Source organism: Carassius carassius, chromosome 18 (genome assembly GCF_963082965.1).
Source record: "Carassius carassius chromosome 18, fCarCar2.1, whole genome shotgun sequence".
Classification (NCBI taxonomy): Eukaryota; Metazoa; Chordata; class Actinopteri; order Cypriniformes; family Cyprinidae; genus Carassius; species Carassius carassius.
Window position 1 is genome coordinate 33,150,450 of NC_081772.1, and position 69,515 is coordinate 33,219,964.

Below are 69,515 nucleotides of genomic sequence, written 5' to 3' on the forward strand. Positions count from 1 at the left end.
GCATGCTGCGTATAACTGATATTAACTATATGTCTCAGCGTTACCGTCTGGGCAGAACTATTGTTCCAGCCACCAAAGAAAGATTCGCAATTAAACAGCCTGATCTATCTCAACTGCTATTTGTACCCAAAAATACACATGAATTAGACAAAATTACTGACAACATGGGCACTATTTTCTCTAATACATTAGAAGCTGTTGCCCCCATCAAATTGAAAAAGGTTAGAGAAAAACGTACTGTACCATGGTATAACAGTAATACTCACTCTCTCAAGAAAGTAACTCGTAGTCTTGAATGCGAATGGAGAAAAACTAACTTGGAAGTTTTTAGAATTGCATGGAAAAACAGTATGTCCAGCTATAGACAGGCTCTAAAAACTGCTCGGGCAGAGCATATACACAAACTCATTGAAAATAACCAAAACAATCCAAGGTTTTTATTTAGCACAGTGGCTAAGTTAACAAATTACCAGACGCCACCTGATTCAAATATTCCACCAACGTTAAATAGTAATGACTTTATGAATTTCTTCACTGATAAAATAGATAACATTAGAAATACAATAGCGAATGTAGATTCTACAGCGTCTAACACTTCAGTTTCATCCATCGCACCCAAAGATAAACTGCAGTGCTTTACAAATATAGGACAGGAAGAGCTAAATAAACTTATCACTGTATCTAAACCAACAACATGTTTATTAGATCCTGTACCCACTAAATTACTAAAAGAGCTGTTACCTGTAGCCGAAGAACCGCTTCTCAATATCATTAACTCGTCGTTATCTTTAGGTCACATCCCAAAACCATTCAAGTTGGCGGTTATCAAGCCTCTTATTAAGAAACCAAAACTAGATCCTAGTGTACTGGCAAATTATAGGCCTATTTCAAATCTTCCATTTATGTCTAAAATTTTAGAAAAAGTTGTGTCTGCTCAATTGAGCACCTTCCTGCATAAAAATGGTCTGTTTGAAGAATTTCAGTCCGGTTTTAGGCCCCACCATAGCACAGAAACTGCACTTGTTAAAATTACAAATGACCTGCTCCTTGCGTCAGATCAAGGCTGCATCTCATTTCTAGTCTTACTTGATCTTAGTGCTGCGTTCGACACCATAGATCATGACATACTCATAGATCGATTACAAAACTATACAGGTATTCAAGGGCAGGCTCTAAGATGGTTTAGATCCTACCTGTCCGATCGCTACCATTTTGTTTACTTAAATGGGGTGTCATCTCATTTATCATCAGTAAAATATGGAGTGCCACAAGGATCCATCCTAGGTCCCCTTCTATTTTCAATATACATGTTGCCCCTTGGTAATATTATTAGAAAATACGGAATTAGCTTCCACTGTTATGCTGATGATACTCAGCTATATATCTCAACGAGACCAGATGAAACTTCCCAATTATCTAAGCTAACAGAGTGTGTTAAAAATGTAAAAGATTGGATGACAAATAATTTTCTCCAATTAAATACGGATAAGACAGAGATATTAATTATTGGACCAAAAAACACTACACAGAATCTTGTAGATTACAATCTGCAACTAGACGGATCTACTGTTACTTCCTCTACAGTCAGAAATCTGGGTGTTATATTAGACAGCAACTTGTCTTTTGAATATCATATTTCCCATATTACAAAAACAGCATTCTTCCATCTTAGAAACATTGCCAAGCTACGAAAAATGTTATCTGTTTCTGATGCAGAAAAGCTAGTTCATGCATTCATGACCTCTAGACTGGACTATTGTAATGCACTTCTAGGTGGTTGTCCTGCTTCGTCAATAAACAAGCTACAGGTAGTCCAAAATGCAGCAGCTAGAGTCCTTACGAGGTCAAGAAAATATGATCATATTACCCCAATTTTACAGTCTCTGCACTGGCTACCTATTAAGTTCCGTATCAGTTACAAATTATCATTACTTACCTATAAGGCCCTAAATGGTTTAGCTCCTGCGTACCTAACTAGCCTTCTACCACGCTACAACCCATCACGCACCCTAAGGTCACAAAACGCTGGACTTTTGGTAGTTCCTAGGATAGCAAAGTCCACTAAAGGAGGTAGAGCTTTCTCACATTTGGCTCCCAAACTCTGGACTAGCCTTCCTGATAATGTTCGGGGTTCAGACACACTCTCTCTGTTTAAATCTAGATTAAAAACGCATCTCTTTCGCCAAGCATACGAATAATGTATCTTTTAAATTGTGAGTGTAGTTGCATCTGATCAAATGTGCATTTTTATTCATTAGCTTGGGTTAAACTAATTTCACTTTGTTGGATCAGCAGCTATGCTAATGATGTCTCTATTTTGTTTCTATGTTTTGCCACGGGATTTACATCCCATGGTAACTAGGATTTACACAAGCTCCAGTCTGGATCCAGAACACCTGAGAAGAGATGATGCTGACCCTCAGAGGACCCCAGATGATGCTAACCTTGAATCAACAAACAGAACTAACAATTATTTCTACATGTGTGACTGCATCATATAATAACTATTAATTAATAATATTGATAGTTCATCGTCTAGCTGACTACGTTTTTGTATTATTATTATTATTTTATTTTTTTTCTAAAATCCTGTCAAACGTGCACAAACTACTAGCTACTACTAAATATTGTAGAAACATATTTTACATTTTCTGTAAAGTTGCTTTGTAACGATTTGTATTGTAAAAAGCGCTTTACAAATAAACTTAAACTTGAATTGAAAAAAGATGTAAATACACAGAAAAATCTCCAGTGTTAATTTAACACTGAGTGTGGACTCATATAAACTCTGAAGCAGTGTTAAAAGTAACACTGAAGCAGAGTTGAAATTAATGAGATAATTAAGAAATTAACTGAGTTATGATTAAGCATTATTGAAGACACCTGATGTTAACAACATTCACCAAACAAGAAAATCACAATTTGTGTGTCACCATTATAGTGGTCAGTGTTTGCTTTAGTTGGGATCTAGGCTTGTGACTTTTTACATTTAAAATGTGTTTGGCAAGCCAAGATGCAAAAGTGATCGGATGGTGATGATTAAGTTTTAATGTAATCGTTGTTTGACCTGAATTACTGAACTCATTTAAACTCTTTTCTCTAAGTAAAACTTCCATTATTGATTTTAACAGCTTTGATACCACAATGAAAGAGTCTGCATCTCTATACATTGTAGGCATCTTTTGCAAGTGATTCTGATGTTTTGAATCAGCGTATGAATCTCAACAACGGTGACAAACAGCATTTTCAGATAAACCGATCTACTCTGGACATCACAAAACTAGATACTAAAAATTCACATAAAAACAGCAAAAATGAAGTATAGTTAGAATAAAAAGTTAAAAAGACAGTTCAGATCATAATTTATTCATGCCGCAATGCATGATGGCAGCCATGGATGAGTTTTTATTGGCTACAACATGCTTTTTTGATGGTCACCATTGTTGTGATGCTCACGCTGATTTTTGATGTCTATGTGTCTAAACTAATGATTTTTTTTATTTTTTATCTAGACCTAGCTTTTAAAAACATGTCATAATATGTCAAAAACGCTGGATTGCTTACTTTTTTTCACTTATTTTGTGTATACAGTAAAGAACTCAGGCATTCAGGTCACTCCATGACAATTAGCTCAAACCACAATCAATAGCACACATGGTTGCTTTTGCTCTGGTCTGTATGTTATAATTCAGTTACCACAGCCCACAAAGTCAAAGCTAAATAACTGAAGGGTCAAAATCCCAACTAAAGCAAACACTGACCACTACAATGGTGACACACAAATTGTGATTTTCTCGTTTGGTGATTCTGCTTGTTAACATCAGGTGCCTTCAATAATGGTCAATCATAACTCAATTAACTTCTTAATTATCTCATTAACTTCAACTCTGCTTCAGTGTTACTTTTAATACTGCTTCAGAGTTTATATGAGTCCACACTCAGAGTGTTAAATTAAGGGATTTTGCTGTGTACAGTCGTGGCCAAAAGTTTTGAGAATTACATAAATATTGGAAATTGGAAAAGTTGCTGCTTAAGTTTTTCAAATAGCAATTTGCATATACTCCAGAATGTTATGAAGAGTGATCAGATGAATTGCATAATCCTTCTTTGCCATGAAAATTAACTTAATCCCAAAAAAACCTTTCCACTGCATTTAATCGCTGTCATTAAAGGACCTGCTGAGATCATTTCAGTAATCGTCTTGTTAACGCGGGTGAGAATGTTGACGAGCACAAGGCTGGAGATCATTCAGGTCAGGCTGATTGGGTTAGAATGGCAGACTTGACATGTTAAAAGGAGGGTGATGCTTGAAATCATTGTTCTTCCATTGTTAACCATGGTGACCTGCAAAGAAACGCGTGCAGCCATCATTGCGTTGCATAAAAATGGCTTCACAGGCAAGGATATTGTGGCTACTAAGATTGCACCTAAATCAACAATTTATAGGATCATCAAGAACTTCAAGGAAAGAGGTTTAATTCTTGTAAAGAAGGCTTCAGGGCGTCCAAGAAAGTCCAGCAAGCACCAGGATCATCTCCTAAAGAGGATTCAGCTGCGGGATCGGAGTGCCACCAGTGCAGAGCTTGCTCAGGAATGGCAGCAGGCAGGTGTGAGGGCATCTGTACGCACAGTGAGGACAAGACTTCTGGAAGATGACCTGGTGTCAAGAAGGGCAGCAAAGAAGCCACTTCTCTCCAAAAAAAAAACATCAGGGACAGATTGATTTTCTGCAGAAAGTATAGTGAATGGACTGCTGAGTACTGGGGCAAAGTCATATTCTCCGATGAAGCCCCTTTCCGATTGTTTGGGGCATCTGGAAAAAGGCTTGTCCGGAGAAGAAAAGGTGAGCGCTACCATCAGTCCTGTGTCATGCCAACAGTAAAGCATCCTGACACCATTCATGTGTGGGGTTGCTTCTCATCCAAGGGAGTGGGCTCACTCACAATTCTGCCCAAAAACACAGCCATGAATAAAGAATGGTACCAAAACACCCTACAACAGCAACTTCTTCCAACAATCCAACAACAGTTTGGTGAAGAACAATGCATTTTCCAGCACGATGGAGCACCGTGCCATAAGGCAAAGTGATAACTAAGTGGCTCGGGAGCCAGAATGTTGAAATTTTGGGTCCATGGCCTGGAAACTCCCCAGATCTTAATCCCATTGAGAACTTGTGGTCAATCCTCAAGAGGCGGGTGGACAAACAAAAACCCACTAATTCTGACAAACTCCAAGAAGTGATTATGAAAGTATGGTTTGCTATCAGTCAGGATTTGGCCCAGAAGTTGATTGAGAGCATGCCCAGTCGAATTGCAGAGGTCCTGAAAAAGAAGGGCCAACACTGCAAATACTGACTCTTTGCATAAATGTCATGTAATTGTAGATAAAAGCCTTTAAAGCGTATGAAGTGCTTGTAATTATATTTCAGTACATCACAGAAACAACTGAAACAAAGATCTAAAAGCAGTTTAGCAGCAAACCTTTTGAAAACTAATATTTATGTAGTTTTTAAAACTTTTGGCCACGACTGTAGACACACACTCATACTTTTCACAGTACTCACTACATGTTAAGGAGTTAAAGAATTATCTAGCCACATGAAGTGGGCCTCTTCTCTGAATTTCTTCTCACTGACAATGTCCCTAAAAAGTCATATGAAGCCACATGAAGGTAAATTTAAAAGGTAACACTTTACAATAAGGTGTCATTGGTAAACTGTATTAATTAACTAACTAACTAATGAACTAACAATAAACAATACATTTGTTACAGTCTCTATTAATCTTTTATAATGTTAGTTAATGAAAAAGATTACAAATATGCATTACTTATATTAATAAAGTCTTTCTGCTCTATTTTAAGACATCTTTAAAGGCTCATTTTAGGGGAAATAAGACTTTTAAAGACCAGCACTTTGAATAATATATGATAAAACATCATAAAGGTTTGAAATCACACATATTTGCAATGATACTCTCTATGATTATGACCAAAGCATCCTTACAATTAAAAGCAATTAACACAAACGCACATTTTTAAGAAAACTAAAGTCATAAAAAATTTTCTGACTTTACTGCCACCAAATCTCAAATCCACCATTCCTTACGAAAATCCAGAAGTGAATGGACCTGGACATGTGCATTAATGCCAGTCAGTACGGCCCCCATGCGTATTTACGGTAAATACATGTACGTGACGTTCCCACGTTACTGCACATGCATTTTAAAGACATACCTTACATTACTTTGCGCATGCATGGTAAACACATACGTGATGTACATACGTAAAGTCACCATGCTACAGTCTGCAGTGAGGAGTACTTGCTATACTGTGAATTTCCTGAAGATATGTGATCATTTGTCCTTTTGGACACAAATCAGTGCTCTTTCAGCACAAACCATTTGTGTCAACACCATGTTTCTCTGTCCACTCATAATGTAAGTTTGCTGGAGTTGACATTGCTCTGGGGACAGATATACTGTAACAGCACTCACCTTTGACCTAAAGCCTGACACTCTCCCTGAAGTCTCATCACATACTTGTGTCCCAGATCTGACATCCCTCTGGGCATATTCTCTCTTTAGATCAGTGTTCATTTCACTGAGAGCTGACAGCAGGGAACAGGAACAGGATTGTTATCTCAGTAATTAGTATACATTTAATTGGACTGCTATTCTAAAAGTTTTATTTTACACAACTCAGCATTGTACAAAAATCTTTTTCATCTGCCAAACACATCCATCATCATTCATTTCATTATTCTCTCTCCCAAAGCAATTTGACAAACTTTCTTCAGTGGAAAACTACAGCAGAATTTTTGATGAATCTTCATTCGAAGTGGAGTCATTCGGGTCCTCTCTTCTCCACTATAAAATGTTTTTCGTCAAAACTATTTGGAATCAATGACCTTTTGTTTGTTAGGTGAATGCGATGGTTGATAGTGAGAATTGGTCCCCAAACTAAAGTGTGACCAAAATATCTCAGTATAGTCTTAAACGTGTCTAAATACCATATAATATTTATTAATAATCAAACTGTTCAATGATTAAGACATAAGCATCCCCATTGTGCAGTTCTGCAAAAAAGCTCTAGTTTTATTGGTCCTGTAAAAACAAAAGACTTCTTTCACTTTGTGACAGTACAAATAGTTGTGGCAGTGACACTTGAAAGTTACTCCACTTCTCCATACTATATGCACCATATACAATGTTAAAAATAAAGGTCGTTTATGGGCATCTATGGTTCTTTGAAAAACATTTAACATCCATGGAAACTTTTCTTTCCACAAAAGGTTCTTTATAGTGGAAAAAGGTTGTTCAGATTATTGAAATGTTCTTTGCACTAAGAAAGAATGGCTCTTTAAAGAACTGTTCACTTTAAAGGTTCTTTGAGGAACCCAGAATGGTTCTTCTATGGCATTGCTGTGAGAACTGCCTTTATGAGTGAGTGGGGTGCTGCTGCAGCATGAAGCACCCCTGGGAACTGCATAATGATATTTCACTAGTTCACGCTTACATATAATTTGCTGAGGTATGGTATGCATATTTGGCGTGCTGTCCGGGGAAGGGCTCCGAGCTCGGGAATGGCCCGAACCTAGAGTACCCCTCCCTCCCCATCTATTTAAAAAGTGAACTCAAATTGAGGAGATGGGGTGGAGGAGGGATGCTGATAAACTGTCAATGGATAGAGGTAAATCAGCGATATTTATACTATGGGATTGATTACTTGATTATAGTCCACCTGTGTCGATTAGGCTAAGTATCTGATGCCCTCCTCCCGAATCTTGTTAATAAAAACATCATTTCACTAGTTCACGCTTACATATAATTAGCTGAGGTATGGTATGCGTATTTGGCTTGCTGTCCGGGGAAGGGCTCCGAGCTCAGGAATGGCCCGACCCTAGAGTACCCCCCAATAAGCAAATGTACAAGAGGACAGCCGCCAGTTTAAAGAACGCCCCCCCCCCCCCCCCCCAAAATAGCATAGAGTACTGGCGGGGGCTGATTTTGATTTTCTGAGAAGTCGTCTCGTTGGCAGGCCGGAATGGCCTACGTACCCCGGTGGGAGCGACTTGGCGTTGGAAAAGTAGGCACTACCGGCTGCAGGTTGTGAACTACGTGGTTGTGGGCGCCCGGTCGGTAGGGCTCCAGCCGATGCTCAACGGGAGCTTGTGGCGTTGGAACGGTGAGCCCTACCGGCCAATGAGGAGGAGCAGCGTGGTTGTGGTGCCCGACTGGGAGTAGGTCATGGTGTCGGCGTACGGGCCCTACTGGCTGATAGCCCCTGCTATTCAATGGGCGAAGGGCCTAATGCTGACCGAGATGACCCATGAAGCCTCCGACAGGAGATTGAGACTCTTGATGACGGACGTCTGGGTCCTCTCGGTTTGGCAGATAAAAAAGCTTTAGGCCGGCCGACAAGGAGGACTCTGGCGACATCCGAAGGGAGATCCCGACTCACGGCATCGGATGGATGAGACTCGCTTGCGGCCGGCAAGCTTAGACCCGACTGGGAGAACTCTCGCCAGACGTCTGAAGGGAGCGCACGCATCAGATGGGTAATCCTCGCCGGACGGGGAAAGTGGAAAGCAAAACCCGACTGGGAGGACTCTCGCGGCATCCGATGAGGCACTAAACTCAGAACATCGAACGGGTAAGCCTCGCCAGGCGGGGTTAAAAGATGTGAGGATAGCTGAGAGGGTTTTTTTTTTTTTCTTCAGGATTTGACGAGAGGTCGAGACTCGTAGCGTCGGACGGTTAAAGGCAGGGTAAGTAATACATGTATAAACAACTTTCTTCCAAATTTGTTTAAACTTTCTATATATATCAATGCATAATTAAAATGTAAGTACTCTGATAAAAAGAGTATAAAAATCGAGTGACTTTAGACCGTTTAATCTGTATTAAACACAGCTCATTATTTCCATTTCGGGACGAAACATAGGATTGGCTTAGGCGACTGTCACTCTCTCGCAACCATGGCAACCACCCTTTTGCCACACATGACCTGCCCACTTGCGCGTGCACGTTTGATTTGAGGAAACAGCACGTTTGATTCAACAGGCACGGATCCTAGGAATACCAAAACAATGGCAGAGAAACAGCAAGCAAAATTCACAGTACCAGCCTATGCAGTTAGTGAAAACAAACCAGGCAAAAAAGGAAGACAGTAACAGTACAAGAAAAGGCAATGAAATAAAGAAATAAAATGCGAGTTTATATCGGCGTGGCTTTCCAGCGATGGCGAGAACTGAGGGAACTCAAGGGGCTGAAAAGTGACTCCTTGATGGCTTTATTTCTGCTGGACAGGTAAATCTTTCTTTTTGTATTTTGATCATACATATTTTTTTAATGAAGCATGTGTCATTAGCACACGTAGCTGCGTAATATAGCTAACATAACATTACTTAGCGAGCCGTAGTAGAGGCTTTGGAAGGAGCCCAGAAGGGAGGGGGTGGAGTGAATGGAAATAATGAGCTGACTTTAAAACAGTCGTGAGAGGTCTACAGACACTCGATTTTTATACTTTCTTTTTCAGAGTACTTACATTTTAATTATGTATTGATATATAAATAAAGTTTAAACAAATTTGGAAAAAAAGTTTTTTATACATTTTTTTACCTACCCTGCCTTTAAGCCTTGCCTACCGTCAAATGGAAAGATAAGTTGCGTGGCCGAGAGACTCTGAACCGACGTCTGAAGGGAGCACACGCATCGAACGGGTAAGCCTCGCAGACCATAGAAAAGGAAAAGGTAAGGTTGTCTAACCGGGAGGCTCTTGCCGGCGTCCGAAGGGAGCACACGCTTCGAACGGGTAAGTCTCGCTGATCATAGAAAAGGAAAAGGTCAGGTTGTCTAGCCGGGAGGCTCTGACCGACGTCTGATAGGAGCTTAGCTCAAAGAATCGAACGGGTAAACCTCTTTGGCTGAAGGACGGAAAAGGTTGTCTAGCCGAGAGGCTCTTACCTTCGTCCAACAGGAGCTTAGCTCCCGGCATCGAATGGTTAAGCCTCACTGGCCAAAAGACGGAAAAGGTAAGGTTGTCTAGCCGGGAGGCTCTCACCTACGTCCAATGGGAGCCCTGACTCCATGCATTGGATGGGTAAACCTCTCCGTACGTAAGACAGAATGGCAAAAAAGGTAGCTGGGGGCTTTCACCTATGTCCGAAGGGAGTGTGAGCTCCTGGCAACGAACGGGTAAGCCTTGCTGGCCGCAGAATGGAAAAGGTGAGGTTGTCTGGCCGGGAGGCTCTTGTCAGCATCCAATGGGAGCTCGAGCTCCTGGCATCGAAGAGAGAAGCCTCGCCGGCCATGGGATAGAAAAGGTAAGGTTATCTGGCCGGGAGGCTATGACTGGCATCCGGTGTTTTTTTTTATTTTTTTTTATTTTATAATATTTATTTATTTATTTATTTTTTATTATTATTTTTTTTTAAATCTTTCTTAATCTAAATCTGTCCTGTGACAATTTTTTTATTTATTATTATTATTATAATTTTTTAATTTTTTTTAATTTTATTTTTGCATCTGTGCACGGAAGTTATATTTGTGGACGGAGACTGCTTCGCCGCCTACAGGCTCACATCATCCTTTGAGAGCACGGGCGAGCATGAAATGCAGTGCTGAGATGGGATAACGGAGCGGTTTGATAGCCGAATTATGATAGGCTGCCTAATAATGATAATAAAAAACGTTGATTGGAGAATGAGCCTAATATCGTTTTGGCTATTGTCGATACATGACACTATCACCGCAACCTAGGATGCATGGTATACCTTTTAAGCGGAGGCGATGTCGAATTTTTATTTAATTTTTTTTTTAATAAAAAAAATTAAAAACGCTGTTTTCACGTTGTAGTATGGACTGTGGAAACAGAGGCTTTTGGAAACGATGAAGCATGTTTAGTCTTGTAAGACGTTGTACCGAAAGACATGATTATAGCAGTAACGTTAACCCCTTACCAGTCACCCCCCATTTTTGGCATGGAGACAGAAATTACATACCCAAAATAAAAATGTTTCTGCTCATGATTCTTTCTGACTAGATACATGATCAACATTTGTCCACGAGCTGACACTTCGACGTTTACTGTTCAGGAATCAGAATCGTTTTCCTGACATAAATTACTAAATAACTGTCACTGAAACTATGTTTTATCGAAACATTGGTCAAATATTGAAGCCAGAGTCTTTAGACTTTCAATTGATGCACGGTTTATCCAGATCAAGTAAGAGAGTGATGTTTAACGTGCTGTGAAAGTGAAACGAAAATAAACTGGGGCCGTTGGCGATGCATGCAAGCAAACGGGTTAACAGCAGTTATTTGCTATTCGCTTCCAAGTGGTTTCTAAAGATATTTACTTGCCTGTTTTTCGTATTACGGTCCTAAAAAGGCAACAGAAATTTTACTCACACTTGCTATCCTGCGTCAAAACACGAGGGCAGTTGCGTTTCAGATGAATTTTGAGTGATAACGCCAGTGAATGGTGAAATAGGTCCCTAAATAAATTGGTCCTGCCAGAATACTTGCATAGAAATTAAAATTTAAAATTAAATTTAAGCATTTAGCTGACGCTTTTATCCAAAGCGACTTACAGTGGATTCAGGCTATCGATTTAAAAAAAAAAAAATTTTTTATCTATCATGGAACTTATGTCTCAGGCTTAAACGTTCGCGGTAAGGTGAATGTAATGTGTTAGACATTTCAGTGTGGATGAAGACTCTGGCTTCGTGGTTAAAAGTGGCATCGTCGTCCGACGGAACTATGTTTGCGTCTGTCTTCCAAATCTATGCGCACTCCACACTCCAGATCAGCAGGTGGTGGTAATGCACCTTTACGCTGGTTTGCCAAAACCGCCAATAAAACACTATTAGAAGAAGAATTTAGACGGAACTGCGTCATGACGTCGTTGAACAAACTTTAGCCGCGAACCTGCTTTTAACGTCTTCACCTGAAAATGTATTGGTTTACGTCACGTGGTCTACGCCGCTAGAAGAAGCGGCCTCAAACTGCACCTCGGACGAAAAGCCGCGGTGAACGGCTGAGCCGCGGCGGGAAGTGAGAGAGGCTTGCTGCGGTGAGAACTGGGGTGCGGCCCAGGCTGGTTGAATGCCTGCTGCTGCAATCCAGCGCTCGAGGAGAGCTCACGGTCTCGGGCGGCACGATCGTTGTGTCGAGCGAGGCGAGCTCAGAGCTGGCATGGTCTATTGGCCACGACGTGTGGCTTGGCGAGGAGAGCAGCTGTCACGATGACGCTTGCCGTCAATGGATAGAGGTAAGTCAGCGATATTTATACTATGGGATTGATTACTTGATTATGGTCCACCTGTGTCGATTAGGCTAAGTATCTGACGCGCTCCTCCCGAATCTTGTTAATAAAAACATCATTTAAATGTTTGCTGCATTTATCGATCTGGATCAGGTTTCTCCTGTGGGAGCAGCACCTATTTCTCTGCATTTTTCCATCTCAAAAATATATCTAAACTACAGCCTATGCTCTCAATGTCAAATGCAGAAATGTTAATCCATGTGTTAATGACCTCAAGGTTAGATTATTGTAATGCTTTATTGGGTGGTTGTTCTGCACGCTTAGTAAACAAACAACAGCTAGTCCAAAATGCAGTAGCCAGAGTTCTTAGTAGAACCAGGAAGTATGACCATATTAGCCCGGTCCTGTCAACACTGCACTGGCTCCCTATCAAACATCGTATAGATTTTAAAATATTGCTTATTACTTATAAAGCTCTGAATGGTTTAGCACCTCAGTATTTTAATGAACTCAGGCAATTTGATAATACCTAGAATATCAAAATCAACTGCGGGCAGCAGATCCTTTTCCTATTTGGCGCCTAAACTCTGGAATAACCTACCTAACATTGTTTGGGAGGCAGACACACTCTTGCAGTTTAAATCTAGATTAAATACCCATCTCTTTAACCTTTCTTACACATAACACAATAATACGCTTAAAATATCCAAATCCTTTAAAGGATTTTTAGGCTGCATTAATTAGGTAAACCGGAACACCCCATGAACACTTCTCTGGCTAGTACTTAATGTACTGTATAGTAGACATGTCAACAGAGATGTTAACATGATCCAGAAGTTTACAACTTTTCTGAACATCAATTAGCATTCTGCTTTGGTAGTCATCTTTGCAGGACATCCACTTCTAGGAAGAGTAGCAACAGTCCTGATCTGTGGACAGATGATCATTAAGGCAAACTAAAAAAATTTTGAGCATCTTTATAAAGCTGGGGTGGCTTTGACCAATATTTCCAGTCTCATGTCACTGATTTTGAGTCCAGGTCTTCGAACTCATAGACTGTGCAGTATCCATCTGATCCATACTGCACACTAAACTGGAGATCACATTCTTGAACTAGTAAGATCTAATCTATCCTGTTGACATGACATGAAACATGGATAATGGATAATGCTGGATTATTCTTAAAATCTTTTAATGCTGAATTCTATGATTGACCACTCAATATAATGTATTCCACAGAGAAAAAAACATTATTATTATTATTATCATTATTATTATTATTATTATTATCATTATTATTATTTTAAAAAATCTCTCAACATTGTGTCGGTAATAATAAAAACAGAACAGATAACAGAGTCTAAATCTCATGACATGCAATTATTATTATTACAGGCAATTAAAACAGCATGCAATGACTGAGGTTAACAGATGTGGGACAATTAAGTTTCATGTCTCACTGCCCTTAAAATATCAGGAGACAATTGCAGATGCAGAAAGTTGGTTGATCTAACCATACCCCCCCCCCCCCTCCCCCCGTTTCAAACTCACAAAACGAATTAAAAATGATCTTTGTTCTGCATCAAAGGAAAAAGGTAAGAGCTGGGAGATTGGAAGACTTAGGTGGAGCTGGTGGGACAGAGTACCAAGATGGAGCCAAAGGGATGGAGATCTCAGGTGAAGCCAAATGACTTTAGGGCCCAAGGTGAAGCTGGGGGATCAGAAGACTGAGGCAGAGCTGGTGAGATAGAGTACTAAGGCTTAGCTGGATGGGTCTAGGGCCCAGGGGAAGCCAAAAGATCACAGGGCTAAGTCACAACAGGGGGATCGGAAGGCCGAGGCAGAGTCAGTGATCTGAGAACCTTGGTGACATGGTGGCCCTGGAGAGTTTGATGAGCTGGTGAGGTCTGAGGTCCCTTGTGAACTGGCGGTATAAGAGGGTGAGGAAGACTAAGTCGAGCCAGTGAAGATAACAGCAGATCCAGAGGAGAGGGAAAAATGGCTCTGGACATGATTGGAGTGGCCATCTTGCTAAGGGGATCTAGTGAGCTCATTGAGCTGGGCGGAACCAGTGGAGGCTATTTATTAAAAATGTTATAATACAGGAATACAAATACATGAAGAAGACAATGAAGGAAGCAAAATGGAAACTATAACAGCTTAACATCAAATGAACTGTCAATGAACATAGGAAACAAAGAACTATATATAAAATATAATGATAAGTTAGTAAGTAGACACAGGTGGATATATGAAAATAATATCAGGTGATATATAGGTGAACATCTGCAACCAAGAAAACAAGCAACATCAGAAAGAAAAATTGGAAATGAATTTGACAAAAATGAAACAAATTGTCAAGGATGCACCAACCACAGCCACAGAACAAGTCACTCAACCATGGCCTCAATCACCGGATAATTGATCACCTGCACCTGCACTCAATTACCTGAGCACTATAAGAGCACACTCACCACACTATTTCATTGGTTGATCTTGAAGTTACTCATCAAGTGTTCCCTTCTTCAGCTCTGTGGACATACTGATGCTTACCTGTGAACCTTGGACTGCAGATAAGACTGTATTCTTGCATTCTCTGCATTACCCTTCTGACTTGCATTTTCGGGTGATACCGTTGTTATGAGTTTGTGTTTACATTATTAAAGAGAAATTGACCTGCATCTTCCTTGTCCTCATCCATGATATACTTTGACAGAAGACCAGCCCCGAACATTATGGAGACCAGAAAACCTCCTGAACCTTATCTGTTCACCGAACTTGTCACGTCACTTCACATTGCACTTCAGCCATCAGCCACTTAACCTTCCTCCATCTGTCCCATGGCCAAGCCAGTGCTGTATTCGGGTGAAGTGCCAGAATGTAACACTTTCCTGTTGCAATGCCAATTTTACTTTTTAATGCTTGCCCATCAGTTATCAGGACCGCACAAAAATATCCTTCATCTTCTCTCTGTTGTCTGGAAGACCTTGTCAATGGGCAGAATCGCTATGGAAATCTAAAAGTCTGATAATTCGATCACTTGACTCTGTTGTAACACATTTCAAAGACGTATTTGGTGCTGGTGCCTCCTCTCTCTCTGTGCATGACAAAGTTTTTAGGCTACGGCAAGCTGAACGGACCATACACGAGTACACCATTCACTTCCCCATGCTAGCGGCATCCAGTGGCTGGAACGAGATTGCACCCCTCTCCACATACCGACGCAGGCTGAACCAAAAACTCCGTCAGCAGATGGCAATTAATGAAGACTCTCTGGGACTGGAAATGTTTATTGTTAAGGCACAACATTTTGTGGTCAGAGTAACTTTATTGTCATTCCAGCACTATACAGTAAGTATACAGTATAAAGTGGTGAGGACGAGGTGTGGGAGATGTGGTTTCCTCAGCTTTCGAAAGAAAGTACAGATGCTACCTACCTTCAAGATTCCATGTCAAAGAAATCCCACACGCTATCAGATTACTACTGTTCAGGGAAAACCGCTGGACAATGGACTGGTGCAGTGGACAACTTCACAATTAACCCTTCACATTGGCTGTCTTCATAAAGAAACTCTCTTGCTGGTGCTGGAAGAATCCGCCATCGACATTGTCCTGGGACGCCCTTGGATGGCTAAACACTAGCCAAATATTAATTGGAACTCAGGAGGTGTTGACCAGTGGAGTAATTTTTGCATTCAACACTGCCTCAAATCACTTCCTGTTTCTTTACCAAGAACAGCCATCCTTGGATCAACAACCATTGAGAGCCCGGAAACCACTGCCAAAATCAACGTCCCAGAGGATTACCGGGAATTCCAGGACATCTTTAGCAAAGCCGCTGCCATGAAACTTCTACCACACCGGCCATGGGACTGTGCGATAGAGCTCCTGCCTGGCGCCAAACTACCGAAAGGTAAAATATGCTCCCTATCAGTCCCGGAGCACAAGGCCATGGATGAGTACATCAAGGAAGCGTTACTACAGGGGTTCATTCAACCATCCACCTCTCCGGCGGCTTCTAGTTTCTTCTTCGTGTCCAAGAAGGATGGTGACCTTCAACCATGCATTGACTATCGCAGTCTAAACTCCTACATGGTAAAGTTTGCTTACCCCTTTCCTTTGGTACCAGCGGCCCTTAAAGGAACTGTGTGGAGCTCACATGTTCTCTAAGCTAGACCTACGCAGTGCCTATAACCTCATCCGCATATGTCAGGGAGATGAGTGGAAGACCACATTCATTAATCTATCCCAGCATTATGAATACCTGTCATGCTGTATGGACTCTCCAACAATCTTTCAGAACTTTATGAATGAAATCTTCTGGGACATGCCCCACAAATTGGTTACTGAATACATAGACAACACCCTTATTTACTTCTTCAATCTCTGTGACCATATCAACCATGTACAACAGGTACTCAGCCGGCTCCGTCAAAATCATCTCTATCTGAAACTAAAGAAATGTGAGTTCCACCAACCTACCATCCAGTTCCTCCACTACACCATCATGCTGGAAGGTATGCAGACGGATTGTACCAAAGTAGAAGCGGTAAAGAATTGGCCACAACCTTTTAAGATTAAGAACCTTCAATGCTTCTTAGTATTTTGTAAACTTCTACCATCGATTTATCTGTGGTTACAGTGAACTCTCAGCTCCACTGACCTCTCTCCTACGCAAGAAACCTAAACATCTCTTTTGGATGCCGGATGCAGTCAAACACTTCCAGAAGCTAAAAGCCACCTTCTGCACTGCTCCAGCTCTCCGGGACCCAGACCCAACAACACCATTCATCCTGGAAGTGGATGCTTCATCCCTTGGAGTGGGAGCAGTTTTATCCCAGCAGGTGAGCCCCCAGTACTCCATCCAAGTGCCTACTTCTTTAAAAAACTATGCCCTGTTGGAACAGAATTATGACAGCAAATCATCCATTTTGAAGTTACTTACTATAAGAACTTACAGTACCTCAGAGAAGCGAAGCCCCTAAATACCAGACAGGCTCGATACAATACAATACAATACAATGTTTATTTATATAGCACATTTAAAACAACCAAAGTCGACCAAAGTGTTGCACAGAGAATGGAAAACAAACAAGTCAACAAGTTAATAAACAATAAAATACAAACTATAAAACTCACACTGTAAAATGGATTAGGTCCACTAAAATAAAGGATCAATGCATAGCAAGTCAAAATGTATTAAATTCCAAGGAGAAGAAATAAGTTTTAAGAGTAGACTTTAAAACAGATAGAGTTGAGGAAGTTCTGATATGAATTGGGAGACTATTCCACAGCTTAGGGCCAACAACAGAAAAAGTATGATCACCTCTGTTTTTGAGACATGCCCTGGGAACTTGCAATAAACCAGAATCAGCGGATCTGAGTGCTCTTGCCTGAGTGTATGGATGTAACAAATCAGATAGGTACTGTAGAGCCTGATTATGGAGAGATTTTTAGACAAACAGTAAAACATTTAAATCAATTCTATATTTGACTGGCAGCCAATGCAATAAAATCAAAAATGGTGTGATAGACTCATGTTTGCAGTTCCCATAAAAAAGCCGAGCCGCTGCATTCTGAACAAACTGTAGACGCGAAACACATGACTGAGGAGCACCGATATACAATGAGTTTCAGTAATCCAATCATGATACACCAGACAGACTCGATGGGCGTTTTTCTTTACTTGACTCAACTTCATAGTCACATACCGTCCAGGCCATAAAAATAAATAAAGCCGATGCTCTATTTGGAATCCACTCACCCGACCCTGTATTTGAGGAACCGGAACCTGTGCTCCCTCCAGACCTATTTGTATCATCTGGTCTCTCGACGACGACATCCATGCCACCACAAAAGAAGAACCTGCTCCGCAAGGAGTTCCAGAAGGTAGAACATATGTACCAACCTCCTTCTGAATTTCCCTTCTGGACTCTGTGTATGCGTATCCAGGTTCCGGTAATCTAGGCAGGCAGTGAACCTTCTCACTAGAGGGAAGGTGTTGGTGGCCCAAAATGTCACCAGATTAGTGAAAGGATGCTCAGTCTGTGCCATCATCTCAACATCTTGTCATCTGCCTGAAGGCAAACTGATACCACTGCCTATTCTGTGTTGACCCTGGTCCCACCTAGGGGTTGACTTTGCCACCGCCTTACCAGCCTCTAACGGCTTTGTCACCTCTTTGCAGTAGACCAATTCTCCAAGGCCTGCAAACTCATCTCACTAAAATCTCTAACAGACCTTGAAACACCAGAGGCCCTCTTCAACCATGTCTTCCATAACTTTGGAATTTTTATCTTTATGTTACCTGCATATTCCTTGTCCTAGTCCTTGATAAACTTTGACACAATTACAAATTGTCATTAACAATTGACACAAAGGGGTTTTAACAAATTTATGGAATGGCTCTTTCTGAGCCTGCTGGACACATTTGGCACACATTTTCAATATAATATGATCTGTGACTGATTCATTCTAATCTTGTATTCTGTATGTACAGATAGTGTGTAAATGAAGATACACTACTGTAAATTGTGATGCTACAACCCAAAATGACTGAGGGTAAAAATCAGGACTTCAGTATGAATCTGTTCTCTTTTACATAGTTTGCCCTAAATGCATGGCTAGAACTGCTTGCAGCATTTATATTTGTGTAATTTCTATATTTGTGCACCTCTAGAGCAAACAGCAGGGGAAAACTGTAGCAAAAGAGATTTTGGCAAGCCTTCTTTTAAATTGATTTTTGATATGGGACAAAGTGCTGGACTTCTGTCTATTTTAAGTGAATATCTAGTGCTGGATTTATGCCATTTCATACTTACTGCTGTCAAAAAGACTGAGAAATGGTCTTATAATTTCAGAAGAGTTGGAATATTGAGCACAAGTGATATCAACTTATATTATGATGCTATTTCAGCCCCACTTTTTTATGTGGGAAAAAGCAGCATGAACGATTTGCTAAACTGCTTCCTTTGTGTGCCACCAAAGATAGATAGCTGGGTTTGGAATAACAAGAGGGTGAGTGAATGACAGAATCTCATTTTTGGGTAAAGTGTTCTCTTAAACAGTTGTAGAGGGCAAGAAAACCTTACCTTTGTTACAAGCCTGTCCTGCCTTGCACTACTGCAACAGATTCAGAGAAAACACCTGCTTTACACATCTACTCAACAGAGATTCAGAACTCACACACATTCTTCTTTAATAAACACACTCAACATTAGATACAGTATAGTGCAAATCAAAGTAAATGCATTAACAGCATGTTATGATCAGACAAAGATTAGGCACTAGATGAGTCTGAAAAATGCAGATGAAGCAGGTTTGTTTAACAATAATGAAGCATCTGTGAATCTAAACGTACTTATAATTACACTTGTCACTGTGAGGCATTTAAGCTGCAGATTTGGATGTTTTTTCTCTCACCCTAGTAATTACATCGCCCCTTTTTCTTTTTAAACTGCTCCTGGGGCTTTTTAACAGCCACGATAATTTGGAATTGAATCTAAATCAAAGCTTCTCCTTAAAAGCACACAGCAGGCTTAATTAAAGCATAGAGGACAGCTGAATATAAATAATGTATGCTTTTGTGTGAGGTGTGATATTTGCAACAATGAATATTAATTATGCATAAACCTCAGTTTTCAATAAGTCAGAGACACATTGATGAGATGACAGAGCACGATAATTTCCATTTTATTGTTCAGTTTTCTCCCATTCCTACAAGCCAAACAGAACGCAATTTAGAAATTAAGAAATTCATAGAAATTATGTCTATGGATTCACAAAAAAGCTCAACTAACGATAGATCAGATAAATAGTTAACAAACCAAGTACCATGGTGGCCCCAATGGTACTACTCTGCCTTTTGGATATTTAAATACATATTTATTTATTTATTTTTGTTTGTTACTTTATCCATGTTTGCTATTTCTATAATTAATTTGCTGTAAGTCTATCAACAACAGATAATACAGGTTAACATATGTTGTGAAATATGCTGTTTTACTTTACTATATGTATTTTATATTTCATAAAAACAGTTATTTTCTGGTTATTTTTGTCAAGTCAGTGCCAATAAAAAAACTGGTTGCCATCCTGATAACTTACAGTACTCCCAATAGTTTTATTTCGATTTTAAATAGATTTATTTTAGAGAAAGTCCTAAAACCTTTATTGTCAGGTTTAAGTGAAAAATAAAACAATGTGGTCTTAGATTTTTAGATCCACCTGATATTTATTGAGTTGTTATTACACACACACACACACACACACACACACACACACACACACACACACACACACACACACATATACAGTATATCTCAATAAACGGGTGACATAGACAGCCTTTAGCGTACAATGCTCGTGTCGTTGACAAGCAGATAATACGCGTGTTATCGTGTTATGACGTGATCTCGTCACCATGGCTCCAGCCTCAGCAGCTGATGAGAGGAGCCCTCTGCTGTTCTCAGGCTTCACATCACACACAGAGCTCGGGCAGAGCATGATGATGATGATGATGATGATGATGGAGCTGTCAGAGCGATCTGCCCAGGTGTGTGTGGGAGATTTATAGATGCACACCCGATGAAACAGCTCGGCAGGTCCACTAACACACCGACCTGCCCCGGATACCAGACGTCGACTCTTTCTCGCTGATGATGGATATTTGATTCAGCTTACAGAAGCACGGACGCTTGAGATGCAGGTGAGTCAAAAGTTCTTCTTGTGTTTTTTATTTTTATTTTATTTTTTTAGATTAGCTGAAGATTTCACTGAAAGAGAAATAAACAAGCGCCGAAGCAAAAAAAAAGAAGTAAAAAAAAAAAAAAAAAAAAGAAGTAAAAAAAAAAACCTTAATGAGACACTGAGCTGCAGTCTGGCTTTACATAGGCTAATAGTTCTTCGCAGAAAACGGGATTTGTAACACTTTTATCAAACATTTGATGGAATTACGCGAAGGGAGAGATTCGAAAAGGACTCATTTATATGGAGTTATTTACTAGAAGCAAGCGGCTGGTTAGATTCCGCTTTCATCTGAATGAAGCTGTACGCACTGGAATCGCGTTGAAGACAAAGTAAGTTTCTCTTATTTATTTATTTATTTATTTACCTGTTTATTTATTTATAAAAAAATCTGTTGTCGACGCTCCGCACGAGGCTGACTCTGAAGCAGCACAGTGTTGTTTGTATTCAGGGCTGGAGAGTAACGAAATACATAACGTAGGCTATACAAAATATGAGCAACTGTATTTCGTTATAATTACATTTTAAATAAGGGGTAATCAGATTACAGTTACATCTGAAAAGTATTTTAGATTACCAAAGTGATTACTTTCTCATTATTATTATTTCTCAATTTAATACTTAAGTAAACAGTCTGGGGATTTCAACCAGCTCGGCGACTGATTCTCTGCTGAAACAAGAAAACTGTGTTCTTTCAGCAACTCTAGTGAGTGATACATGCTCATCATCACGACACAAACATTCTCCTGAACTCACACTTTACATTCAGTTAACAGATCCATACGAACCATGCATGAAATAACAGTTTATAAAGTCAAACGATAACTTTATTGGCTTTATCGATTAACTCAATAATATATCACGTTTGACTCGGTAATGCAAGTTCATGGTCCGATTCGTGAACATATGATTCTTTTGAGTCAACCTTTTAAAAGAATCATTTCTTTTGTTTAACGAAACCAGACAGTGTGGAAACCAGTGGTTCACAAACTGGATAGATCTGGGCTCCTAAAATCTCAAGCCCGACGTCCCGGGGCTATTGTGTTTTTCAGTCGGGCTCCAAAATATATCTCCGGTCTTTAATCGTGAATAGTGATGTAAAATTCCTAACTTGATTCGCGTTGTTCACTCGCTTGAAGGGGTGAAACGGATCGTAGTTGATCGTTTGCACTTGTTTCTAAATCTTGCCGATTTTAAACCATTCGGAGCTTGCGCACTCATTCAAAGCACGCGCTGCCAGCGGCGTTTCCGACAGTGGATTACACAGAACTGATTCATCTTTCCGTATCCTTGCTTCTGAATGAAAACATAGACACAAAATCATCTGTAAATAATTGTCTCTGCAAGTATTCTCGTAAACACAGTCGGTTATGTCTTAAGTGAATGTATACAGTGAAGAAAGAAATCTCCTGTGTATTATTGTATTGGACCCGTGCATTCGGTCTTAAAGGGGTAGCAGCCTTTAAATACCTGCTGTTTCATTAGTGGCATTCTTTCACAAAGGTAAAATTGGACCATTCTGTTTTTACTTCAATTTTTTAAATGATACAATCCAAATAACATGTATTTAGTATCTTTTTTTGGATAATAATTCAAATGGTTTCCTCTGGTTTAAAATAGAGTACAGACAAAGCAGGGGCGTAGCCATCTCTTCAGAAGTGAGGGGGACAGAAATTACACACACACAGACACACACACACACACATATATATATATATATATATATATATATATATATATATATATATATATATATATATATATATATATATATATATATATATAACATTACAATATAACATTTCTGCAATCTATATAGCCTACTAGTCAACGGTTTTTCAACAGTAAGATGTTTATTGTTTTGAAAGAAGTCTCTTCTATTCACCAAGCCTGCATTTATTTGATCCAAAGTACAGCAAAAGCAGTAATATTTTGAAATATTTATACTATTTAAAATAACTGTTTTCTATTTGAATATATTTTATGTTTATGTTATATAAATGTAATGTATTCCTTTGATCAAAGGTGTATTTTCAGCATCATTCCTCCAGTCTTCAGTGTCACATTAATCAGAAATCATTCTTAATATGCCGATTTGCTGATTATCAATATTTAAAACAGATGAGAACATTTTCTTCAGCATTCTTTGATGAAAAGAAGGATCCACAGATCAGCATTTATGTGAAATAAAAAGCTTTGGCAACACATCATACACTAAAGCTTAGTCAGTGTGTGTGTGTGTGTGTATATATATATATATATATACAGTACAGACCAAAAGTTTGGAAACATTACTATTTTTAATGTTTTTGAAAGAAGTTTCTTCTGCTCATCAAGCCTGCATTTATTTGATCAAAAATACAGAAAAAACAGTAATATTGTGAAATATTATTAAAACTTAAAATAATAGTTTTCTATTTGAATATACTTAAAAGAATAATGTATTCCTGTGATGCAAAGCTGAATTTTCAGCATCATTCCTCCAGCTTCAGTGTCACATGTAACATCAGTCGATCACATGATCATTTAGAAATCATTCTCATATTCTGATTTATTATGAGTGTTGGAAACACTTCTGCTGTCTCATATATTTGATCAATAAAAGGTTAAAAACAACTGCATTTATTCAAAATAAAAAAAACATTTCTAATAATATATCTTCTTTACTATCACTTTTTTATCAATTTAACACATCCTTGCTGAATAAAATTATTGATTTTATTTAAAAAGAAGAAAGAAAGAAACATTACTGATCCCAAATTACTGACCAGTAGTGTTTATTGTTATTACAAAATATTTATATTTTAAAAACATAGCTTCTTTTTTTTTACTGTTTATTCATCAAAGTATCCTAAAAAAGCATCACATGAAAAAATATGAAGCAGCAGAACTGTTTCCAACTTTGATAATGAATCATTACATTAGAATGATTTCTAAAGGATCATGTGATAATGATCCTAAAAATTCAGCTTTGCATCACAGAAATAAATGATCATTTAAAGTAGAATAAATGTAAAAACAATTATTTTAAATTGTAATAATATATCACAATATTACATTTATTTTCTGTATTTTTGATCAAATAAATGCAGGCTTGATGAGCAGAAGAAACTTCTTTCAAAAACATTAAAAATAGTAATGTTTCCAAACTTTTGGTCTGTACTGTATATATATATATATATATATGTATATATATATGTATATATAATTATTTTTTATAAATTATATAAATTAATAATTTTATTTAGCAAGGATTCTTTTATTTGATCAAAAGTGATGGTAAAGACATCATTTTACAAGAGATTTCTGTTTCAGATAAATGCTGCTCTTCTGAACTGTCTATTCATCAAAGAAAACTGAAAAAATCTACTCCGCTGTTTTCAACATTATCATAATAAGAGGTTTTTTTTCTTGTTTAGCAGCAAATCAGTATATCAGAATTATTTCAGTAAGATTGTGTGACTGGAGTAATGATGCAAAAAAAAATCAGCTTTGAAATCTCAATAAATTACATTTTTAAATATATTCAAATAGAAAACAGCTATTCTAAATAGGCTAGTAAAAATATTTCAAAATGTCACTGATTTGCAGTACTTGGATCAAATAAATGCAGGCTTGGTGAACAGAAGAGACTTCTTTAAAAACATTAACAAGCTTACTGTTCAAAAACCTTTGACTGGTAGTGGATACTATAGGCAACTAATTTTTCTCTAATTTCTAGCTTTTAAATGGCTTAGAAATATATAACTGCTGGACAATAACAAATAATAATGATTTGTTTATATACTACAAACACTTTTTATCATGTAATAAGGCAGAATAGTTTCTATACTGTAATAAATGCTATTTCAATTAGCACTGCATTGTACTTTATTTATCACATGCTGGAGATTTTTTTGAACTTGGAAAAAACAAAACCAAAAACAAATGTTTTCATTCAGCGATAGCTAGGAGTTTCTGCGCGAGAGCGCGCTCCGGCTTCGAGTATGAATGAAACACACACACACAAACACACACACACACACACACTGCAGGAGAGTTTAGTGCTCCGTGACGTTCATTTCGCCTTAGTCCGAAAAAAACATCAGGTCATCCGCAGACTATCCTGTCTCTTTGAGTTTAAATCTTTATTTATTCACACCAGCTCATCCGAGAAAGTGCGGGGGACGAATTTCCCTGATGATAAAAGCGTCCCCCGCGTAATCTACGCCCCTGAGACAAAGCCTTTATGAAGAGATTTCTTTTAGTTGTATTTTTTTTTATTTCATTTAGGATTTGTTTTAAATTTTCAAGTTAGTTTTATTATTTAACATTTCAATTTCACAAAGAAATCGTAAGTTTTTGAGTCATTACATCCCGATGTGTTATTAGTTTTTGCTGATCATGCTGATTTGTCCACAGTAAAGTTCAGCTGATCTTTTTTTATTTTATTTTATTTTTTATTATTATTTTTATTTCAGGTAAGTTAAATTAATTTTGGGCTACCAAAACCTGACGAATTTTGCCACCCCTGAGGTGTGTTTTCTAAAAGCATCTTTAAAAACCTGTTAACCTGCACCAGAACGCCCTCGTCCTCAAAGCCTCTCCACTTGCACGTGTCAGTGATTATGAATAAATTAAATGAAACAGGACAAATTTAATCTTGACAAACTATGTATCATTATAAAGATCTAAGCCTCAAGCATCGACGACAGATCGCTGTTTTTCAATGGAAAGCTTATAAAGACTGTATTTGCTACGTATGTGTAAGCAGTACACATAAAAACATGAGCAATGAAAACGCTGTACATACCAGATCCGTCGTAATAACGAGTCATAAACACATCCACAGCTGTAAATCCCAGTTTAGTTAGAAAGGTAAGGGTCCACTGAACGACATCTCATGGAGCACGTTTAGTCCAACGAAGCAATAACGTTGTAATATGGATCATAATTCCTTTGTTTACATTTCATTTCTTCAACGACAGAATTGTTTGCGGCCGTTATGGAATAACTCACGGTCGGAAACTGCGTCTTGGTAGTAAAAACACGGCACGGTTTTGCAGCGTACAGTGTCACAAACAGAATGAGGCGATCCACCGGAAAAAAGAATGAATGAAAAATAGGCGGAAAATAGTTTATTTGAATTTGGCGCTCTCTCCTGAGAGCTGGTGACGCGCTCTGACGCACCTGTCAGCTGATGGAGGCGGAACTTACAGCGATCGCAAATTCCTGTCTTTCTATTTATTTTAGAGAGTTTTTATATATGTGAGAGTGTGTTTTATGTTGAATGTGAATGTATCTGCATGATTACCATCTGTTTGAGTGCAAATCAGCCCAAATCAGCTCGCTATTACTGAATGGTCATGGCTATCAAAGTGAACGCGTCTATATGAATAGGGAGAGTGGATTATTTACTTCGTCACATTTGTGTTATTACCATCTGTATAAGTGGCCACAGAAGCCCAAAGGGTCTTCTTTCTAAAGACACCACAATTATGTTTGTAACACACTGAAGTAGGAAACTATTACAATTATAAGTTAGTTAGAGCACTTTCAGCTGTGAGTCCCATAATGGGGGGTGCTGGCTAACAGGTAACATTGCTTGAAACCGTCCATGGGAAATGAGCCCTGTCAATTTTGACTCAGCGATTCTTTTGTGCCGATCGCTTCTCCGTAGAGAGGATTAAAATCCCATCACTTAAAGTTTGGTCCATTCATTAAATAGATCTATTGTATAACTTAGACAACTATGTAAGGTGTTTTGGCTACTTTTATCATTCTGAAGCTTGGAATGCAGCATTAAACAGCACGGAATCCCATTCATTGTATTCAAATGGAATTTATATTGATTGGAAGATTTAAATCACATAAAAACAAATCATAGAAATTCTGTGGAAGACTGATATTGTTAAAAATAAAATTCAAAGAAAACACAAATCTTATGACTGTTAGATGTCACTTTTATTTAGAGTTGGGAAGCAAAAGTCAAAGTCACCTTTATTTATATAGCGCTTTAAACAAAATACATTGCGTCAAAGCAACTGAACAACATTCATTAGGAAAACAGTGTCAATAATGCAAAAATGATAGTTAAAGGCAGTTCATCATTGGATTCAGTGATGTCATCTCTGTTCAGTTAAATAGTGTCTGTGCATTTATTTGCAATCAAGTCAACGATATCGCTGTAGATGAAGTGACCCCAACTTAGCAAGCCAGAGGCGACAGCGGCAAGGAACCGAAACTCCATCGGTGACAGAATGGAGAAAAAAACCTTGGGAGAAACCAGGCTCAGTTGGGGGCCAGTTCTCCTCTGACCAGACGAAACCAGTAGTTCAATTCCAGACTGCAGCAAAGTCAGATTGTGCAGAAGAATCATCTGTTTCCTGTGGTCTTGTCCTGGTGCTCCTCTGAGACAAGGTCTTTACAGGGGATCTGTATCTGGGGCTCTAGTTGTCCTGGTCTCCGCTGTCTTTCAGGGATGTAGAGGTCCTTTCTAGGTGCTGATCCAGCATCTGGTCTGGATACGTACTGGATCCGGGTGACTGCAGTGACCCTCTGATCTGGACACAGACTGGATCTGGTGGCCACGGTGACCTCGGAACTAGAGAGAAACAGACAAATATTAGCGTAGATGCCATTCTTCTAATGATGTAGCAAGTACATAGGGTGTTATGGGAAGTGTTTCCGGTTCCGGTTTACCTAATTAATGCAGCCTAAAAATCCTTTAACGGATTTGGATAATAAAAGCATATTAGTATGTTATGTGTATGCCAGGTTAAAGAGATGGGTCTTTATTCTAGATTTAAACTGCAAGAGTGTGTCTGCCTCCCGAACAATGTTAGGTAGGTTATTCCAGAGTTTAGGCGCCAAATAGAAAAAGGATCTGCCGCCTGCAGTTGATTTTGATATTCTAGGTATTATCAAATTGCCTGAGTTTTGAGAACGTAGCGGACGTAGAGGATTATAATGTAAAAGGAGCTCATTCAAATACTGAGGTGCTATACCATTCAGGGATTTATAAGTAATAAGCAATATTTTAAAATCTATGCGATGCTTGATAGGGAGCCAGTGCAGTGTTGACAGGACCGGGCTAATATGGTCATACTTCCTGGTTCTAGTAAGAACTCTTGCTGCTGCATTTTGGACTAGCTGTAGTTTGTTTACTAAGCGTGCAGAACAACCACCCAATAAAGCATTACAATAATCTAACCTTGAGGTCCTAAATGCATGGATTAACATTTCTGCATTTGACATTGAGAGCATAGGCCGTAATTTAGATATATTTTTGAGATGGAAAAATGCAGTTTTACAAATGCTAGAAACGTGGCTTTCTAAGGAAAGATTGCGATCAAGTAGCACACCTAGGTTCCTAACTGATGATGAAGAATTGACAGAGCAACCATCAAGTCTTAGACAGTGTTCTAGGTTATTACAAGCGGAGTTTTTAGGTCCTATAATTAACACCTCTGTTTTTTCAGAATTAAGCAGTAAGAAATTACTCGTCATCCAGTTTTTTATATCGACTATGCAATCCATTAGTTTTTCAAATTGGTGTGTTTCACCGGGCTGCGAAGAAATATAGAGCTGAGTATCATCAGCATAACAGTGAAAGCTAACACCATGTTTCCTGATGATATCTCCCAAGGGTAACATATAAAGCGTGAAGAGTAGCGGCCCTAGTACTGAGCCTTGAGGTACTCCATACTGCACTTGTGATCGATAGGATACATCTTCATTCACTGCTACGAACTGATGGCGTTCATATAAGTACGATTTAAACCATGCTAATGCACTTCCACTGATGCCAACAAAGTGTTCAAGTCTATGCAAAAGAATGTTGTGGTCAATTGTGTCAAACGCAGCGCTAAGATCCAATAAAACTAATAGAGAGATACACCCACGATCAGATGATAAGAGCAGATCATTTGTAACTCTAAGGAGAGCAGTCTCAGTACTATGATACGGTCTAAATCCTGACTGGAAATCCTCACATATACCATTTTTCTCTAAGAAGGAATATAATTGTGAGGATACCACCTTTTCTAGTATCTTGGACAGAAAAGGGAGATTCGAGATTGGTCTATAATTAACTAGTTCTTTGGGGTCAAGCTGTGGTTTTTTGATGAGAGGCTTAATAACAGCCAGTTTGAAGGTTTTGGGGACATATCCTAATGACAATGAGGAATTAATAATAGTCAGAAGAGGATCTATGACTTCTGGAAGCACCTCTTTTAGGAGCTTAGATGGTATAGGGTCTAACATACATGTTGTTGGTTTAGATGATTTAACAAGTTTATACAATTGTTCCTCTCCTATGGTAGAGAATGAGTGGAACTGTTCCTCAGGGGGTCTATAGTGCACTGTCTGATGCGATACTGTAGCTGACGGCTGAATGGTTGCAATTTTATCTCTAATAGTATCAATTTTAGAAGTAAAGTAGTTCATAAAGTCATTACTGCTGTGGTGTTGGGAAATGTCAACACTTGTTGAGGCTTTATTTTCCGTTAATTTAGCCACTGTATTGAATAAATACCTGGGGTTATGTTTGTTTTCTTCTAAAAGAGAAGAAAAGTAATCGGATCTAGCAGTTTTTAATGCTTTTCTGTAGGATATGTTACTTTCCCGCCAAGCAATACGAAATACCTCTAGTTTTGTTTTCCTCCAGCTGCGCTCCATTTTTCGGGCTGCTCTCTTTAGGGTGCGAGTATGCTCATTATACCATGGTGTCAAACTGTTTTCCTTAACCTTCCTTAAGTGTAAAGGAGCAACTTTATTTAAAGTGCTAGAAAAGAGAGAGTCCATAGTTTCTGTTACATCATCAAGTTGTTCTGAGGTGTTGGATATGCTAAGGAATTTGGTTACATCAGGAAGATAACTTAAAAAGCAGTCTTTTGTGTTAGAAGTGATGGTTCTTCCATACTTGTAACAAGAAGTAGAATTTACAATTTTGGCTATATGAATTTTGCACGAAACTAAATAATGATCTGAGATATCATCGCTTGGCTGAATAATTTCAACACCATCAACATCAATTCCATGTGACAGTATTAAATAGTCTTACAGTATTACAATAGGATAATGTACATAAAAAGTCTAAGTATTTTTCTAATTTAATTTTTAAAAAACCATCACAGTTCAAAAGCCTTATTTTCTGTGTTAAATTCTGCTCTAAATCCTCCTGTAAATGTGATTTCAAACCCCTCAGTATCATTATGTGAAGGTTTCTCAAGGTTTTTCTGTGAGAAGATCACCTCTCTAAGATCTCAGTTACAACCTTCTGCTATTGTCTCGCCTGAACTGGGTTGTTCTTCAGCCATATGGAGCGTCTTTGACCCAGTTTCTCTTCTGTCTCTCAGAGAAATTGTTGATCACTTGAAACCTTCCTTCTGCTCTCTTGATGTTCTTTCTCCCCGTATTTTGAAACAAATTTTTGATTCAGTTGGAACAAGTTTGGTGTCTTTTGTGAATAAATGCTTGAGCACAGGGACTATCCCTGATAGCCTAAAACAAGCTACTGTTACACCTCTTCTCAAGAAACCTTCACTTGATGACAAGGATTTTAATAATTTTCGACCGATCTCGACACTACCTTTTATTACAAAAGCATTGGAGAAAACGGTTCTTAATCAACTCCAGTCTTTTCTTAGCTCAAATCAAATTCTTGAAACTTTCCAGTCTGGTTTTAAGCCTCTGCACAGCACCGAATCTGCTTTATTAAGGGTCTCTAATGATATACTGTTAGCTACTGACGCTGGTGACTCAGTGATCATAATACTGCTAGACTTAACCTCGGCTTTTGATACAGTTGATCATAAAACTCTTTTATCCCGACAAGAATATCTTGTGGGCATCCAGGGAACTGTCCTCAGTTGGTTTAAATCATATCTAACAAATAGAAGTTTCTCTGTTAAACTTGGTAATTTTTCTTCCTCGCCTGTTCAACTCTCCTGTGGAGTGCCGCAGGGGTCTATTCTCGCACCCATTCTTTTTTCTCTGTATTTACTTCCCCTGGGCTCCATTTTCAGAAAGCATGGTGTATCATTTCACTGCTATGCAGATGATACACAAATTTATTTGCCTCTGAAACGCAACAAAGATACTGCTCTGAAATCTCTTTTTGCATGACTAGAAGAAGTAAAAATGTGGTTTTCTCAAAATCTCTTATTTCAGAATGAATCCAAAACCAAGGTTATAGTCCTTGGCCCCCATGACAACTTTAATAGCAGTAACATTGATCTGGATCACCTCCCTCCAGCTTCATCTTGCATTAAAAACCTAGGTGTTTTCTGGGATCAGAACTTCAAATTTGAAAAACAAATAAATGCGGTGATTAGTTCTTGTTTTTTCCAGCTACGTCTTCTCTCTAAGATCAGATCCTCTCTTTCTGAGAAAACCTTAGAGATTGCTGTCCATGCACTCATTACATCGCGGTTGGATTATTGCAACTCCCTCTACTATGGCATACCCAAACACTCTATTGCTCGTCTCCAATTAGTCCAGAATGCTGCTGCAAAGTTCCTCAAAAGAAAACGCAAATTTGATCATGTTTCACCTATTTTAAAATCGCTGCATTGGCTACCAGTGCATTTTAGAATTGAATTTAAAATTCTTATCTTTATTTTTAAATCCGTAAATAATCTGGCACCAAGCTATTTGTCCGAGCTTCTCTGTCCACATAATCCCACACGAAATCTGAGGTCTGGTGACCAGAAACTTTTGTCTGTCCCCAGATCACGGTTAAAGAATAGAGGAGACAGAGCATTTGCGATTGCTGGCCCTAGGCTGTGGAACAGCCTTCCATTTTACATCAGAGCGGCTCAATCTCTAACTGTTTTTAAATCCTCTCTTAAAACCTACTTCTTTTCTTTAGCTTTTAATACAATGTGAGCTTTTGTCAGAAATGTGTGGTTATGTCCTTGCTTTGTATCTTGTGTATTGTTCAGCACTTTGGTCAGCCCTGTTTGCTGTTTTTAAATGTGCTATATAAATAAATAAAAACTTGAAACTTGAAACTTAAATCTAGAGTATGATTTCGACAATGAGTAGGTCCTGAAACGTGTTGTCTAACACCAATAGAGTTCAGAATGTCTATAAATGCTGATCCCAATGCATCATTTTCATTATCAACATGGATATTAAAATCACCAACTATTAAAACTTTATCTGCAGCCAGAACTAACTCGGATGTAAAATCACCAAACTCTTTAATAAAGTCTGTATGGTGCCCTGGTGGCCTGTATACAGTAGCCAGTACAAACATAACAGGGGATTTATCATTAACATTTGTTTCTCTGGATAATGTTATATGAAGCACCATTACTTCAAACGAGTTATACTTGTAGCCTGCCCTCTGAGAAATCCTGAAAACGTTGTTATAAATTGAAGCAACACCTCCACCTTTGCCTTTTAGATGTGGCTCAAGTTTATATCAGTAATCTTGGGGGGTGGACTCATTTAAAATAATGTAATCATCAGGTTTTAGCCAGGTTTCTGTCAAACAGAGTACATCTATATTATGATCAGTGATCATATTATTTACAAAAAGTGTTTTCGTAGAAAGGGATCTGATATTCAATAAGCCAAGCTTTATCATTTGTTTATCCATATTGCATCTGTTTTTTATTTGTTGAACCTCAATTAAATTGTTAATCTTAACTTGGTTTGGACGTTTTTTGTATTTTCTAGTTCGGGGAACAGACACAGTCTCTATAGTGTGATATCTAGGTGAAAGAGTCTCTATGTGCTGAGAATTAACTGACCTCTGTGACGTGAGGCAGCTAGCAGACGGTCGGTTTAGCCAGTCTGACTGCTTCCTGACCTGGGCCCCAGTTAGTCAAGTATAAACACTAAGACTATTTGCCAAATTTCTAGAGAGAAGAGTGGCGCCACCCCAGGACGGATGAAGACCATCTCTTTTAAACAGGTCAAGTCTGCCCCAAAAGCTCGTCCAATTGTCTATGAAACCTATGTTATTCTGTGGGTACCACTTAGACATCCAGCCATTGAGTGATGACAATCTGCTATGCATCTCATCACCACGGTAAGCAGGGAGGGGACGAAGTTGCACATCATTAGCGCCAGCATGAATAACAATCTTACTGTATTTACGTTTAGAATTAGCCAGCACTTTTAAATTTGCCAAGATGTCAGGCGCTCTGGCTCCCGGTAAACATTTGACTATGGTGGCTGGTGTCTCTATATTCACGTTCCGTACAATAGAATCACCAATAACTAGAGCACTTTCATCAGGTTTCTCAGTGGGTGCATCACTGAGTGGGGAGAACCTGTTTAATGTTTTGATCGGAACAGAAGAGTGGTGTTTTGACCCACGACTACGCTGCCTCACCGTCACCCAGTTGCCCTGCTGCAGGGGCTCTGTTTCCGGAACCGAACAATGTACAGGAATCCCTGAGCTAGACGCATCCAAAGCCGTATCTAGAGCCCTCACATTCTTACTGTCCTCAATTAAAGTTTGGATGCGTGTCTCTAATTCTGAAATCTTCTCTGTCAGCCTAACTATTTCCCTGCATTTATCACATGTGAATCCCTCATCAGCGACAGAGATAGATAAACTGTACATGTGGCAAGAGGTGCAAGAAACAATGATAGGAGAAGCCATTACTCACCGTGCTTGATGAAATATTCTTACTGCGGTTGTTTGATGAACTTGTGAAAACTGGAGCGAGGGAGAGGAGAAAAGAAAACAGTGATAGGTTCGAATGAAAACGCTAATGACAAGCTAACCAAAAAAACAAGACATGAAGTTAATATGTTCCTTTGTGTGTTTCATAGCTTAATTATTTCAAAGTATTCTAAAGTATTTAGATGAAGTTACTAAACCTGAGTAATCTAACGAAATACATCATTGATTACTTTTTAAAGCTTGTATTTTGTAATCTGTAGTGAAATACATTTTAAAAGTAACCTTCCCAGGCCTGTTTGTATTACAGGATGCCATCGCATCAGGCTGAATCTAAGTCGAGGGTAGGCAAGTTCGGTCCTGAACAGTTCAGCTCCAACCCTAAAAAAAACCCTCACCTCCCTATAGACTTAATCCTGAAGACATTGAAGAGCTTGTTCAGGTGTGTTGATTAGGGTTGAAGCTGAACTCTGCAGGACTGCGGCTCTCTAGGAACAAACTTGCCTACCCCTGATCTAAGTCGAGGGCAAACTGTAACTTCAGAAGGGATCTACGAACATCTTCACATCACAGGTGTCTCAACTGGCAGAAGAGTCTGATAAGAGTCAAATGTGTTACATTGTTTACAAGTCTGTGCTGTCTGAAGATCCTTCTGAAGAATCTCATCTCAGGTCTATTTCCAGTCAGACCCCTGATCATTACGTTCTGATCTGAGCAGTAATTACAGACATAACTTGTGAAGAAGAGGTAGGTGTACACCCAGCATCATGGTTTACTGTTCCATGTAAATGTGCTCACTCTCAGGCTGTCCAAGATCAGGATGAGTTTGTTTCTTCATCAGGTTTGTAGAAATGTAGCACTGCATCAGTGTCTCATCAATGGATGCTCTGCAGTGAATGGGTGCCGTCAGAATGAGAGTCTGATAAAAACATCACAATAATCCACAGCACTCCAGTCCATCAGTGAACATCTGGAGAAGACAAAAAGATTACATCAATCCAGCATTTAGACATTTTAACTAGAATATGAGTCCATAATCCATAATAACACTTCCTCCAGTGAAAAAATGCATCTCCTGTTGTCTCTCACATCAAAATCCAGTCCCAGATTAGTTTAGAGCTGTTTTGGCTTGTAAACGCTGCTTAAACTGGATAAATATGTAAAGTTACATGAGTAAAACAAGCTGTCATCTCATATCAGTGCAGTAAAATCACCGTTTTATTTCTGAATAATAACTTCCAGCTTTTTGACTGTATCAGATGTCCATATCACTCCATGTCCTAAATAAATGCCAAATGTTGACGGAAGTTCAAGTAGCCCAACAACAGTTATGATTCCGCAAACATTCTGCTCAGGGTTTGTTTATAAGAAACTTCTGGACCAATGAGGTTTCACTGTGTGTGAGGCACAACGCTGCAGAAATAATAATGAAGCAATCGACAAAATGTCCTGTCACTTCATCTGTTCCTGTCTGTTCAGGATCGCAGTGGTGTGAAGCAGCATTTCATTCACACTCAATCAAAGACTAATGCAAATCTAGTTTTAGCTGTAGTCCACAGATTCAGGTTTGTTTATCAGTGAAATGCATGATGTTTGTCCGCCCACATGCTGTTTTCTTGCCCTACGGTCAGTCTGTGTCCAGATTCTGAGCTATAGTTCCTCCTGATTGCACAGCAGCTTTTGACCTCTTGCTGTACTCATACACACACAGATACAGAGAGACAGCATCACAATAACAGATCATCTTTACACCCTGAATAGGGCCACAGGGAGCACAGTGAAACCTATGAATCATTCATTAATGGATGACCTGCTTAAAATTTATCCAGTGTGGCTTTAATATTTCTACATATTGCAAAGATAATGGAAGAAATCTGCAAAGTGCACGAAGCAAATCTTACATCTGAGGTGTTTGTTACACACATCTATAGAACTGGACTGAGTTTCCCAAAAGCATTGTTAGCCAACTATGGTCACAAGTTCTGTCCTTACTATCATGCTGTCATGTTACTATGAAACAGTTTTGACTAGTTGGTTAGTTTCTCAAAGGATATATTAGTTAATCGGCACGTTCTCAAACACCCCACTGAACAGAAGAGGGTTGCTGCTGAACACAGCCATGGCCAAAAATATTGGCACACAATTTTTGTCTTCTCCAAATAATCCACTATTTTCTATTAACGTATTTGTTCTCTGTGTTTCTTCTTCTTCTTTTTTTGTGTTTTTGGTTGATACACAATTTTTAAAAAATATCTTCTGCTCACCAAGGATGCATTTATTTGACCAAAAATACAGTAAAAACAATAACACTGTGAAATTTTTTTTACAGTTTTAATCATCTGTTTTCTGTGTGAATCTGTGTTAAAGTGTAATTTATTTCTGTGATGTTCAGCTGTATTTTCAGCATCATTCCTCCAGTCTTCAGTGTCACGTGAACAGAATTTATTCAAAATATAAATATTTTCTAACAATATACATTTTTATCCATTTAACACATCCTTGCTAAATAAAAGTACTTCAAAAAAAGAAATGTACTGACCCCAAACTTTTGAATAGTAGTATATATTTAAAACTATTATTATTTTTTTTTTATACAGTTTTTTAATTATCAAAGAATCGCAACACAACTATTTCCAACATTGATTATAAATCATCATATTAGAATGATTTCTGAAGATCATGCGACACCACAGACTGGACTAATGATGCTGAAAATACAGCTTTGATTCACAGGAATAATTTATATTTTAGAGTATATTTAAATAGAAAACTATATAATAAACTATAATATATAATATTATATATACTAGGCTATTTCACAAATTTATAGTTTTCTTCTGTATTTTGTATCAAATAAATGCAGGCTTGATACATTAAAACATTAAAAATCGTACTGATCCCAAACTTTTGAATGGCCTCATGAACAGTTAAATGTTCTCCCATTGTGCAATACAAATATGTGTTAAACAAAAAACAGTCCAACAGTGTACATCAATTCGGCCAAAAAAGCTCAATGTGGGTGCTCTACCATGCAAAAATGAGAACAAAACATCAAAGTACCACAGCTCCAGAGAGAGAGAAATGTTTGTGTTCTCACCACAGGTGACTTTTTGAGCTTGAATGTCTGACGTAGAGCGTTTAAGCTCGAAACATCACCTCTGGTCAGAACACAATCAAATTTTTCTCTATCTCTGGAGCTGTGGTGTGCCTACTTTGATGTTTTGTTCGCAAATACAAATATGTGCAATAACCTTATACTATTTATACACTTTACATTCAAGTACATTCCTACAACTTTATTTTGTGTGTGCTTTATTTATAAATACATATGTTAATTTTTTATACATATGTGTATTTTAATTCACACCTTTTTTATTATGTTTGTTGTTGTCTCTGTGTACTGGAAGCTTGTGACACTAAAACAAATTCCTTGTATGTGCAAACATACTTGGCAATGAAGCTCTTTCTGACTTCTGATATGCGTGTGTGTAATATACAGTAGACCAACTACAGTAAATACATATTTTTTGATTAAAGAGAACTTATAGAATTAATATGGACTGCTTTGGGTGCTTGACACTTCATTTGTAATTTTTTGTTTTAAGAATGATATTCAAGGTCAAGAATACACTGGAAGTTACTTAAATCCAAATTGTTTATCCTAGGTAGGCTATACATTAGAGAAAGAATTTCCTTATCGATAAAGTTTTCCCTGAGGTAAAATGCACGTTTTCTTGCATGGCTGGATGTTGTTATCACGTTGTTTGCATTCACTCAAACCAATTTGCTGAAGTCAAAACCTAACTCGTTAGAGTCCTGCTCGCTGCAAAGCGTGAGAGACCAGCCGGCAGAGGACTCCGCTTGGTCTTAAAGCCTCCCTCAAAGTCAAGTCAAGTCTGCTTTATTGTCAATTCTTCCACATGTACAGTACATACATACAGAGAATCGAAATTGCGTTACTCTCAGACCCTTGGTGGGTACAGATAACACTTACAGTAGAACATTAAATACAGATAATAAAATAATGATATATAAAGTACAACTATACAAATATACAAATAGGTCAAATACTATACAATACTATACAAACTACACAAATAAAAAAAGGATAAGTAATGCAGCACAAGGAACATGGCAGATACCCATGCAAACCAGTAAAGTAAACAGTGCAGATACAATGACTAGTGTAAAAAGAGCTTATTAGTTTGTTAAAGTGTCAATGCTGAATGAGGTAGTGAGCAGACCAATGCTGCACAAAGTGTCTGGTGCAGGTCACAGAGTGTTTGTGGGAGCTGGTGGGGTGGGGGTCCTGAATTCAGTGGTGAATGGGGAAAAAGAGGAGGGGGGGGGGGGTGTTCAGCTTCTTCAGTCTGCTCCCTGATGGCAGCAGACTGAAGAAGCTGTGTGACGGGTGACTGGGATCACCTGCAATGCAGAGGGCTTTACTGGTGTCCAAAAATGTCCTGCAGGGGGGGGGGGGGGGGGACACCAATGATCTTCTCAGCTGCTCTCACTATGTGTTGCAGAGTCTTTCGGCAGGTGCTTTGCAGGTGCCATACCACACAGTGATGCAGCTCGACAGGATGCTCTCGATGGTGCCTCTGTAGAAGGTGTACATGACTGGGGCTTGATGCATGACTAGCCGTTCAAAGCACATGAGAATAGGAGTAAGTGCAACTGTATGGTAGTCATTGAAGCAGGATGGAGACGGCTTCTTCGGGACTAGAATGATGATGGAATGATGGTAGCTTTGAAGCATGTAGGGACAACAGCCTTTCTTAGTGTTAATGTCTGTGAAGACATCAATAGCCACGTTTACACTCTCTGGCCAAAAGTGGCGTGCTAGTGCATGCCAGGGCCAGTCGCGTTTCCACTGTCATGCTTATGTCACTGATCATGCCTCGTCAGTGCTTCCATTACTATCGTACATTTTGATGTTAATGCAAACAAAAGTAAATGTATGTTTGGTAGAACCAGACTTTACATAAAATGCATACGAATTCTCATGAGACCATGTTGGAAGTTAATTTAAATCAAGTTTTTATTAAAAAAAGAAAATTATATTGTAATGCATTAAACTTCGTATTCATCCGGAAGAAGGAGGCGGGAACCGGCGGACAATCAAATAACATTTTAATTACAAAAATAACCACAAAACAGATACTCAAAAACTCAAATAAAAACCAAAACACAACTAAAAACCCAGGCCTGGTCCTCTCTCGTCCTTCACTGTCGTCGCTCCAGTTTTATATCCTTCCATCTCCTACGTGGGACTCGAGACCGGCGGTGGGCCGCAGGTGTCACTGATTTCCCAATCATTGCCGGCCTCACTCCTTGTTCCCACGTCCCTCGGCCCCGCCCCACTCGCCACATACCCCCATCGCCCCTCGCAGGCCGGGGGGTACCCTCGAGACTGCGCTCTACCACCCCTTCCCCCCCTCCCTCCGGGGGGGACCGCTCACGGGGACCTGCGGGAACCTGGGGGTAGGACAGACGAGGCGAGAGAAAAGGAGATGGAAGGAGGAGCGACAGAGACGAGAGAGGGAAGAAAAAAAAAAAAATTCCGGTTCCCAGACGCACTGCTGCTCGGCCCTCCACCGGCTGGGCGATCTCCTCCGCGGTGCCTGGCGGTGGCACTGGACGGCCCTCGGCGGACGGCACGACACCCCTCCGCCGCCCGGTGGACGGCGACGGCTCCTCCGGTTTTGGGCAGCCGGCAGGAGTCCCCCGTTCCCTGCTCCTCCGGATTCCTTCACGGAGGCAGCAGGCTCCGGCCCCCTGGCGAACGGCGCCGACTCCTCCGCTCCCTCACGGACGGCAGCCGCCCCTCCATATCGTGGGCGGTCGGCAGCGAGCTCGCCCGTCCCCGGCAACACGCTCCAGTCCACCGCCTCGAGCGTCCATGGCGGCATCCTCCTTGCCTGCTCCGTGGCACCGCGGATTCACCACAGCGGCGAGGGATCTTCAGCAGCGCGTCCCTCCTTCTCCCGGGCTTCGCCACCACTGTGGGCATTAAACTTCGTATTCATCCGGAAGAAGGAGGCGGGAACCGGCGGACAATCAAATAACATTTTAATTACAAAAATAACCCCAAAACAGATACTCAAAAAATCAAATAAAAACCAAAACACAACTAAAAACCCAGGCCTGGTCCTCTCTCGTCCTTCACTGTCGTCGCTCCAATTTTATATCCTTCCATCTCCTACGTGGGACTCGAGACCGGCAGTGGGTCGCAGGTGTCACTGATTTCCCAATCATTGCCGGCCTCCCTCCTTGTTCCCGCGTCCCTCGGCCCCGCCCCACTCGCCACATATATAATTGGCAAATCATTAATCATTAATGCACACAACCACATGACCTTCTGTGAAACCCACATCTAGAAAACACGTTAACAGGAATTGCCATTAAATGTCTGACGTTAGAGAGCAGTACATAAAGTGCATGAACATTCTGATACACGTAGACAGCCGTGTTGCGTTTACTGCTTCAGTTAAATGAGTGATACAGGTCCGATCTACTGTGATTGGTTTGGAGACCAATTAGCATATTCATAAATATTGCATATTTAGTATCCACATATACTAAATGAGGTAAGGGTGTAGAGTTACATTCAAGCCATTTTAAGACACAAATACATTTTCATGGGGAAAAAAACACTTAAGTGTGTCATTTTGATTAAAAGGATGGCTTTTAAAATTAGTTACTACATGGGGACATTTTATTGTTTGTTATATGTGATAGTATGACTGTATTTGTCATGGACTCGCTGTGCAGTTCTCTGAAGTCTTGGACAGGTTTTATCAGGTCATCTGTGCGGCTGAGGTTACACCTGTCACAGCAGAACATTAGGTCAAGGAGCCGACAACTTGACAAATGTTTCTAGCAGCACTTCTGGGCTTTTGGGAGGCAGTTTTTACAGATCGCTCTTCAGGCACCCCAGCGTCATGGACACAGACTTGATGCTCTTTCTAAGAACAAGGTGTGACTGTGTGTGTGTGTGTGTGTGACAGAGAGAGCAAAAGAGACAGAGAGGATGAACTCAAGGACAAGTTCAACTTTAAAGAGGAGCCTAGGACTTTGGCTTGGTTCTCTGTTTTGATAAAAAATTATTATGATAACTGCATGGATATGCATTTTCATTAGTTTGCAATGTGTGCGTAGTTAATGGTTGCTTTGACTATGTAAAGCTCTTTGAGAAGCTACTTTGAAAGGTGTTTAGACAGTACGAGAGTTAGAAGTCACAATAAAAGCTTTCTAAAAATGTCAAAATTAAAGTTTTAATTTTAAATCATGTTTTTGATAATCTTTTGTTGTGCTTTAAAGAAGTACACAGTGCACTGCTGTGCTGGTGACGAAACTGTCCTGCTGTAATTGATTGATATCGGATTCCACAAAGCATCTTTGACAGCATTTTTTTTGTTTTTTTTGTTTTTTTGCATGCACTTTACCATTTATTGACTGACAAGTCTCCTGTCCCAATATTGGGAGATGAATTCATAACATTCGCAAAAAAATAAAAACTGATTTAGTATTCATCAGAATTAATTAAAACTCAGATTATGACACAAACCTGAAATAATTAAATATGTTAAACAACAAAAATGTATCTAATCCCATTTTATCAACTAATGTCTTTGCTGCTGACCTTTGATGATCCAGTTCAAACAAACCAATAAGCAACAATTACTTAAGATAAACTACCAATTGTGCTTCATTGTTTTGTTTTGTTTTTATTGCTGAAGAGTGTTGAACCTTCTTCTCCTGTGTCCAACTCTACAGATGTGGATTTACTTTTCCTTCATCCTGAGGTTTATTCATTACAGTTTTTGGTGTGAAAGGGCTTTTATATTTGCTATAAATAGTCAGGTGCGACTTATTTATCAAAATTAATTTGACATGAACCAGGAGAAATTAACCAAGAGAAAACATTACCGTCTACAGCCGGGAGAGGGCGCTCTATGCTGCTCTATGCTCCTGTAGTCTACACTGAAGACATAGAGCGCCCTCTCACGGCTGTAGACGGTAATGTTTTCTCTTGGTTCTTGGTTCTAAATAAATGCGACTTATAGTCCAGTGCGACTTATATATGTTTTTTTCCTCATCATGACGTATTTTTGGATCTAATGCGACTTATACTTAGGTGCGACTTATAGTCCGAAAAATACGGTATATTTGTGGCAATTTGAGGAGATATAGTGCAGGGCCAGTGACTGCTGGAGGACCTTTACATTTTATTGGCATGTCTGGCCAATCAGAACCCACAGACAGCAAAACAGACTGTAATCATGCTATCTGATGGAATTTCAAATTGAAATGTATTCATGTTTGAGCATTTGGCACACTTCCTCTGACAGTGGTGCTCCCTCCTGTGAACGAGGCAGCTGTGTGCGTATAATAATTCAGTATAGAGTATAGAGTATAGAGCCTCTGCTGCTGACAGATCATCAGTCACTCTTGTGATATGAGGAGTCATGGCAGCTTTATGCCGCTGCTCGATCACCCCAGTACATTTCACCGTGGAGGGCCATTAATGTGTGCTTCAGATGAAATTATGATGAAACACAGATCAAATGAAAGCGGCTCAAGCACTGACAGCCATGTAGACTCATCTGCATTGGGCTGTTTGTGACAGTGCCATTAAACAGTCAGCGGGCTGGAGAAGAAGAAGCTGCATATTTTGTAATTTACTCACTGTGTGCAAAGGTAAAGAAGACATTCATCACTACAGTTCTGTGATCATTTGCTCCTGGTCCTGTATGCCGTTTGTTTCTTTTCAGTGAATTTCTGAAGAATGTTCACTTAAAAAAATATTATGGTCTAAATTTAAGATTCATGAATTGCATATACATTTTCGATCCACTACACAGTTTTAACATCTATATTAATGCATTTAGCAGACACTTTTGTCCAAAGCAACTTACAGTGCATTCAGACTATACATTTTACCAGTATGTGTGTTCCCTTGGAATCAAACCCATGACTTTTTGCATTGCTAACACAATACTCTTTTACTGAGCCACAGGAACATTTTTAACATTAACTAATAAACAGATGCATATTTGTCAGCCATGCATAAATGAAACAGATGAGATTTCGGTAATAGTACTATTAAACTGAATGTGTTTAAATACACAACAACTGAATATTGCATATTCCACAGCTAAAGCATGTTCAGACTTTTTAACTGAATAAATGTGTTTTCACAATAAACATATTTATGCAGATTCTATTTTTAATTTGAGTAAAAACATTTTGAAAAATGATATTTAATATAATCAAATGGATGCAAATAATAAATAATAATAAACCATTATGTAGACAGAAATGCATCACTAAAACGGCAATATTCAATTTCTATATATTTTTTTAAATGCTCACAGTGATTGTTGAAAGATAATCCTCTGTTTAAAACAAATATGGTGCTTATATCATGACAGAAAAATGTATAACAATGGTATATTTTTAAATGTATACCTATAATATAAAATAATACGTTTAATAAACATTTATTTTTAAATATATAGCTATATTTGTTTTACAATTTCCAAAATAAATTGAAATGTTACATTTGTGTTACAGCACATTATAATATGCTCTGATGATGTTTCTTGATGCCTTCCCACCCATCATGTAATCTTATCACACAGTGTACTATGCAGTAAATGGTCACTGAAGAAACATCCTGACACTGGGTTTTCTGAGGGTTTTTTCCTGCACCTCTCAGACCCACAGGATCGGTGTGGTACGGGAAGAGAGTCCTGCTCATCAATCTGAACACTTTTACATGACACTGGTCCTGAACCGGCCCTCCAAGAGACTAAATTCATCAAGACAAGTTCTTCAGTGACACAAGGTGATTTAGTGCCATGCCATTTGTGAAGTTGACCATGCTCTGCTGAGAAGCTTGGCATTATAAAGCGCTGTGGCCAGCATATCATCTGCCATGTGTAATCCAATATAGCCGCTGATGCATTATTCATGCTTCTCCAGTGGTCTGCGCACCTGGCCCTAATTCATGATGTCTGGAGATCCACCCGCTGTGTGCTGATCATATGCAGCGCATTGATCCTCCAGAAGAGTAATCTCCCTTAAATAGAGCTTTGAATAATCAATGCGCCCACAACAGATGTATCAATAGTGAGCTGGTTGAGCTGTATTTGTGCTCGTTTAGTCATGTTAATGAAAGGAGTCTCTGAAGGAAATAAGCAGTATCATGACATCCATGTATCTGCTGATGTCTATTATTAGAGCTCAGCTCTGTTGCTGCCTATATTCACATCATGTCAGAACGATCAGATTTATGAGATGTTGTACTGTCCGAGACGACTGCTGCGTCCCAAAGCTCAGACAGCTGACATGTTGCCTCGCTGCCCTGTAAGTTAATGACTTCTTAAGCAGCATTTGTGTTTGACTTCTCACTGCTGTGTGTGTGCTCTTGGATGGGTTAAATGCAGAGAACCAATTCATATATATATCTTAAATTAAATTAAATTTATGCATTTGTCAGACGCTTTTATCCAAGGTGACTTACAGTGCATTCAGTCAAAAGTTTTTGAACGGTAAGATTTTTTGTGTTTTTTAAAGAATTATTTTCTGTTCCGCCAGCCTGCATTTATTTGATCCAAAATACAGCAAAAGCCTGTCTACATCAGAAATCATTCTAATATTCTGATTTCCTGATCAAAAAACATTTATTATTATTATGCAGAAAACAGAGTAGAATTTATTCATGTTTCTTTTATGAATAGAAAATTCAGAAGAACAACAATTATTTTAATTATTGTTTTGTAACATTATAAATGTCTTTATCGTCACTTTGAATGGTATATGTAGCCTATAATGTAACAAAAGCTTTTCATTTCAGAAAAATGCTGATCTTTGGTTCTTTATTACTGTTCAAATTTTTTTGACTGGTAGTGTATGTATATAGTCTATGTATCACACTCATATCTTTTTTTGGATAAGAATAAAACATCAGGTCCGACAATATGTCTTTTTTAATTGAAATCAATCTTATTCACATTGGCCGATGGAAACCTCTATGAACACACTCTGGCCAAAAAATAGCGGGGGACAAAATTATTTTTTATTAAAAAATTTGATTACCAATCCACCCCTGGATGTGAGCGTATTTTTCAGAGTTCAGGTCCAGAAACGGTCACCTCAAGCATCATGATGAGTTTGATTGTAATCATGGTGCAGTTCATGACCATGAAACAGGGGCATGAAAATTCCATAGTTTATTATTCTACTTATATCTAACCATGGAAATGAGGACCATGGTTGTACGTGTTGTGATCACCTCTGTGGCAGGGAGGCGAGGTTTAGCGAAGTCTGCAAAGGGAGAGCGAGTGAAGAGACGAGCGGCGGTAAGTGGTTCAGGTGAGAAACAAGTAACAGCTGGATCTCGTTGCAGTGATTGGCGTGGGGAACCAACATTTAAGGAGCGCGACAGCTGGCGCAGGACGAGAGAGACGGGGACTCGTGAGAGCTGGAAGCTGGAGAGTGGCTCAGCAAAGACTGCAGTAGTGACACAGAGAGCGAGAGCGTGAAGTGTGCGCACCTGCTGTGTTTGTTTTGTTTTATTGAAGTTGTGTTAAATAAAATATCTCACGAGCCCCGTACGCCGACCCTGGTCTCCTTCCTCTACCTCAGTCAAACATTCATTACACTGGTGCCGAAACCTGGGAGGAAGGAGAGCATTTGCCATGCAGACTCCGTCAGCTACATCATCCTCGCCGTTTGCGGACATCATTTCATCGCTCGCGGGCCTGCACCAAAAACACCACCAGGCCCTGCTGGACCTGCGGACCGACCAGGACCACCGGTTCCAGACTATGATGCGGGTCCAGCAGGAGGACCGCGAGCTGTTCCGGAGCTTGCTGAACCGGGAGGGACGGATGGGTATGGCCTCCCCCAGCGCCCCGCCCGCCCACATGCCGCTCACCAAGATGGGACCCGCCGATGATCCGGAGGCTTTCCTTGACCTGTTGGAGCGGACGGCGGAGGCATGTGGGTGGCCGATAGACAGCTGGCCCGTCCGGGTGATCCCTCTGCTGTCAAGGGAGGCCCAGAAGGCGGCCCAACAACTACCCGTCCCGAACCTCCTGGTCTACGCCGACCTCAGACGAGCCATCCTCCAGAGGGTCGGCCTCAGCCCGGAACAACATCGCCAGCGCTTCCGGTCGCTGGAGCTGGCCGAGGCGGGCCGACCCTTTCTGTTGGCGCAGCAGCTCCGGGACTTGTGCCGCAAATGGCTGCTGGCCGGGGACGCAGATGGCTGTGGCCGACTTCCTCTCCAGGAATGGGGGGGGGGAGTCAGGCGGTGGGGGTATGTGGCGGGGGAGGCGAGGTTTAGCGAATTCTGCAACGGGAGGGCGAGTGAAGAGACGAGCGGCGGTAAGTGGTTCAGGTGAGAAACAAGTAACAGCTGGATCTCGTTGCAGTGATTGGCGTGGGGAACCAACATTTAAGGAGCGCGACAGCTGGCGAAGGACGGGAGAGACGGGGACTCGTGAGAGCTGGAAGCTGGAGAGTGGCTCAGCAAAGACTGCAGTAGTGACACAGAGAGCGAGAGCGTGAAGTGCGCGCACCTGCCACGTTTGTTTTGTTTTATTGAAGTTGTGTTAAATAAAATATCTTACGAGCCCCGTACGCCGACCCTGGTCTCCTTCCTCTACCTCAGTCGAACATTCATTATAACCTCTAACTAATTAGTTAAACTCTGGATTATATGCAAGAACTAGTACATTTCATTGGGGCAAAGCATAATTTAACAGAATAGCTTTAGTAGCTTCTTTCTCTTTAAATGTTTAGTTCGAATTAATTTTGATTCAAGTAAAATGTTAAGAGCATGAGTAAAAAAATAAATATCAGTATCTTATTGTTACATACATGGACTTTCAGTTCCCTTATTTGGTCATCTTCCTTTTCTTGTTTGGTTAATTGATTAATCCCCACCTGTCTCCATTCACCTGATTTCTCCCTCGTGTTTAAATAGCCTGTTCCTCCTGGTCCGTGATTGATGTTGTACCCTGAGTTAAGTTAAGTTAATGTATGATGTTGGATGTGCCCTCGATCATTAAAAGTACATTTTGTATATCGTCTTCCTCGTGCGCCTTCATTCACACACCAACAGACCTGTAACAGAATCACGGACCCAACAGTTTATTTAGCGGCATTTTTCTTTCTTACGGTTTTGTTTTCCTCCCTCTCCCAGAATGGCAATCCCAGCAGTCCGACTCCTATGCCTGGAGCAACTGGACTGTTCACTGGAGGATCATACCAGGGACTTTCTAGATCTGGCGTGCCTTACCCACTTCCCCGACCGCTCACTCTCTAACTTCTATTACACCGGCCTGAGCGAGCGAACGGTCCCAGAGAGGATTTTGCCGCCTTCGTGGAGTGGATGCTGGAGAAAAATGGATCTTCATTTACCATCTGTACCGCCGAAAAGGATATCTCCAGCCCCTCTCCTGAACCAGAGACCAGCCAGCCGCCATCCCGCCGCACGGAGCTAAAGCCCACCGCAGCCTCAGAGCCTGAGCCTGTCATTGTCGGAGAACAAGGACCCGAGAGCGCGACTGACCAGGTGTGTGAGCTGGCAACACCGAGCGTCGTGGGAATATAAGTGAAGATCGAGGTCATGGAGGAAAGCCCTGCCCACACTTCTGCGACTGAGGGTGAGCTGCATTCGGTTTCTGGGAATTATATGGAGGACCTTATAGACTGGTTTGTGGAGGTAAACCCTGAATTTCCTGTTTCTCCGCTGGTTCCACCCAGCCCTGAATTTCCTGTGTCTCCGCTGGTTCCGTCCAGCCCTGATCCTCCTGTATTCCCTCCCAGCCTCCCACTCCCACCTCCTCCTAGATCAGTCAGTTCCTCTGCTCCATTTCCGCTGGTTCCGTCCAGCTCTGAATTTTCTGTTTCTCCGCTGGTTCCGTCCAGCCCTGAATCTCCTGTGTCCCCGCTGGTTCCGCCCAGCCCAGAATATCCTGTTTCTCTGCTGGTTCTGTCCAGCCCTGAATCTCCTGTACTCCCTCCCAGCCTCCCTCTCCCGCCTCCTCCTAGACCTGTCAGTTCCTCTGCTCCACTTCCGCTGGTTCAGTCCATCTCCGTATCTCCTGTTTCTCTGCTGGCTCTGTCCAGCCCTGATCCTCCTGTTTCCTCCCATCCTCCCGCTCCCATCTCCTCCTAGACCAGCCAGTTCCTCGACCTCATCTCTGCTGGTGCCAGTCAGTCCCACAGCTCTAAGTCAGCGCCATCTGGGCGCGATGGTTCGCCCGTGGGACTTCCAGTCTCCAGCTCCGCCTTTGGCGTGTGGATTCCCTGTCTCTGCCTCCAGCTTCCAAGCCCTGGACTCCTCCTCGGTCCTTCGACCCAGCGGCTCTGCCTTGGCTCTTAGCTCCCTCATCTCCGCCGTGGCCCAGCATCCCACCAGCTCTACCGGGCTACCTCATCACTCCGGCTCCACCTTGGTCAGTCATCGACCATCTGCCGCCTCGGGACTCCATTCCTTTGGCTTCGCCTCATCACTCCATCCCTCATGCTCTGTCAGGCTCCTCCTTCCCTCTGGTTCCGCCTCCATCCTCAGTCACTCCGGCTCTGCAGTGGTCTTCCAGGGCCCCGCCTCCGCCTTGGTCGCCTGAGCCTTCTGCCCCACCTTGGCCCTCCGGATCCTCGGCTTCACCCTGGCTCTGCAGCTGCTCTGCTCCATCATGGGCTCCTCACCCACTGGCACAGTCTTTGTCTGTCGGCCCCCTGGTTTCGTCGGCTCCTCCTCCACCATGGCTCCTCCCGCTGTCAACTCCCCCGTGGGTCATCATCCTGGCTGGTCTCTGGAGCACCATCTGGCTTTTCCTGCTCCGGGCTCCTCCTTGGCTCCTCCCTCCTACTCCATCCTGGGTCCTCTCCTTTGCCTGCCCCTTGCCTGCCCTATGCCCACCTCCAGAACCCCCACCCTCCCTCCGCTGGTATTCTTCTTGCGGTGCGAGGACGCACCATTCCGGGAGGGGGCGAACTGTTACATACATGGACTTTCAGTTCCCTTATTTGGTCATCTTCCTTTTCTTGTTTGGTTAATTGATTAATCCCCACCTGTCTCCATTAACCTGATTTCTCACTCATGTTTAAATACCCTGTCTTTAGAGTTCCTCCTGGTACGTGATGTTGTATCCTGAGTTAAGTTAATGTATGATGTTGGATGTGCCCTTATTCTCCCTCGATCATTAAAAGTACCTTTTGTATATCGTCTTCCTCGTGCGTCTTCATTCACACACCAGCAGACCTGTAACACTTATATAAATTAGGTGTTAATTATTTACAAATGCTGAAGTTCTTAAAGGTATAGATCACCCGAAAATGAAAACTGTCATTTATGCACCATCACATCATTCTGTTGAACATAAAAGAAGATCATTTGAGGAATTCAATTTTTTTTGTTCATACAATAGAAATCAAAGGTAACCAAAATGGTCTGGTAACGTGCTACAAAATATCTTTTGTGTTCCACAGAAGAAAGAAAGTCGTACATGTTTGGAAGGACATGAGGATAAGGAAATTATGACAGAATTTATTAGGAGAACATTTTCTGCATTCTACTGTCAAGTGCATATGAAAAAGTTTGTTGGAGTTGCAGTGAATTCAGTAATATATACAATTATTTGTCTCTGTCCAGCTTTATTTATTCATTTACTTATTCCAATTTTAGGCCCTGTAACACAGCAAAATATTCACGGGGAACTCATGGGCTGGATTTGTCCAGGGATGAATTTTAACCCCAGTCCAGCCCTGAATGGTAACAATAGTCTTTAAAAAGCAGCGAGCCTGTTCTTCAAGTGTTTATTTTACTGTTTGCTTCGCGATGAGAGGAATAAGACATAATTCACCCCAAAAAGATGTCATGTGGTTGAGGATTTGAGAAATGGATTTCCTCAGAAAAAAAGAATGCAGCACTTTATTCAGCAGAGATCATAAACATGAGTAAGTCTCTTTTTATTTATTTATATACTTGTACTAGTTTTCACATAACGTGTAAACATTTTACTAGTTAGACTTTTTCCAAATACTTTTTCCAAACTATAATTCCTGACTAAATGTATAGTAATCAAGTGAAACATTATGAAGTTTCAATAACAATATACAATACTATACCATTCAAAAGCTTGATGTAAATAATATAAATGTAACAAATAGATAACTGTCACAAATGTAAAAACATGCTTTTCTTTCAATTTATTCCCCCTAAAAAACCAGAAAAATATTCTCAGCTCTTTTCAACATTTATAATAATGATAATAATAATAACAATAAATGTTTTTTTTTTGTAGAAAATAAGATTGTTAAAAGGATTCTGAAGGATTGTGTGACTGGAGTAAGGATGCCAAACAATTTGTTTGAAAGTCAGCTTTGATTGTTTCTAATAAACTGTTTAACTGCACCCCCTAACTGCACCCCCAAGTGGATATTAAATTATGTTGTGGGATAATTAAATATATTCTTAATAAACTACAAACATAAAATTATATAGATTTATTTTGTTCTCACATTCTCTCTTGTAACTCCTTCCTCTCAGTGGCACAGATGACTGAATGGCTCATTATGCAGCTCATTATGCAGCTCATTATGCAGGCCTTTGTCTTCTCAGGTGTAAATCACAATGATATTCATGGTAGTTGACGCCTACTCGCATATGACTTTTACCAACAAAAAGTGTCATAGAAAATTTAAATCAATATATTGTTCTCTGTGAGTGAGTAAACAAGATGATTTTCACATCATTTAGAAAGAAAAATTCTAGGCTACAAGCTCCAGTTCTCAAAAATCCCGGGAACCATTGTTCTTTATGTGTTTTTTTGCCTTATTCAAGTGTTTTAACATTTTTAGTTTTTCACTAACCACGCATAATATTTTTTTTCTCAAAAACACAATCATGTACATACATGCATTTCTTATATTATTATAGCCCAGTTTGTGCTGATTACAGTGAGATTAGACTTTACCCATTTAGATATTTATAAGAAACTGAAAAAAGCACAAATGTCAGGGCATGACAAAACTTCTCCAGGCCCCAAAAATACCCTTAGACTCCAGAGGGTTAAGATCCTCCGTTAGTGTTTTTTTTTTTTTTGAAGAACCAAAGCCATACATTTATGACAAAATGTATAGGCAAACTAAATTAATCAAACTCATTCCGTTCAATCCTGTTGGAAAAGCCCCTCACTTCCTTTTCCTTTGATGTAAATCAGTATTGCTCATGAATGTATAAACGTGGCTGTATTTCTGTCTCTGTCCCCACCACGTGGATGAGTAAAGAACCTCCAGTTATGGATATTCTTCTTCATCTTGCCGGGAGCTGCAGGGATCCTGACAGTCTGAGAGATGTGAGACGATTCATCAGTGTGATGTTAAGAGGTCACTTCCTAGTGTTTCTGACCAGCACATTAGAGTTTCCAAAGCTCATTCCCGCTGTCATCACACCACTGTGAAACCAGACACAACAAACACAGCAGCGTTTGATAGACGAGTCCTTGATAAATGAAGACATCAGAGATGATGAAAAGGAAAGGTCTAATGCATATAAGAGGCTAGTTTCAAAAACACGAGCCAAGGTCTTAGAAATGGACTCTGTTCATGCTGGTTTCATATGTTTCTGAATTACTTTTGTGTAACATTTTCAATTTCACTGCTGATTCAATGACTCCATCAAGTGGTGTATAGCCATCAAGTAAAGAGTAATAAGATATTTTCCTTGCACCCTTTTTCCTGATCTCAGTCATTATTTCAAATAGCTTTTTCAAGGTTTTGTTTTTATCATGATTAAATATCATGATTAAATATCATGATTAAATATCATGATTAAATATCATGATTCAAAAATTATTATTTTTTTCACTTCAATCACCACACAGACAAAACTGAAACCATATCACAGCTGTATTCAAGTCATTGTCTGTCAAATCAAATTTTTAAAGATTCAGATTGAGATGCCAAATATCAGAGAGCTTGTAGTGTCTGAATGTGTCATTGCTGCACTGTAAAGGTAATTCTTCCTCATGCAGAGGAGGCACAGTCTCCTCGACATATTGAGATGAAAAATAAGAACAATTTAATTTCAATAGAATTCTCAGTTGTTCATGTCATGACTTCAGGATGTGTATGTCTTATATTGTCAAGTCTAAGTCAAAAACCAAGTCAGTAAAGGATGGGTTCTGAAATAGTGCTGAAAATGTGCTCACTCTCAGGCCATGTCAGATTTGGAGAAATGTAGCATTTTACCTCTTGCTGGATGAGAGTCCAAATATCTGATAAAAACATCACAAAAATTCACAGGTAATCCACAGCACTCAAGTCCATCAGTTAACATCTGGAGAAGACAAAAGCTGTGTGTTTGTAAGAAACAGATCTATTAAGATGCTTATCTTAAAACCGTTGCTTCCATAATCCATGATATCACTTCCTTCAGTGAAAGAAATCCAAGAAATAATGGTTACTACACCTAACCTCAGTTCCCAGAGATAACGATTACAAGGGCCCTAAAGAATCATGGACTAACCAGTGATGCCCAGACCACTAGGCCAGAGTCCTCAGACAAGATAGTCCAGAGACCAATACCATACCATTACCAGGGCATTCAAGCGAACAAGATCAGGGAAAGAAAAGCCCCAACTTTGAAAGATGCTGTATAATCGTTTATCTTGATCTCACAAAAGCATTGGTTATTAATCTGCGCATTATAACCAAACACACACTATTCTGTTATAGAATAAAAGACCAATCAGAGGTGTTCAGATCAGTCATCGCTGAAATGCTGACTGAATACCTCTTTCTGATGAATTCTCTCTTCAGAAATAACAAAGTGCACATTTTTGTACAAATCTGTAAGATATTAATTTCATAGTGTAAACAGCTTAAGTGATTGAGAGTTTTTGAGAGTGCTTGAACTTTGACCATCATAGATCAACATAATCTATAAAGGTGAGAATCAAGATATTTTTATGATATAGTTAATGTGTTTGGGGATGTTTTGAATAAAATAAATAAATAAATAAAACATGATTGCTGTTATGGCTGTGTGTCACATACTTGTGCCTCCTAAAACATTATGAGTGCATGACGCCCCTGTTTGGAACCATAAGCCATGCTTGCTTGCTTTCATTTCAAAAGCTGATTTCTTCTACTAATTACACCCATGTGACAGTGTGAACAAAGCCTCCAACGGCCAGAGCTGAATGGAGAACTGGAAGGCAAGCACAATACTTTTTTGAGGGAGGCCTGGCCTCGGAGCGCTTGGGCAGGAAATGGCACATGGCTTGTGACAACTTCTGTCTTACAGTGAAGCATTCCACAAAACTGTCTACAGCAGGGCCAAACACCCCAGTGGAGGAGACTGGGAAGTCGGGGAAGGCGGTTGTGTTTGCATCCTTAATGTCCATGAGTTTTAACCAGTGGTGGTGCTTGGACAGTCATCTTTGTAATGTCCAGGGCTAGGTCAGTGGCTTGCATGGATAACCAGCTTTGGCTCTCCATTCCACAACCAATGGCAGACAGAGGTGTGCAGCAATACCCTCTTCAAGAGGAGGGAACACCTTGTAGCCCTTTTGCTCGGCACCATCAATGGAGCTGAGGGTGATGTGCAGAGAAGCAGAAATGTGAACGCAGACAGAGTACAGGCCATGCCATGACTTGGTGAGCTAATCATATACTTTTGTAAAGAACAGTGCAGGTCTCGGATGGGGGGCTCGCTGATGGTGCCCTGGTAGGAACCATTAATTCAGGTGGATGCGGGTGGGCTCTTCTGGGTTCGACCACTCAAAGCAGAGCTTTTAAATGGCCTTTGTGAAAATGCAGGTGAGCTTGCTATTCTTACTGGGCCGTACACAACTACATTCTCTGTGAAGAAAGGGATCCAGGGTCCTCCAAGGGCCATGCCACTCGTTCCAGATGAGGGGCACTGTTCTTCACCAGAGAAAAGCACTGGGGAATCATCTTGCTGCGTGGCACGCAGGCCTTGCACCGACATGAGCTCGCTCAAGCCTGTCTGCTCAGCCCTTTGACTCCACTGTTTCTTCTTCCAAGGCTCTTCAATGTAGAAAGTGATCTGCGAACGTAGCAAGACGAGACCCATGCTCTCGCAATGAGAGCAATCCATCCCCATGAGTGCTGCCTCAGCGAGAGCACAGCCCAAGCAAGCGACATACTCACTGTGCTAGTCTGAGGCGTGCAGGGTTGCCCTGCATGTGCCACACTTGTGGTATGACATCTTGCAACAAATCTCGCTAAAATTTGCCCAATTAGAAGAAGAAATTTGACCTTGTTTGTCAAATGGAGAGAGTGTATTTCCTCTGCTGGGGCTCTTCTACAGTGAGAAGCAGGCTTCTTCGTTCTTCATCTTCGGAGTCCAGCGAGGAGATAATCTTTGGCATTCAGTGGTGGCTTATATAGGCAGTTGGCACCACCTGTTTTGGCAAGATGAAATGCTGTTGGTTTCTGCAGCTGCAAAAAATTATCAAATCAGGCTTCAGTATTTAGAGGAAAGCTGGGTTTACCCAAGTGTTTCATGCTATTGGAGAGACCATTTCAAAAGGCAACTTACTGAGTGCACATTCAAATCATTAAACCTGTAATAAAGCTTATTCTTTTACAAGAACTTGCAGCTGCAACATTTCCTTTATCTGTTATCATCTCACCTCATGAGTTACATCCCTGGCATTCACTTAGAGATGTGTGGACAGGCGAGTGCTCAGGCCCATGTGTGACGACAGCCACTTTAGAAATATCCCAACAACTGCACATAATGAGTCGGCCAACGCAAACAGGGTTCATGCAAAAGGTCGATGAAAGATACTCGTGAAGAGCACCAGAGGTGATTGTGTTATTGTGAGGCCTGAACCTCTTCTGAATGATTTCAGAGCCTCCTCTGACCTCTAGGGACCGGCCAAGCTATCTATCAAAGCTGTGCAATTACAGGCTACTGTTGTGTGATTGCTCATTCATGTATTTATGTCTTTATCATTAGTGTAATTGCACCATGTCCAAGACACAAAACCTTTGGAAAGACATTCAGTCTTCTGAAAACACTTTTGTGTGTGTGTGAAAGAGAGTGAGCATGTCGAGAGAGAAGTAACTTGTGAAAAATGATAGTTGTATTTGTGAATAATGATTATCCAGATTATCCAGGGTTATAATGCAAAAATGCATAAATCCTAATTGATGAAGAAGGTTGGCTAACTGCGCTTGATCCATCACATAAAAAAAAAAAAAAATTCTAATTGTTCAGTTTACTTAGAGTTAAAGCGGTTAAAATTAGTTGAAATTTTTGACTATTTAGATAAATTTTCATGTACACTCAGTTTTGCTTAAGCCATATAAATCTATAAAATGGAGGTGATCTTAAAGGAATAGTTCAGTTTTAAATGAAAAATTCACTGAAAATGTCCTCACCCAATCGCCATCGAAGATCCCAGGTTTCCCTGGAGTCTCAGTGGGATTTTCCTGACTAAACAAAGGATTTAAAAAAAAAAGATTTGGAAAAATGTAACAACAATGGATGCTCTGCAGTAAATGGGTGCCGTCAGAACGAGAGTCCAAACAGCTGAAGTAATCTACATGATTCCAGTCCATCAATTAACATGTTTTAAGACCATAAACTGTTGGTAACAAGCAAATCCATCAAGACACTTTTAGACTGTTGCTTTTGGCTAAAATACGAGTTCATAATTCCTAATAACGCTTCTTCCAGTGAAAGTGGTCTGGTCTGAATCAGGAAAGAAATCTGCACAGATCAAGCACCATTTACAAGCCAAAACAGCTCTAGAATAGTTCTGAACAAATAAGTAGGTTGAAGCAAATTGCAAATTGCCGTATCACGATTGTAAATGCTGAAATTAAATGTTGTTTTACATGATCTTGAGTTAAAGGAAAGGCCTGCTACTGTTAAATGTTAATTTATGTTTGACATTTAAAATAGTTTCTGCTATGCTGAAGATTTTGTGGTCATCATTGCTCTGAAGAGTAGAAACTACATTATATGTAGTATGTCGCTTCATTCAGTGAGTAATAGCTGTGCTAATACCCGTTATCACTAATGGCTTACTTCTTCATTAAATTCACATGTTAGGAAGGTTATATTTAGCATGTCCTGTGCTCATAACTGAAGGAGATAAGATTAATTGGCTCCACATTTTGGTTTAAATATGAATTAAATTATACAGATCTAATCATGTTTCTGTGTATCTGTGCTCTACAGCCTGTGAAGCAATTTCTTTTCCTCTAAACAACTGCATTAATACAAATGCATTCTCCACTACTGACTTTGCCCTTGAGACACAAAACGTGCATTAAATTCACTTCATTCCATTCCTGTTTGTACCTGCGGGGCTGCTGGTCAGAGCCACTGTGAATGGAGAAAAGCTAATCCAAGCAGAGGCATAGATGAATTTGTCTTCAATACAGAACACTAGAGGACATGGACCAGAAACACCTGGAAAATGCCATAATCAATATCTCTCTCACAAAATCACTTCATCACTGGTCACAATCACCAAATACATCACTTAGATCAGAGCTGGAACGCTTAATTCTTCTGCCTGGACAATTACATTTACAATTACATTACAATATGTAAATATTAATGACTATGTAAAATTAAAGAAAGTTTGTTTTTATGGTTAATTAAAAAAATGTAGTAACATCCTTGCATTACTGTACTTGTAAAGTGCTATATTAACATCTATAGTGAAGTAATATTTACTTTATTCTTAATATTAATAACTGTATTAATATTAGTCAATATGATTACTATGAACATACTGCTATTGAGCTTTCTGTAAATAAATTCAGATATGACATTATATCAGTGATTTTATATGACAACAGCTGCTTTGTAAAACCCAGATGCAGCACAGATGAATTAATAAAACTGAATGTTTATTCAAATCTTAATGATTGACCAGCATATGTAGAGATAAATGCCTTGAATCAAACATGGTTGGGGTTAGGTTAGGCCCTTCACAATTAAAACATCTTACAGACAGAATTTGTTGCTAAAACAATAGATGCAGTGGTTTGTTTGAGGTTAGTGGAACATGCTGATAAACTACACCTCTGGTTGATATTTTATTATCTAATGTAACAAGGTTCAGACAAGTGTGATTTAAAGCACAAGATAACTGTGGACTCGGGTGAGCACAGTATTCTTGTTTTATTAGACCTTAAGTGCAGCATTTAACACCATAATCTCCTTGTTTTTCCTTAGCTCTTATCTGTCAAACACAAGTTTCTTAGTCAGTCTTGGAGACTTTTCTTCTGCTGCAGCTCCCCTCATTTTTTGGTGTCCCACAGGGATCTATCCTGGTACCTGTATTACTTTCTCTATATATGCTTCCACCATTTTTGGAAACATGGTGTTTCATTTATTGTTCTGCAGATGACACTCAAATTTATCTGCCATCAAAATGCCTTAAAGTTTTAGTTTAGCTTTAGTTTTTTTTTTTAGTTTTTTTTTTTTTTTTTTTTTTTATGTCACTGGGAAGTCGTGGCCTAATGGTTAGAGAGTCGGACTCCCAATCGAAAGGTTGTGAGTTTGAGTCCCGGGCCGGCAGGAATTGTGGGTGGGGGGAGTGCATGTACAGTTCTCTCTCCACCTTCAATACCACGACTTAGGTGCCCTTGAGCAAGGCATCGAACCCCCAACTGCTCCCCGGGCGCCGCAGCATAAATGGCTGCCCACTGCTCCGGGTGTGTGCTCACAGTGTGTGTGTGTGTTCACTGCTCTGTGTGTCTGTGCACTTCGGATGGGTTAAATGCAGAGCACAAATACTGAGTATGGGTCACCATACTTGGCTGAATGTCACGTCACTCACACTTTTTTTTTTTTTTTAACACTTAACTTTCCTAATTTACATGAATCCAAAACAGAGATTGTTGTGTTTAATCCCCCAGATGGGTATGATATCCAAAATCTTAATCTGGAACAGTTATCTGTCTTTTATAAACCAGCTTTTACTAGCCAATGCTCCCTAAAAAATACAAAAATTCAAAAGTGCATTAAATTGTATTTTTGGAAAGTGAACGTCAAGCCCTTTTTCTGTTTTCTCTAGTCACGCTGCACCGATTTCAAAACTTTTCATGTTTCTACTACATAGAAAGGCAAGCCCAATTTGCCACCTGTGAATTACTCCTTTATATTGTGTTCCTGTAGCTCAAGTGCTACACTGTAAAAAAAAAAAAAAAAAAGTTCCATCAACTTAAAAAAATAAGGCAAATTATCTCAAGCGCTTTTTTGAGTAAACTTAACAAACGGGGACTAAAGTCCACCCAACTTAAAATAATAACTTAATATCACATTTTGTCACAACATAAAAAGTCATGTTATCCTAAAAAATATCAGAACAAAATATTTTTTGTTTACTGAACACAAGGCCTATGATCTATAAGCATACACAATTTGAAAGTAAAAAAAAGTGAAAAGTGACTTGACAATCAGCCAAGTATGGTGATCCCCAGAATTCATGCTCTACATTTAACCCATCCAAAGTGCACACAGACAGAACAGCGAACACACACCCGGAGCAGTGTTCATCATTTATGCTGCAGCACCCGGGGAGCAGTTGGGGGTTCAGTGCCTTGCTCAAGGTCACCTAAGTCATGGTATTGCCAGCCCAAGTTTCAAACCCACAAACCTAGGGTTAGGAGTCAAACTCTCTTACCACTAGGCCCCGAATTTATATTATTTAAATAGTCTTAATAAATAAAAGACCATAACCCGGGTCAAATAACTTTTTTTATTATTGAAAGTTTGTGTCCAAAGCACAAGGACATACCAAGTCTTGTATATTAACTTCTTTACTCAATGCATTTTACACTGAACTCAACACATGGTACATAATGCATGTTAAATAAATCCAGTTTTAATCCAGTGAACATGACTATTTATGTTGTGACAACTTGTGATATTAAGTTATTATTTTAAGTTGGATGGACTTTACTCCCCGTTTGTTAAGTTTACTCAAAAAAGCGCTTGCGATAAGTTGCCTTGTTTTTTTAAGTTGACAGAACTTTTTTTTTTTTTACAGTGTAGAGCATTTGCAAGCATGAGGTTGGGGGTTCGAATCCCAGGAAACACATGTTAGGAAAAAATTGTTAGCTTGAATGCAATGTAAGTCCCTTTGGATAAAAGCGTCTGCTAAATGCGTATTAGATGCCACTGTGTATACATGTTCTGGAAGTTTTAAGTCACTATTAATCATTTTAAGTAACTAATCTGACATAAATGCCTTGTTAATTGTGTGTTTGACAGGCCATCATTGATCCAGTGCATTGGTCTTTGGGACTTTAGTCCTGGACAGAGAGATCCTCCTGACTGAGGAAGAGACTGCCACAGGATAGAGATGGAGCGTTACATGGGCGAAAGCACTGGCACTCCAGCCAATGCCACCAACACCACCACCACCCCAGGAGCAGCCTTCCATATTGAGCTGATGATGGAACGGTTGGCTGTGGTGATTCTGCTGGCACTGGTGACTCTGCTGACAGCTGTGGTGAACGGGGCTGTCATCGCGGCCATCTGCACCACCAGGAAGCTCCACCTCCCTGCAAACTACCTCATCTGCTCCCTGGCCGTCACTGACTTCCTGGTGGCCATGCTGGTCATGCCCATCAGCATTCTCTACATCACCACCAAAACGTGGTCACTGGGGCAGTTTGTGTGTGAGGCATGGCTCAGTGTCGACATGACCTGCTGCACATGCTCCATCCTGCACCTTTGTGTGATCGCGCTGGACCGCTACTGGGCCATCACTAAAGCCATCGAGTATGTCCGCAAGAGGACGGCCCGGCGTGCCTGTGTCATGGTGGCCACTGTCTGGGTGATTTCCATCTTCATCTCCATACCACCTCTGTTTTGGAGGCAGCGCAAGGACAGGACAGGCCTACAGCAGTGCATTATCGAGCACGACCACGTGGGCTACACCATCTACTCCACGTTTGGTGCTTTCTACATTCCCATGACTCTCATACTAATCCTTTATTCCCGGATTTACAGTGCTGCCAAGACGCTCTACCAGAAACGCGGCTCTTCACGCCACCTCAGCAGCCGCAGCACAGACAGCACCAACTCGCAGAACCACTGCCGGGTCACACACGCCTTCTGCATCTCAGACGTGTCCAACTCTGACAACACTGTGGAGTTTGACTGCAACCACTCCACCGTCCGTGTGCCGCCACTTGATATGGATACGCCAGAATCGGATGAGAGGAACCAGATCTGTACAGCTCGGGAGAGGAAGGCAGCTCGGATTTTGGGGCTCATCCTGGGAGCCTTTATCCTTTGCTGGTTCCCGTTCTTCCTGAAAGAGCTGCTGGTGGGCCTGAATGTGCTGAAGCCCTCACGTCATGTGTCAGATGCCCTCACCTGGCTGGGCTACATCAACTCGCTCATTAACCCGCTATTGTATACCAGCTTCAACGAGGACTTTAAGCAGGCTTTTAAGAGACTGATCAGGCGTAAAGAGCACACATAGATGCTTCTGGGAACCTGCTTCATTGGGATCAGGACATTCTGGAACTCCATTTGAGTTGGGTTTGTACATCTCAAATTCTAGCAGCAGTATGGAAAACAAAAGACACAGTGTACTCTTGGAAGAGCTGATCACATTTTTATTTTTTTTATAAAATCAAATGAAAATCCACTGTCTGTTTTTCTAAAGCACATAATCATTTGATTATTTAGCAATGACATAAAATGGCTTGACAAGCGAACCAGTGTACTTCCTGTTCAAACAAGAGATTTAGGTGGGACACATCCAGAGGGCTTGTCTTGAGCTTATGTAACCAATAGGCTTCAGGTCATTTTCACAGAGTGGTGGAGATATTCCCACGCTAGGGAATGTCTGATTGGTTGAAATCAGTTGTTACAACCCTGATAAAGTATAACGATACAGGAATTTACTTTTAGAATGGACAATAAAAGAGAAATATATGTATACAAGTATGCAAAGGATGATAGACATGTGAATTTATTGAGCATTGATGAATTTATTTGAGATAACACAAAAGTATGTATTTACAATATTTACAGCATGACATAAGACAAAGTACACAAAACAGGAAGTGGAAGAAGGGATGCAGTGGCGCTAAAGAAAAAAATAAAGAAAAAAACAAACAAAACAAGTCTAACTTTCAGATAAACCCTCACAACCTAACTAACAAATAATAAAAAGAAAAGTTTTCAGTGTCTGTGATGCCCTAACTAGACACTTCCTAACTAAAAGTATAAGGAATGGCACTCATCCCTAACCGAATGTACTAGACAGAAGCAGATCCCACGTGTTGCCGTTTATGTCACGTATCATTCTTCCTTGTCCATTCTTCCAAGCCTCATAATATATATTCTGTAAATGCTGATGAAATATATCATATTACTTTCGAAGTGAAGTACATTTTTACATTTTTTTGCAGACGTTGAAAAGACGTCCACTGAGGAGCTACAATGAAAGTTTTTATGACGTCTTTTTTTGACCTCTTCTGTACGTCTGATTTAGACGTTCACAGAACCTCCTTACAAGGTTAAAAACTAGTTCAAAAGTGGTCAGTGGACATATTTTCAACATCATTTAAGGTTCATTTAGGCATAATTTATACTGTTTCTGGACCAAATCAACACTCTCAGGATGCATTAGATTTAGATGTTATTTCAATGTAATTTCCAGACACTGTGTTTGTCCTAAAATCAAGAAAATAAAATAATCTTTATGAAATAATGAAATAACTGACGATTGAGCATGTGGTAAAATCAACTGCAAATCAAAGACATAAAATCTCTGAAGATCTCAGCAGAGGAGGATCAAACATCTCCACAAACAGCTTCATCAGCTTCACTCATTAGATTGACTTTATTTCTGTCAGACATCTAGAGAAGCTATTATTTAGAATTAACAGAGGTTTAAATGTTGATATTTGATTCATTTCACTATATAAAGTGTTTGGTTTAGTTGGGATCTTGGTGCTCATACGTCTTGTGTTAGCTTGTCTCTGGCTGTTATAACCGTGTGTTATAAAACACTCTTATTGTGGCAGAGAGCGTTGAGCTCAAGTGATAGCATCTTACTGTTAATGCTGACAAAATTATAGCAAAATAAGACATTAGTGTTTTGTTGCAACAATAATCATTTTCTTGGATAGAAATCTTATAGAAAAAAAATAATGTACTTTTTTTTTTTTTTTTTTTTTTTTTTTTTTTTACAAAATTCATCATTTTGGATATGCATCACATCAATGGTGACAAAACAAAAAAGTCTGAAAAATAAGGATGAGTTTGTGCTATGAAGCGGTTTTGATTGTCACCATTGTTGTGATGCATATGCTAAATCTTGATGTCTGTGTTTGAGTACGGGATGCTTTCTCAAATTATTTAAATTGCATGCATTTTGTCCATCTTCAAGTATTTTTCTCTTGGTTTCTGTACTTTAAACTTAAAAGGCTTGGGGTGATAAATTAAAAAAATAAAATAAACAAAGCTAACTTCATAAACTCAGGTACTTAACATGTGATGACTTTTTCATCATCAACAAAGAACTCATACCATCTGAGCGCTCTTAATTTTGTTTCTCTTTACTATAATGTTTCACAAAAACACAGTTCCAGCAGTCAGAGACAAGCTGATCGAAGAAGTAGCTGGACCAAGATCCCAACTAAACCAAACACTGATCACCACAATGGTGACTTCAAATGAATCAAATATCAACATTTAAACATCTGTTAATTCTCAATAAGAGCTTCTCTAGATGTCTGACAGAAATAAAGTCAATCTAATGATTCCATGTTTGTGGAGATGTTTGATCCTCCTCTGCTGAGATCTTCAGAGATTTAATGTCTTTGATTTGCAGTTGATTTTACCACATGCTCAATCTTCAGTTATTTCATAATTTCATAAAGATTACTTAATTTTCTTGATTTTAGGACAAACACAGTCTGGAAACTACATTGAAATAACACAAGTCTAAATCCTGAGAGTGTTGATTTGGTCCAGAAACAGTATACATTATGCCTAAATGAACCTTAAATGATGTTGAAAATATGTCCACTGACCACTTGAACTAGTTTTTAACCTTTTAAGCAGGTTCTGTGAACGTCTAAATCGGACGTACAGAAGACGTCAAAAAAAAGACGTCATAAAAACTTTCATTCTGGCTCCTCAGTGGACGTCTTTTCAACGTCAGCAAAGACATAAAAAGACGTCCACTGGACGTAACTTTGCCCAGTGGGTAACTACATATTTTTACTCCAAGCTTGCATTATAGCATCAAATGTTGGCAATAACTTCCGTCTTTGAACTGATTCTTATTTTATAGTATTCTATACAGTGATAAAGGATATCGATTAGCACTGCAAAATAAATATTCATTATCCATATGAAATTACCTGAGATGGCTTGAAGAACACAGAAAAACAATACACTGTTGTAATCGTGTGCTGATTCTCATCATTTTTCATTGTACAAAACATTTCTTTCTGCACTTTATTCAGCTACAGTGACAGCTGGATGCCTTTGTTTTTGTAGATACCATATAAGGGATTTCCTGGAAAGTCATTTTCATTACTCCTGTGAGTCTCGCTTGTGGACTTTCTGCGTGAGGGTGCCCTCTGGTGTCGAGTAGGAATGAAACAAATCACACGTGAGAATTTAACACTTCATAATGGCACTGGCGCTAGATTATTATGTCATAATATTATATGTTTACTACTAATTTTTAAATATCTCAGAGACCAGTATATTGCTACACCCCTGACTAACATGATAATGATAATTCATTATTTGAATATCACGATTATCGCCAATACCGGTATATCGCGACACCCTCTAATATGAAGGCTGTCTTCCGACCCCGACCACTCCACTTAAAAGGGGTGGTCTGGGGTATGGTTAAAGGCATAGTTATGTAGATTCCTCATTAGTTTCTATTGGCCGCTTCACATAAACCATCCACTGTATTGGAATGTCAAAGCCAGTCCATCAAGATGTCTGTCAAAATAGCAGTAAAGAAAAAAAACAGCATGGCTAACAAGTGGTCTTTTCCGATTAGTGACAAAAATGATGGATGATGACAGCGGCTGATAATGATTGACAGGTGACCTATGACCGGCATCTAAGAAAGCAAAAGTAAACAAGAAAAGCGAAGAAAGAAAAACACACAACACAGCACGAACATTTGAACACCTCCACCCATAAGAACGGATTGCGATCTGTAGTGACAGGAAGTGAACTAGAACCTATGTAAACTTCCAAATATTGTAGTGCCAACATCAACGCATGAGCTTCCTTTTCAGTGGTTGAATAGTTGGCTAAAATCCAATGGCTTATGCATTTTAGCTGATATGGCGAGGGGACCAAGCAGTAATACCATTACAGGTGGAAGAAGTTTTAGTGAGCAGTTTGGGGTGAAGACCGGCTCAGAAACAATTTGTGGTGTAAGTGTGGATGGGGTACGCCGATGCCCAGCGTGTCAGAGTCCATCTTCTGTCTGACCTGCCCGGTCTGGGTCATGGTGCCCGGTCCTGCATCACCATGGTGCATACATTTAACATACTATGCCGGGAGGTGGACGTGTTAGATGTGGTGATGCTTTCTCTTAAAGATGCCCGAGCGGAAACACTGGAGCGTCCTGTTAACAGCAGGTAAGCTAACTGTATTTGCAGGTGAATGTTAAATGTGTTACATTCCACTACTGGTGAAGGAGTCAGAGTAATGCAAATATGTCTGAAAGGTCTGACATATGAACAATATTGTTTGAAGCGTTGTTTGTTTATATCACATATTGAAAACAATGTTTGGGAAACCACAATCAAAACATAGTGATGTAGACAGTTTGATTTAGCTGAAAACCAGTGGTGTCAAAAGTATTCACATTCATTACTCAATTAGAAGTATAGATACTAGGATTTAAAAAGACTTTTGTAGAAGTTGAAGTATCAACTCAAGCTTTTTACTCAAGCAAAAGTGTAAAAGTACTGGTATAAAAAACTACTTAAAGTATAAAAGTTAAAGTAATGTAAGGGGAAAAAAATGCCATTAAGAACAAAAGCTTAGGCCACGCCACAGGGTCCTATTGTGCACTACCCTACCTCCTCAAAAAAACATTTTTCTAAAGGCTATAGGCCATAATGACTATAATGTTGAATTAAAATGTTCATGTTGAAAAATTTGGGATGCACTAGGCTACCTGTTTCAGTCACATATATGCCCGTTGAAAATGAACGCACTTTAGTACAATGCAGATACATTAAAGAACTAGAGACATGATGACTAGTTGCCAATACTGTAAGTATTGTCATGGTGCAAAAAGTCAAACTTCAGAGGCATGTCATCAATAACCTTTAATGGAATGTAAATGTACATCCAAGCTTAGCTGCAGGAATCTGCGAGGGCAATGGACAAGAACATTGGTGCATGCTTAGTAACAATTACTCTTGTATTGTTTCTATAGACAATAAACATTATAGTGCTGTCAAAATGAATGATTAATCCAAGTGTTTAATCAAAAACTAAAAATGAAAAAAAGAACTTAATCCTGATACCTTCCTAATTGATAGCTTCCTGTATTCGGTACATACGTCTGCTATGTCCAGTGTGGGGGGGTGGGGGTAACGAGTTACAAAGTTGGTATAGCCTACTTATCACAACATTGTCAATCGCGTCGTCAATCGCAAACGATAATTTATTAAAACGTCTCACTACCGAACTACCTACAGTAGCTTAATTATGGAGGACGAAGAGAAAGCACCCATTTGGAAAATGAGCCAGTGAGAAATAATAACTTTTAAGTAGGGTCCAGTGCCTTTTCGATACTTTTATAATGGTACCGGCACCTAAACGGTACCTGAACCAATATTATAAAAAAAGGGCCACAAAAAAAAAAGTAGAAGTGTCAGAATGGCGTAATCGCAAACACGTCTGACGGTGCACCGCCGGCGGCAGCCGCTTTTTAGAAGCGGCAGCCGCCTTCCTAACGCCTTCATTCCCCGCCGTTATATGAAAGGCGACCCTTCCGCGGCCCATCGGAGGCAAACGCTATTTTCGAGCGATCGGTCGCCCGCGTATATATATATAAAAATATATATATAATGCAGTTTATCAAGAATAATGATTGATCAAACCAGACAAATTTCCATTTGAAGTTTTAATTCCACATTTCAAAGTACAGTAACTGTCATTGAAACATGATGTCAGATCACTGAAATATAAATAACAGAAAAAAAGAAAAAATATATATATATATACACACACACACAAAAGAACATGCAGGTTTCCAATGAAATTGTTAAAAAAAACTGCCTTAGCTTACAAGAAAATTATAACACTTACAATAATTGTTAATAATATAAAAAGGTCAGCTCTGGGATGAAAAGAATTACCAGTAAACATAAGTAATGAGTATATCTGGTACCAAAGAATGTGCAGGACACAAAAAAAATTCAGGTATAACATCACATTTACAAGCCATTTCTAACAATAAGATAAGTAGTAATAATTTAGAATAAAACTCTGGAGTAGAATAGACCATTATAATGGCATTGCTGACCTGGGGTACAAGGATTTACAAGCTATATTTAACAATATAATAAGAGTTAAGCACTATGATAATATATACAGTGAACAGTGTGGATTGGGTGAGTGCAGTCTGACACTTCTGGCTTCTTTAGGGGTCTTGATGTTACTGACTGCAGGATAAAGAAAGGGTTCCAGTTGTCAGTGATGCTGGGGTGTCAGTAGTCAGCCTAGGCTTAAGGGGTCGGCTGTGGGTCCCTCTCAGTTGTGCGGCGCCTTTTTCCGCCTTCTCGGTCAGATGCTCCTTTCATGTAACGCATAACGTTAACCTGGACGGCTTCATCAGTGGCATCCTGGGTTGCCGGGTTCTTCAGGATGGCTCCTGTAGAAAATACAGATCTGTCATTCCATTTGAATGGCATAATGCCATACACATCTACTAAACTTTTTTTTTTTACTTTGAACAATGGTCTTAAGGAACATGTCTCTAAAACATGCTTTATCCCCAACTCCAGTCCAGGTTGTATTGATGGAAAGGTGATTAGAGAAGATACTTTGAAGCATCCGCCAGACGGTTGTCTTTAGGTCCCTCCCACATTTGATTGCCAAAAACCGAAGCTGAAAATCCAAAAAAGTGTTACAAATTACATTTTTCTGAAGCTTATCATACATGCATATAAAATGTGACAGGGTGTGGATTCAGACTGTAGAATATGCAGTGTACAATCTTAATTCTACTTTTTAGATTACCCTATGGAGTTATAAACGAAATCAGCACACTTACAAATCGTTCCTGGAGCTCTTTATCCTGCCTCAAACTGTTGTCAAGCAACGCCAAATCTTCCTGGGTGTAGGGGGAGTAACAGATCCCCTGGCAGGGATAACTGGCATCTTGGCTGAGGTGCACCAATCCATGCATGTTGTATGTCACATGTTCTTTTCATAAAGCTTGCTGCAGTGATCAACAAAGAGAACCAATATTCTGTGTGCATAGTCTGCAAGGTCAGCACACAGGGACACATTCAGTAGGATGGTGATGCCAACTGAAAGCAGCATGAAGTTGTTGTACACTTGAGTTGGTACAAGGCCTTTTAAGCTGACTGGTCCAGTGTACAAGAGGAACTGCCTGAATTCTGTAGCTTTCCAACGCTCAACATCTTCCATGGATCGTTGCTTCCTGTTGAACTCGCACGGAACATGAGGTGTGAAGGTTAGCCTAACCCTAACTAACAATGCATTTACCTTTAAAGCCAAAACGATTGTCCAACAGTAGGGCTCTTGTGTGAAGTTAACCAGTTAACGTTAACATTGTTAACGTTAGGAATATACAGTAGCTATGCTGTAAAAAAAAAAGATCAGCCAAACGTGGAACAGTGAAATTGTTAAAAAATAAAATGTACTCATTCAGTGTAGTGATTCAAGTGAACAGCACTGTCCTCAAACATAAAAAGTACAGCACTTCAGATAAATATAACTCATCATAATCCCCTTAAATCCTAGAAGTACAGTAGCAACACAGCACGTGCTAGCTAACACTTTCTAGTCACTGTAGCTACATTGTGAGCTGAACTAGCAGCATACTTTGATCTGACAAACAAAATAATTTAAACAACCTATATCATTCTGCTTTGTTAGAAAACACCAAATAATTTAAGTTATACTTAAGTCTTTCTAGATGTAAAGCTTTCGATACCTACTGTAGCTAGTTACATTTCTACATGTAACGTAACTAGCAACATTGCTTAACCTCAGTGTGTAAGTTTCTGTAACAAAGGCAAAACAGCATGTGTTAGCTAACAATTGCTAGCCACTCTAGCTTCTGGACTAGCAGCTACTTGTTCAGACAAACAAAATCATTTAAACAACCTATATAAAATGTTAGTTTTGTAAGAAAACACTAGATGTAAAGCTTTGGCTACGTACTGAAGCTAGACACTAAAGCTAGAAGCTAGATTTCAACATGCTTGAACAGTGTAAAAAAGGCGAAACAGCATGTGTTAGCTAACACTCTGAACTAGACTAGCAGCGTGCGTGTCGGAACAAACAAATGAAAACAACCTAACGTTACTGGTATCATCATTCGATTTAGTTAGAAAACAACACAAGTTATACTGATCAGTCTTGTCGTAGATTTTGCTACCTACTGCTGGAACCACATAACCACATGGGCGGCGTCATAATTGCCCATACAAGTAACTGTTTACGTAGTTAATTAGACTGACCAAAAATAACTTAAAGGTGCCATCTGTCATATCTGGCAAAAAAATCTAGTCATACTCCACATTCCATACCAGATGGGGGCAGTATGCCTCAATAAAGTGAATTGGTCTACTCTAGAGTAACAAACGAGAAACGGCATAGTCTCTATGCTCCGCCCCTACCTTCACAACAACACTAGAGCATAGCCGAAGCCTATAAGACAGCGGTTCTCAATTGCAGTCCTCGCGCCCCACTGCTCTGCATATTTTGAACGTTTCTCATAGCGCTTTAGACATTTGTTCTATTCGAACATAAGTGCCCTGCGAAGTGGACATCACAGGATATTCAGCCATGATTCCAGTTCGAAGCGAACGTAGCTATATGTTCCAATCAAAGTGCATTGAAGTGTGCAAGACGTGAATATAAATTGTATTGATTTACAGAGGTGTATGATGTCACAATTGTCCATGTTTAAAGATGCTGCACAGCACAAATCAGTGAATGAATGTTTCGATGTGAGGTAAACTTCAACAGATTTCCCCTGCTCAGAGAGTAGGGAGCAATGAACAATTAGAACACAGTTCATGCACGGAGTTCATTTCTAACGAGCTGATTATCTGAATCAGGTGTGTTAACAAAGATAAACGAGCAAAATATGCAGAGCAGTGGGGCGCGAGGACTGGAATTGAGAACCGCTGCTATAAGAGGACGTTTTGCCTCCAGAGGAACGTTGGGTGATGTCAAGTGATTTTGAAACATGACATCTTCAAGCTACTCCCCTTCACCTTTACCAGTGAATATGTTCCTATTCGTTTTGTTCATATTACATTGAGTTGTATATACACATTATTTGAATTAAATTAATTTGACAGACAGCATTCTGTCAACATCATTGGTCAACATCAGACAGCTGATGTTGACCAAGCTAGCGCCAACCAACGTAACGTTAACCAGAGCTGCCAACTCTCAAGCATTCACCGTGAGACACACGCAATTGACTCTTTTCACACGCTTTCACGCCACACATCAGTTTTCTCACATACAGAAAAACCACGAAGCAAATAGGACAAGGAGACCAACAGACTAGACAGAGCAGGTTAGTTATGATATAAAAAAATGGGTAAGTTATAGCTAACTAAT

General features: G+C 39.8%; 1 protein-coding gene and 1 long non-coding RNA gene across 2 annotated transcripts; one reads left to right on the forward strand and one right to left on the reverse strand.

Moving 5' to 3' along the window:
• Nucleotides 1-20,688: 20,688 nt before the first annotated feature.
• On the forward strand, nucleotides 20,689-60,621 carry LOC132091975 (5-hydroxytryptamine receptor 1E-like). The gene is made up of 2 exons (XM_059498032.1): nucleotides 20,689-20,974; nucleotides 58,932-60,621. The coding sequence occupies exon 2, from the start codon at nucleotides 59,023-59,025 to the stop codon at nucleotides 60,151-60,153; it is 1,131 nt and encodes a 376-aa protein (XP_059354015.1). The 5' UTR covers nucleotides 20,689-20,974; nucleotides 58,932-59,022; the 3' UTR covers nucleotides 60,154-60,621.
• Nucleotides 60,622-65,793: 5,172 nt separating this feature from the next.
• Nucleotides 65,794-67,068, reverse strand: LOC132091976 (uncharacterized). The gene is made up of 3 exons (XR_009422182.1): nucleotides 66,961-67,068; nucleotides 66,635-66,794; nucleotides 65,794-66,558 (listed from the first exon to the last, which is right to left on the reverse strand). It is a non-coding gene; the product is annotated as an uncharacterized LOC132091976 (long non-coding RNA).
• Between the last annotated feature and the right edge of the window lie 2,447 nt (nucleotides 67,069-69,515).

Coding starts and splice junctions, on each gene's coding strand:
- LOC132091975 (XM_059498032.1), top strand. CDS start 59,023: ATGGAGCGTTACATGGGCGAAAGCACTGGCACTCCAGCCAATGCCACC.